The following is a 54,831-nucleotide window of genomic DNA, read 5'->3' as shown; positions in this document are numbered from 1 at the left end:
TCTAGCCTGTGGGTCTCGGACACACCGCGTGAGGCCAGCCTAGCCAATATGGTGTGCAGCCTGGACCCAATGCAGCACCTGTGCTAGACTAGCCTTGAGTGCTGGCTTTAGAGCCAGTCTGGATCAGACCATGCCAGAGTAAACATGCTGAACCAGTGAAGTGGGGCGCTGCCTGAAGCACATACCCTGTGCCTTGTGCTGCATACAACGCACGTAACCAGTCCAGTCCCACACACTGCATGCAGCATGTGCTGGCTCTACTGTAGGTCTGGTGCTTCATGAAGTCCTTGGTCACTGCATGCAGCACAGAAGGTCCGGGGCACCGGTTGCATGAGGTGCCCTGCAGGATTGTCTTTATGTGCTGGCTCCAGTGCGTGGTCCCGATCCACTCCACAGACCAACCCACAAATCTTCATCTAGCCTGTGGGGCCAGATGAGTTTCACACCCCTCATTTACTCAAGGCAAACAGGTTATTATTGTATGCAACCCCCACCACCCAGTGGCAATGCACTGTAATAGCAGCCTAGTATATGCAGCTACCATGGGAATGTAACTGATCTGTCGCTCTGGATCCTGTATAATTTACATCAGTGTAAACTTTGTCTGCCCAGGGCCTCAGATACTTTAGACAAGAGGTTGACTGCTACACAAATATACATTTTGCAGACTTAATGCCTGTTCTTGTAAGGAGATGCAGCATTCTCATTGAAAAGAAGTAACCTAACTAGCTGCTTCAAAACAGTGTAGTTCAAATTAATTTTTGTACAAGCTGCAAACAATACAGCTCCATGGACAATCAGATCCCTCCACACCGTCATTTAAATAACTATATTATAATTATCCAGAAATAGTTTACCAGCTTTGAGCTTCAATAACCTTCCCAGCCTGTATTAGTTTAAGTTTTCAGAATAAATCAAGCACAAATCAGGTGCATCTCCATGAGACACCTACTGTGGAGTTGCCTAATTAGGGCCACAAAAAGCATCACTAATCTACATGCATGGAGCTATTAAGCTGAAGAAACTAATTAACCTGCAGCAGAGTTAGTAAAGCCAGACTTCAAATACCGCATTTCTGCAGCATGTGCTCCCTGCGGATAGGAGAAGTAAAGGAACAGGAGGGTATTTTCAGGCCTGGAGAGGGGCAGTTAGAGGAGGACTGTGGCCCGTGGACAAAGCCAATGCCAGAAGTTTCCCCAGCCAGCCTGTGGCCAGCAATGGGACAGAGAAGTGGATCCTCCAGGCAGAGTGGTCAGAGGCCAAACTTCAGGGTGCACCAAGCCAAGAATCCCTTGCTGACAGCCGGCTGAAGATTGAAGTGGCAGGACTGCTGAGAGTTGGTCTGTGAGTTCAGGGGCACAGCCCCAGTGTTTCCTTTATGTTTGTTTGTTTGTTTGTTTGTTTGTTTGTTTGTTTGTTTGTTTTGGGGATTGTACTCCCCTCCTCCAGTGAAGGATAAAATGGCCAGAGGGAAAACTCCCCTCCTTAAATGGGTTTGAAAGGTTTTCAGCCCGAGGAGTTGGCCTGGTAGAAAAGAACCCAGCAAGATGGGGGGATTTTTTTTGTCAATTTGTATGATGAGTGGAATCATCCTCAAAGGGGTGGACCCAAATTGTTGGACCCAGGAATCTGGGAGGCATTGATTTGTTTGATTGTCTATTTAGTTATTTGATTAGGATCTACAAAGGACTGGGCCAAGCCGATTAACTCAGAATGGGAGATGGCTTGAGTTCATTTTTTCCCCTTTTCTTTACTACCTATTGGATTATCTGACTGGGTCCCTTGACAGACCATCCTGGACTGATTAACCTAGGAACCTGGGAAGAACCGATTTAAGGCCACTTGTCAGGTGGACTTTAGATGGACTCATGTCAGTTGACAGATCCCTGAACAATGGGGTGATTGCTTTAAAATGGCATCAGGCATCCTGAGTTAATGGGCCTAAACTCCTAGGTGTTTGTTAGATCCTCCAATGCTTAACTGTCAGCAGCACTGGGGTGATACAAGATTCAGGCCCCGACATGTGTAATTCAGGAAGTAGTAAGGCTGGGGTGTGAGTGGAGGTGGAGCCCCACAAAGAATACCCTCCTAGAGGACCTGTCAGGACCTCCACCAACTACACATCCAACTTCCAATAGTTAAGACATGGAAGGAAAGAGAAGAACATCAGAGACTGGTTGTGGCAGTACTGTCCAGCACCCCAAATGCTTACTCCAGTAAGATGTCAGGCAGATGTAGGCCATGGCCATACAGCACCTATCCCTGACACTATACTCCATTCTTTCTACAGTATTCATACCCAGTTTAGCTGATGATGGAACAAGCAGATTAGGCTCTTATATAAACACTACAGCCACATGTCAGAAGTTCACTGTAGTTCACTGGATGTTCTTTAAGCTTCGATAATTCAGTTCAAGAAAAAAGTGGCCAAAACTTCCTTGCATATTTGCTTTTTCATAATTCTTACCCTATGTTCTAATCGGGTGCAGGGGTGTGGAGGATGGTTTCTTATTTTGAAATAAACTGTAGCTGAAAGCAAGCACACAAAGCTGAAAGCACATGCACCTGCTTATATCCTTCCTACCCAGAAGACACTTCATCATGTGCTCAAGTCCCATCAGCTTCCATGAGACCTGATACACATACTTTTCCTGTATAGATAGGGAATCAGGGCCTTAATCAGAGATTGGATCTTGTATGTATATTGGTACCTTGCAAGAGAATGATATCTGGGATTCTTAGGTGTCCCTTTTTTCATATGTTCCAGGGGCACAACCACAGGGGAGCTAGAGACCCTCCCCACAGGGGATCCCAGGACGGGGGCTATGTACCCCAGGAGAAAAAACCCCCGAAAACAAAAAACACTTACCTTCTACAGGACGCCAGATGCAGGATGCACAAAGAGTGAAGCCCATGCGGTTCATTAGCCATGCTTATATACAGCTAGCACTGGTGGGTGATGTCAGAAGCAATCACCGGCCAGCAGAGATAAAAAGGAACGCCGGTGGAGAAACGGAGAGAGCGGGAGAGGCAGTGGAGGCTACGGAGGCTCTCCACACTGGAGGCAGATGGCACCGGCACAGAAATGAGGATCCCGCTTGGGGAGAGGCAGCGGAGGCTGCGGACACTTTCTGAACTGGTGGCAGGCAGCCCTGGCACAGTGAGGTGGAATCCGCTTGGGGAAAGGCATCCCAAGCGGCAGGGATTAAATTTCAACCCCATGCCGGTCATGGGCAGCACCGGCATCCAGGGGAAGACCTCACTCCTGAAAGAGCTACAGGAGTCCGGAGACTCCCTACTCTGAGTTCCCATGGGTACAAAGCCAAGGAGTAAGGCTAACCCAGAGAAGAACAGAAGATACCCTCAGTGAAGAAAAAGAGCAGAGCAATGCCAGGGGATGACACCTGGCTCAGGTTATAGAGCAGAGAGAGGGAAAGAGCAGCTTAACCTGATCTATCCACCCTCCTCCTTTTTTTTTTTTTTTAAATGTTTTTCTTCTCTTTAGTTGCCGCTTGTCAGTATATAGTCCCTTTTGTTGCCTTTTACGCCTTGTCTTCTTTGTTTGGTTATTCAGTGGTTAGGTCCACCTCGAGGGGATCCAACTGACACCCCAACACTGGGGATGCTCACAAGGCTCAGCTAGTAGCCAGCAACAGCAGGAGAAATAGACAGGAGAGGCAAATCTAGCAGGCCTGTAGCCTGCCAACAGAAATGAAGATAACAACCAGTGCTGGAGAAAGCACAAAAACTGAAGATCATCTAGACTGGAGAGACGGCCGCAATAAGATCAGGTGGCTTGCTGTAGGTTGGCGTAAGAAAGGGGTGTAGGGGAGGTGGAGCCCCATGAATACCCACTGGGAGGAGTGGCCAACCCCGAGGGACCTTCAACAGAAGACCAGTTCACTGTTTACTTTTCATTCCATCCAGGAAGAGCACGCAGCAACTGCTGCAGCGTCCTTAGCCTGACGAAGAGTTTTTGAGCCCGAAAGCTTGCTTAATAACTATTCTCCAACCATTTGGGTTGGTCTAATAAAAGATATCAAATTCACCCAAGGAACCTTGTCTGCCTATGTCCTTAGACCAACACGGCTACAACCTAAACCCCTGTTCACTGAAAATACACTCAAAGTCATGGCAGGAGAGTTCAGGGGCCTTCTTTGGGGTGATCAAGGTCTCTCTCAGTAGTTGCACAAACCCTCACCATGCCCACTACCAGGCACACGCACTAAGGCAGCTCGTGAGCAGGTATTCGAAGCAAGGCGGTCATTTAATACTATAGTAACTCTGAAAGGACTTAACATTTTAATAAGCTCTGAGTAAGTGAAGCAAGAGTCAGTCAGTCTCATTCATTTAGCTTGAAAGCTATAAATCAGACCCAGGGGAGCCAATTCCCTTCCTGCTTCAAAATGAACTTGAAAGATTCAGTCACCGTGGAAACATGAAGGAGTAATGAGTTCTGCTACCTCTGCCCAAAAACCAAGCTACTTGTGGTGTGGGGGGAAGGGATATGAAAGCTCCTTAGGTAGAAACTCCATATTCCCCAGTGATCCTGCTATTAGGCTTATGCCTAGCTTTTTTCTGAACAGACTGGAGCATCAGTGTTTGTAGTGGCATAGCTGACTATTCTGAAGCCCAGAGAGATTTGCCAAGCAATTGCAAGAGGCAAGAATTCTTGTGGGTGATATCTTTTATTGGCCCAATGATATGGTTGGGTTAGACATAGACCAGGAGTGTCAAACTCATCAGGCACTGCAGGTGAGTGATGATGAGCCACTCTTCAGACCAGATTGGGCCCCCAGACTGGTCCTGCACACTGGATCCAGCACATGGGGTTGGTTGGCATGGTGCTGTGAGCAGTGTGCACCTCAGACTGGCTGAGAGCAGGACGTGTGTCCCGGACCAGCCTCAGGCTCCGCAGGCAGTATGCAGGGCTGGGCTGGCAGAGGGCTTAGTGCTGAATCAAATCTTCAGCACCAGAAGAAATGCAGACACCACCTGTAACCATTAATCAGTGTTATAAGAGATACTGTTGGATTGAAACTCCTTTGATTCAGTCATTCTTCCATCTTCCATTCCAGTTTGCTATCCTTCCATGACAACATCCCTATTACTAAATAGGACAACTTAACAGTTTTTAGACTAATACAGGCATTTATTAGCTTCAGGATGCTGCATCATCCCGACTTCAAATGTGTATTGCATGTGGGGGTAATCCCAATTCTAATTTCTAAAAATATAAATCAAGGAGAGCCTTCTTTGTGATAGATTTGTTTAAAGATCACTGTGCAATGAGGATGTTTACTATCTGTTCAAGATGCAGTAAGTAGATTATTGATGCACTGAATGTTTAGCTAGTGGGGCAGAAAAAAAAAAATCAATAGAGGTTTAAGAAAAAAACAAAAACATTAGTTAAGGCAGGCAGCAGCCCAGGTTGGATTATGCCTACTATAAACTGTGCCTGCAAATTCAGATTGTTACAGGCATGCTGAAGGGATTTTAAGCTTGTTTGCAAAACCATAACAAATAAATTTGCAGGCCCTGGAAAATGAAAGCAACACTAATACAGGTTGATGACATCTCATTAGTCACTGTCAGTTCACAGGGTATATTGTAATGGCTAGAAATCCAGAGAGAACCAGCTCCATTAAATCTTTCCTTCTAATATTAGTCCCTGACAACAAAAATAAGAGAATCCCATTGTACCCTGACCCATGCAAACAGTAAGGTAACCCAAAGGCTAAAATCTAGCAAGTGGAAATCCGGCCATGGATTTCTCCGTCTCCTGAAGGAGGTGGGAATAAGAGAGAGAGATAAGGTCCTTGCACACAGATAAATTACACAAAGCAGAATTGTACATTCTTTCCATGTTGTACTTCACACTTGAGTCGAAGAACCCATTCCTGCAAGGCGCAGCATCTACTGGTAAAAAATGAGCTGTGAGTGCCTGACCCAAGGCAACAAAGATCACAGTCAATGAAGTAAGTACCTTTGACACTGCAGCATTACCAAACATGTGCTCATAAACACACAAGTCTGAAAAATGGCTTGCAGCAGTCAGCACACCAGAGGCTGTAGACAGGAATATCTCAGTAGCAGAATGTCTCCAGGGTGACTTGATAGCATACTTCATGTCAGCAAGAAACAGAAAGTATACTTACGTTGTGTAACTGCCAGCCACAGATCTCAAGCATATATCCTCATTTCTGAGGCCCAACTATTGGAAATTAAATGGACCCATTCCATAGATATACCCAACCCAGCATTAAGGAAATGTTAGAGGGGCCAAGAGTAAGCATTGTGAGCATTATAATGTTGCACACAACCTTAATTCTGTCCTTTATACCTTACAACATAGCTTTTGATTATTTAATCTCTGCATAGGTCTCAAATAATGAAACAGTGCATAACTTAGAATATCAAATTCAATGACTTAGTTCTTGTGTCACCCAGCCTCTCTTAGCATGCATCATAGAACATTTTCCCCTGAATCTCATGCCACAAACCCAGACCTGTGGTTCCCCATCTCCGAGTCATTAACTCTCTTTCTTTCATACATCCCTTTCCTGCAGGGTTCAAAAGAAGGGAAGTTCTGTTACCGTTCTCCCACAAACAGCTAACATTTTCTTAGCAAGGCTCTTACGGAGCTGATCAAGTCAGATTTCAGAGTTTCGTAGTTTCATAGTAGCTAGGATCAGGAGGGACCTGAACAGATCATCTAGCCTGACCCCCTGCCACAGGCAGGTGTGCGGGCCGGGCCCCAATCCTGCCGCCAAGTGCGAGTCGGGGGGGGGGGGGGGCAATCCGCGGCCCGTCTTTGTGCACGCGGGCTGTGGCCAGCAGCCTGGGCACGTGGGGTCGGAGAAAACCGGTGGCAAGCTAGAATTAGTCACAAACGCGTAGTCGTTGATTGAAAAGATTGTTTACTTACACCCAAAGATGGTAGTGGTGTAGGCTGGACAGGTTTCCAGGCGCAGCTCCGCTTAAATCCTCGCTAGAAGACTACGACAAATTCGGTTGCTCCCACGGAGTTGTTTAAGCTCCGCGGGTTCGGTTCGGTTCCCTGGTCCCCTGGAGTGGCTTAGGCTCCGTGGGTTCAGAAATTGGGTTTACAGGAAAGGGATACGTCTTGGATTGCGATTGGCGATGGGGAGAGGCTAGAAGCGAAAGCTCCGCGGGTTCGGTTATTAAGCTTAAGAGAGGTGCGTTGGGTCAGCAGCGCTTGGAGATCTTCACGCAAGGCGAAGGTTTCTCTCTCTCTCTCTCTCTCCCTCTCTCTCTGACTCTCTCCGCTTTCTCTCCGACTTGGGCGGAAACTACCCAAGCCTTTTGTACAGCTAGCAAGCCAATAGCTAGCCGCCACGTGTGCCTACATTTGGAACTGGCCAATAATGTGGCGCGAATCCAAATACAAATGGTGGGAGCTCCTTTGCAACGTGCATCACTAGTACGCAAAGAAATGCACCCTGCAAAGAAGCTGTAATTTGGCGGGAAATGCCCCGTTGCACCAGAGTTCTCTCCCGCAGCAGAGAACTCTACCGTGCAAAGAAAGCTACAGTCGGCGGGAAAATAATTTAGCAGTGCCGAAGCACACACAAACAAAAAAACCCCACAACTTTGGGTTGTGACATCCCCCTTGCTGAGAGCATAGCTAAATTATGCCATACTCTTCTAGCAATCCAGAATTTTGTCGTGAGTCGTCAAACGAGTAGATAAGCAAACAAACAAATAAACAAACATAAAATTTGCTGCCCTGGGATTAAGTTACATAACAATCAAGAAATAATAATCAACACAAACACATAATCTGATTTATAACAAAATTGCATGATCAGGGCTTCAGTGGGCGTCGTGGCAAAGTCATACGCCAGGCCCTCACTTCTCTCAGTGATGTCATCCCTCTCAGGGTTCCTCTTTACCACGCGTTCTGAATCCCGGATCTGTAAACAGAAAACTCTCAAAAACAGATTAATAATCTTATTCAACAAACTTAAACAATTTTCATGGCTCAATTAGACGAAATCATCGAAGATTCATCATCTGGTTCTTCTAAATAACGGAAACCCAACTCATAAGCTAACTGCCATTGGCCTGCGTCTCCTAAAATCCAAAGCTGCCGCTTGTTAAGTCCGGAACGCTGTAGGAGAAATCCAAACATGTATCGCTCCTCTAGGGTTCTCGGTGGCAGTGGTGGGAGATCGGATCCACATCGTCTGGTGTCTTGAGGTCTGGTCGGGTGTTGACAGTCCCGATCAAAAGACAATCTTGGCTCCATCGGGATACGCAGTCGTGGCAGCTGACAAAGAAGATTACTCACGGGTTGATTTACCATTGGACTGAGCAGAATCCGAAGAACGACGATGTTCTTTTTCCCATAAATCTCGAGGCAACTATCTAAGCTGTGAGAGGTTAGTGGAACGGTTCCAGGATCTCGCAAGTGACGGTGAGGCCATGGTCTTATTCGCTGGAGTGATGTCAGTCCCAGCGCACATGCTCTCGGGTTCCAAGCACAATACGAGACGCCAATAATTTCCAGCATAAGGTGATCTGCGCTGGTATATTCTGGACGTCCTGCATGCCACACGTGAGCCTTTTGACTAATCAGTCCTGCAACAAGCGCTGGCAGTGGAATAGGCCAGTGAGTATTACATGTTATCACGTCAATGTCAGTGACATGTCCTCTACTCCACGAAGCTTGTCTCACTAATCACGTTTAAATTCCATGGCCATAAGATCTAGCCATGAAATTATAGCTTCATCAGATTCCATCTCAGATTCCTTATATAGCTGCTGTAATTCTGTCCAAGCACGAATGCGACTGGTGACAACATCTCGCTCATCAGTTGCTTGATTGACCGTGGCTGTAGGGCAAGCTGCTTTTTTGGGAGTTGATGTTGTCAAAGGCTGAACTGCTGCCGCGGGGGTTACTACTGCTGTGATTGCTTCAGGCAGGAGGGGCGGATGCGCTCCTCCGCTTGACTCTCTCCTTCGTCAGCAGGAAGGCGTGGTCGGTAGAGGCGTCGCTGTGTCGCTAGGCGGAGTTGCCGGCAACGACGCTGCATCAATGGGCGGAGTCACTGACCGAACTCTCGCGAGTTCTTCAGAAGCTCCACCCTTCTTTTCCGGTTCTTCCACGCGGTCTCCCTCTTACTCGGCGCCATCTTGGACCGGCGTTTCAAGCTCCTTTTTCTCAGCCACTTCTTTGACCGCTCGGATCGCCATCTGCAGCTGGGTTTTCAAACTTAGTTTTTTTTGCATTAAATCCATCACAGTACGAAAAGTTGTACCACATTCTCCCCCCTTGTCGTACCGCAAGGCCACTCTTTCATCCGCGGCGCGTTCCTCCGTCTCCAGATCTTCACGGAGCTCAGATGGAAGCTCGCGACCCCGTAATCTAGGCATTACCATACATGGGGAGAACCGGCCGATTGGCTCCGGTTCTTCACTCTCCCGAGCATATCGTAGGCATCGGGCACACTCCCAGGTGAAAGTTGGGTTCGTTTCGCCCGCCGGGTTGGGTCCGGCGAGGGACACAGTATCAAGGGGCCTAAACAGGACCCGCTCATCTCTCATTATACACCCGAACGCCGCGGGGAGCAAGTACACTTCCCTCTCTCTCGGGGCTCTGTCTTCGGAGATTCCCTCTTCTCCCTTTAGCGACAGACATCCACTCACAAATCTTTCACCTGTTCCGCCCGCCTGGTGGTAAGCAATACGCACCTCCAGTTCCTCAAAGCTTTTCACTTGGCGTTGGTTATCGCGCCAAGGGCAGTTCTGAACCAACTCTAGCTCTAGTATGTTCTCTCCTGATCCCATCCTCATCGCCATGTGCGGGCCGGGCCCTGATCCCGCTGCCAAGTGCAAGTCGGGGGGGGCGATCCGCGGCCTGTCTTTGCGCACGCGGGCTGTGGCCAGCAGCCCGGGCACGCGGGGTCGGAGAAAACCGGTGGCGAGCTAGAATTAGTCACAAACGTGTAGTGGTTGATTGAAAAGATTGTTTACTTACACCCAAAGATGGTAGTGGTGTAGGCTGGACAGGTTTCCAGGCGCGGCTCCGCTTAAATCCTCGCTAGAGGACTACGACAAATTCGGTTGCTCCCACAGAGCTATTTAAGCTCCGCGGGTTCGGTTCGGTTCCCTGGTCCCCTGGAGTGGCTTAGGCTCCGTGGGTTCAGAAATTGGGTTTACAGGAAAGGGATACGTCTTGGATTGCGATTGGCGATGGGGAGAGGCTAGAAGCGAAAGCTCCGCGGGTTCGGTTATTAAGCTTAAGAGAGGTGCGTTGGGTCCGCAGCACTTGGAGATCTTCACGCAAGGCGAAGGTTTCTCTCTCTCTCTCTCTGACTCTCTCTGCTTCTTCTCCGACTTGGGCGGAAACTACCCAAGCCTTTTGTACAGCTAGCAAGCCAATAGCTAGCCGCCATGTGTGCCTACATTTGGAACTGGCCAATAATGTGGCGCGAATCCAAATACAAATGGCGGGAACTCCTTTGCAACGTGCATCACTAGTATGCAAAGAAATGCACCCTGCAAAGAAGCTGTAATTTGGCGGGAAATCTCCTGTTGCACCAGAGTTCTCTCCCGCAGCAGAGAACTCTATTGTGCAAAGAAAGCTACAATCAGTGGGAAAATAATTTAGCAGTGCCGAAGCGCACACACAAACAAAAAAACCCACAACTTTGGGTTGTGACAGCAGGAATGAATGCTGGGTTCATAAGACCCCAGAAAGGTGATCATCCAACCTCCTCTTGAATTTGCCCGGGGGAGGGGCGAGGACCACTTCCCTGGGAAGTTGGTTCCAGATTTTGGCCACCCTAACTGTAAAATATTGCTTTCTGATCTCTAACCTAAACCTATTCTCCATCAGCTTATTACCATTGTTCCTCATCACCCCAGGTGGTGCTGGGAAGAAAAGGGCTCTGCCTATTTGCTGTTGATACCCCCTGATGAGCTTGTAGGCAGCCACCAGGTCCCCCCCTCAGCCTCCTCTTGCTGAGGCTGAACAGGTTCAGGTCCTTCAGCCTGTCCTGCTGCACTCTCACCAGGTGGGTGGCCCTCCTCTGAACCCTCTCCAGGCTGGCCACATCCCTTTTGAAGTGCAGTGCCTGGTACCGGACTCAGTACTCCAACTGCGGCCTGACCAAAGCCACAGAGAGGGGGAGTATCACCGCTCTGGACCAGCTTGAGATGCACCTTTGGTTGCATGACAAGGTATGGCTGGCCTTGCTGGCTGCGGTCTGGCATTGGCGGCTCATGTTCATCTTGGAGTCAGTAATGACTCCAAGATCCCTTTCCGCCTCTGTACTTTCAAGAAGGGAACTCCCCAGTCTGTATGTGTGCTGTGGATTCCTTCTCCCAAGGTGCAGCACCCTGCATTTGTCTACATTGAACCCCATCCTATTCTCGTCTGCCCACTTTTGTAGTCTGTCTAAATCTAGTTGCAGCCTCTCTCTCCCTTCAAGTGTGTCCGCCTCGCCCCACATCTTAATGTCATCAGCAAACTTGGACAGCGTGCTTTCCACCCCTTTGTCCAAGTTGCTGATGAAGGTGTTAAACAGTGTGGGCCCAAGGACCGAGCCCCAGGGTACCCCACTGCTCACATCTCGCCAGATTGAGTTCAACCTGTCCACCACTACTCTCTGGGTGCGCCCCATCAGCCAATTTTTTACCCATCCAACTGTGCAGGCATCAATGCCGCAGTCACTTAATTTATTGATGAGGATGGGGTGAGAGACAGTGTCAAAGGCCTTCTTAAAGTCTAGAAAGACTATGTCCACAGCAACACCATCATCCAAGGTTTTAGTTACTTGGTCGTAAAAGGCAATTAGGTTGGTCTGGCAGGACCTGCCTTTGGTGAACCCATGCTGATTGCCCCTGATCATGATCTCCCCTGCTGGCCCCCCACAGGAGCTCCTTGATGATTCTCTCCAAGATCTTCCTGAGCACCGAGGTAAGGCTTACAGGCCTATAATTACTTGGGTCCTCCTTTCTCCCCTTCTTAAAAATAGGGACCACATTAGCCAGTTCCCAATCCCCCGGCACCTGGCTAGATGACCACAAATGCTCATATAGCCGGGCCAAGGGCTCCACGATGACCCCTGCCAGCTCGCTCAACACCCTTGGGTGGAGTGCATCTGGACCTGCAGATTTAAAAATGTCTAGCCCTTCCAAAAGATCCCTAACTACATCTGCACTGACTGAAGGCTTGATAGAGCTATCCCCAAGATTGTCCCTACCTCTGGTAGGTGGGATATCCTGGTCCCTGTTCAGGAAAACAGAGGCAAAGAAACTGTTAAAAATATCAGCTTTCTTGTCTGGTGTGGCCACCAGATTACTGTTTGCGTCTTGCAGGGGCCCTACATTGCCTGGTGACCTCTTCTTGCTCCCAATGTACTTGAAAAAGGACTTTTTGTTGTCCTTAAATCCTGGACGCTAGCCTGAGTTCCATCTCTGCCTTGGCCTTCTTAATAGCCCTCCTACACTCCCGGGCCGAGGAGGAGTACTCCTCCTTGGTGATAGTTCTTCCCTTCCACTGGTTGTACGCCTCCCTTTTAGTCCTCAGGCATTGCTGAATGCCCTTGCTGAGCCAAGGGGGTTTCTGAGCACTCTTACCTCCCTTGCTTCTCTCAGGGACGGTTACCCTTTGAGCCTGGAGGATCGCCCCCTTAAGGTACGACCATCCTTCGTGGGCTCCAATCTCCTCTACCTTCTGGGCCCTCAGTGCCTCCCACACTAGTCTCCTAAGCTCATTGAAGTTGGCCCTTCTGAAGTCAAGGGCTTTAGCCTTGGTGTGAGCCCTAGATGCCCTGCATTGGATAATGAAATGATAATGAAAGGATAATGATTTCTCCTATCAAAGGCATCTCTGTGGGTTCAGTGGGACTGACGCCTTAGAGCAGTTGTCCCTTTCCTCAGATGCTTAACTAGCAGAGCCTGCACCCTGGGTGGCAGGGGCCAGACTGGCTGCAGCAGCGGCTGCCAGCCCTGGGTGGGTTCCCTCTAAATGGGCACACTCTAGGGCTAGTGCCCCAGTCATGCACCTTCGTTATGCTATTGCCTTCCCTAGCACATGCACAACAATATCCTTTCAGCATTTTAACTAGGCCTAAACCTAGCCTATAGCAAATAGCATGCTGTAGGCATGTCCAAAAGACACTGTCCTTTGCTCTCACTGTCAGTTTCATTTTTAACTTTTGAATTGCCTATGGCAGTATTGATTGGGGGCTGCTACATTAAAGAAAAGCCATCACTCTAATACCATAAAACTATAGCTTCTGGCAACTCTGAGGAGGAACCAGACCGTGGTAAAATTTCTGCTTCTTTTTCCATTACATTCAATTCACAAACAAAGCATCATGACCCAGCAACAGTTCAAGATACCAGCTGATAACAAGTCATTGAGTTCAGCCCAAGGCTAATTGCAGAACTCTATTCTATCTCCTCACCAGTCATTCTCAAATAAAAAAGACATTTTTACTTTAAAAAAAAACAAACAAACAAACCACAAGACCGTTTTTAGCCAGACTTTTCAATTCCAATTTGAAGTTTTGGGGTGGGGAGGGGGAAAGAGTAGTCCTGAAAGTTATCTGTTCTTACCCATCAGTAGGTATTGTGTTCTGATGCTTGCTATTGAACATAGTCACAGGCTAGTTCCTGTTCAGGTAGACTGAGAGAGATGTCACAGGAAAGCAGTGCCAGTTCCTAATCATCTGTCACGGACATTATAGTTAGCCATTATCTGAGCACCAACTCTTAAAACAGGCACTGTCAATTTAAACAAAAACCCCACACATGATTATCTACCTGTTTCTGCTCTTGATTTACCCTCATTTCTGTCAGGTGGAAAGCACCATCTAGTAGACTGGTAGAATTTCACATTTTTTTTTGTACAAGCTGCAAACAGTACAGCTCCATGGACAATCAGATCCCCTTCATTTAAATAACTATATTACTGTATGTGTGTTACTAACATTATACATTATTTTTAAAAATCATATTTGGGTTAATATTCTCATGGTGTACCTTTATGTTTCCAAATTTCGCTCAGCTTAGGCACTGTAAAACACCCACTGAAGTCACTTTCACTTATTTCAGTGCTGCAACAAATTAACAGCCCATTATTAACCAAGCTTGTTAGACGTGGCACTAATATTTCCAGTCAGGCTTGCCCTTTGCCCTCTATTTGGGGTGATTTTGTTACTTAAAGTGGGTCATCACATTCACAAGGGGACAACAAACCTACAGGCAGTTTTCCTAGGGCACCTTAGTAATGTGACCCACAAGACCTTCTGCCTCTGCTTTTGCAATAGCTTTCTATCATGGCAAAAAATGCAATAACAAACCCCTAGTCTAGCTTTCAGGTGGAAGTCAAAAGGACCCTGTTCCTGAAGGAAATGGAACTTTTTACCTGCTAAAAGTTAAGCACATAGGCTAGGGACAGCCTACGTATAAGTGATTGGAAAGCAGTTCAAATCCATGATACAAATGAAGTTCAGTGCACATAAGCTGCACGGTGTTCCCCTTCTTCAGAGACACTCTGAGTGCTCCGATTGAAGCACAGGAGTAAGATCTTGGGCTCGACATCGCATGCTGAAAACAAAAGGAGGGATTTCACAGGGGGCACGTCTATATGAGATGCTACACGGCTGTAGAGATGACCTTTGGTGACGTAGCTAGTCGCTACCGAGCAATAGGGTTGAAAGTGACCCATGCACTGCCAGGTCTGCACAGTAACAGTGGTTACTGCGCAGTCATTTAGTACTTGCTTTAACTGCATGGTCCCGGCAGCGCACAGGTAATTTCTGAGCCTACTGCACAGTAGCAACTAGCTAACGCACAGCAGTGTCAGTGTCACTGTTCAAGCCCACTGACACTATGTCACCATAGTGACAAGCTACATTGCCGTAACTTGTCACTACAGTGACAGTGTCTCGTAAACATGCCCCCTGTAAATCACAGGCTGCCTCCCCTCATTGGGAAAGTAAACAGTTAAATCAATCTGGCTGCAACTAAGAAATTTCTGATTAATGAATACTGATCTATATTATTAAAAGTATTATCCATATCCAAGTATTTGTTTAGCCAAAAAGAGTTCTGTGCCTCATCTCCAAACAACCTGCCTTCTTCATGCTCATTAACCATTGTAACATGTGACCAGGAACAAACCAGGTCACTGAAAACTATGGTTTCCACCCATTCAGGTTAATCTTCTTTCCAAACAGGTGCCTTTGCTGGGACAAAGGCAGGATCAATTGCCACAGAGAGGGAATAAACTAAGAACAAACTAGAATTGTTTGAATTCAAACCCTATTTCTCAGGCTGGGCGAACTAGGCTTGGCTCAAGCCGTCTGCTCCAGGTATGCGCTAGTGCTCCCTGGCTTCTGGCCTGAGCCACTGCAGGCATGTAGCTGCATTTCTAGAATCAAAAGTGACTGTCTGTTCATTTGCCTATCAGTTCAATCTATGCACCTTATGGGCCCTTTGTTATTGTTCTGTTCCCATCACATTCTCCCATTAATTTCTAGCTATATTTCTCTTTCTATTGGCTACTGAAAGACCAACACAAGGCAGGAAACAGATATGGCGAGCAGAGGGGCTAAATGTTCCAAAAGAGCAGTGTAGAGCCTCCTTCATGAAGAGGCTCCATAAGCAATGAACAGGGATGATTTAGGAGTAATGTTCCTATGTTTGTTCAGGAATGTTTGAGCAGATGACTCTTGAAATCTCTTCCAACTCAATGATTTTAAATGCTGCCTAAATAAACAAATCTGAAGAGATTTTTTTCCCCCTAATCTTTTCATTTCTAATAAACTTAAGTGTAACTTCTGACAGCATTTGAGATTGCTCTGTGGGTAGATTCTATTTCTTTAGTGGACAGTCTCTATAAATTAGATGTTTCTAATCTAATAAATAACTTCATCAGGCACCCCAAATCAATGATGTATATTAGACATGGAAACAAATCCATGAAAGCCTCATTATTCAAACACACACCTCCTGCTTTTATCTCCCCTTGAGAGTTTTGTTAGTAAAGTAGGCTTTTGTTTTTCTGATTAGCCCTTTTTAGATGGCCAAATTGCCCTAGAGCCTTCTATTTGATTTTCCAGCACCCAAGGAAATATTTTATTTTTAATTTTTAACTACTTGACGTTTAAATAGAAATGTTTGTCTATCGTTACCAATGATAATTGTGACAGGGGGCTTCCTGGGGCCGAACTCTGTGGCACGCCTGCCTGTCACCGTGACAGCAGGCCTACTCAGGGCCGAGCTCTTCATGGCCTGCCCACCTGTCTCTGGGCAACCGCCCGCTTATCTCGCCCGCCACGCCTTTGATGATAATGGATTCGTATATCGATGTCAATTAAGCGGGAGGCTGCCCATTGTAATGCCCCGATGCCAAGGGGCGCTCTGCGGCTCCAACCTCCCCTAATACCGCACCCCAAGCCTCGCAGATGGTATCATGGTGTTAACACTATCACCAGCCCCATACTGGGCCCCAGAACCGTCCTAACAGGACCCCATTCTGATTCTTCCTATCAGGCGGCCACTCCGCCTTCATCCAGGCTACCTAGTCCCCCCGAAGCCTTGTTCCCCTCTCAGGTGTGGTTCCCCCGGAACCTTCGGCTACCAGCCCTGGCCCACCTCAAGGCCAGTCGGGACCACAGGCCCCCGGCTCTTGGGCATCCCTCACGGTGGGCCCCCGGCCCTTTTGACCCTCACTGGTCCTGGCTCCAGCTTGGGCCAGTCGAGGGTACTCTCCCCTTCGGGCTGGGTCTCTCTAGACGCTCACTCTGTCACTGGGCCTCACCATGCCACTACTCCCCATCCTCTCGGGGGCAACCGCAGCACCACACCCACATCACTCCCTCTCTCGGGGTCCGCCCTCTCTGGGCCCCTCACAACACTGGCCCACTAGGCCCTCCAACATACGCATGGGTAACCCACCTGGTGGTGGTGGGAGCTAGGGGTTAAGGCGCCCCAACCCGCCTTTCACCAGGGTAGTAACTGGCCTGGCATTTCCTGGGGGCTCCCATGCCACTAAGAGCCCCACCAGACCACCCACTCCTGGCAGGGTGCAATTTCAGGTCATGCCCAGGACCAGGAGCCTCCTGCCAACCCCTTATAGCTCCCCCTTACCTCCAGGAGGATTCACAGCAGCCCTGCAGCCAGGCAATGTTGCTGCCTGACCTCCTGCAGCCAAACTGCCTTGTTTATATAAGCAGCCTAAGCCTCAAAACGGCTGCCCTAATGAGGCACCTGGAGGCTGCCCGCTCCAGGCCCTTAAAGTGGCAGAGACACCCTGTGCTCTGCCACAATAATCAAGCTTCATTAAAGGCATCCTGATAATTTAGAGAGAGAAAAGCTGAAAGGTAGAATGCATTACATCAAAGGAAACATAGATATTAGAATTCTATGTAGGAGAAACTAAACAACAACTGCATACCAGAACATAACACACCAAAAGAAATCTATCAAAGGCAAGAATACCCAGTTACCTGTGGGAGCACATTTCGCACACGGAAAATCACTCTCTCTCAATTCTAATCCTCAAAGGGAATTTACAAAACACCTTTCACAGATAAGCCTACAAACTTCACTTTATCAACCTACTGGATACAAAATATCACAGATTAAATATAGACATTGGATTTATTACATGATACCCTCCCTAGTATCTGACTTCTCAGGTTACCTCTCTACTATTTACCAGCTCTATTCATTCTCCTTTCCCCACCCCAACCTGTCTCTCATCCATTGACTACTTCAATTTACATTTTCACTGACTGGAATTCTTGCATGCATACTGGCTTCTTTACTATTCCATCCAGGAAGAGCACAGACCAACTGCAGATGCTTCCTCAGCCTAATGAAGGATATTTGTACCCAAAAGCTTGCAAAGAAGAAATTTTCCAACTATTTCAGTTGTCCTAATTAAAGATACCAATTTACCCAAAGAACCTGGTCTGCCTGTGTCCTTAGACCAACACAGCTACAACTTATATCCCTAAAAGACAAGATAGTATTCCTTGGAGGAAATCTAATCTGCCTATAAAATGAACTTTTCCCAAAAGCTTGCAATTAAAGAATTTTTTTTGCAACAATCTAGTTGGTCTAATAAAAGATATCACCTCTACCACAAATCCTGATTGCTTTTTCCTCTAGACAAAGACAGCTGCAACCTAGATACCTAACACATGGAAAATATAACATTTTAGCTGATTTTTTAAATCAAATCTTCATTTTACAAGGAGGAAGCAACTTTGACCACCTGAAACCTGAGACACTGCTCCTGCCTTTGTTCGAGGTAATTTGCATCTTCACAGAGCTTCACAACAAACCTCAGAGATACCTCACCAGATAAGTAATTCCTGCTCAGAGAAGCATTCCATCTATTTACTCCTCTGTGAAATATGAAACACCATAACCAGAAGGAAATATAAATACATCCTGCTTACCAACGAACAACTTTGAGGTAAACAGATTATTTCAACTTTTCTCTGAGCCTAAGCTGCATATAAAATGAACTTTTCCAAACAGGAGATTTTACCACCTTCAACTCACTTATGAAATATGAACCTTCATTTCTACCCAGGAGAACTTTTACAATCTTTTCTCCGATGCCTGATGAAGGTTGTTTGTGTCCGAAAGCTTGCAATTAAAGAATTTTTTTTTTGCAAAAATCTAGTTGGTCTAATAAAAGATATCACCTCTACCATGAATCCTGATTGCTTTTTCCTCTAGACCCATATGGCTACAACCTGAATGCTATTCCTTAGGGGGAAATTCACACAGAGTTAGGTTTGAGAAAGGCTTCCATTGAGAAGAACTGCCATAGATGATTAGCTGCAGAATGGGTGCATGGAGTACTCACCACCCCTGGGTCCAATAGACATGATGTGCCTTGAAAATATATGTTTATTCTCCTTTTCCCCTTTACCTGATTTTGCTTTAAAATTTTCAGTTATATAGAGTTTTTATCTGTTTCATTGGCCAGCCAGTGTGTCTTTTCTATGGTACAAAGGATCTCAGGCTTCCTCTATCTTTGCAGGCATATGCAGAAACTGTCTTGTTGAAAAACTGGATTCCAGAGGTAAGGTTTATGATAGAACTTGTCAACACCTTATGTGACTTAAGGCACCCAAGTGCCAGTGAAAATGGGATTTAGGCACTGTGAAAAATTTTCCCCTTAGTGGTTTTTTTTTTTAATTATACATCTAACCCTTCTAGTTAGAAATAAAATCTGCAAAATGTTAAGTGATGCACTGCTCTCTTGCAGATTCTTCAGACACCTTAAAACAATATGCACTGCTCCAGTCACTTCACAGGAGTATTCATTCTGCAACCTAAAGGTGACAATTTAGTACCTTACTTGATAGAATCACTTCCAAAGCAAATTTCTACTCAATGCCAGTAAGTGTCAGTACTGACCCATCAGAAATAATACAGGGATCCTGGACTACTTATCCATTTGCAGACTAAGCTCCTTTGTGTCTATATTTAAATGAAGCTGCCATGAAATATCCATTCCATCCCACCAAGGCAGTCTATACACCAGAAGAATTTAGGTCTTTCATAGGCTATAGACAAATGCTTATGCTTCTCAGGCAAATCTCAGGATGCCATCCTCCTGCCGTACTCGGCCTTGGTGAGGCCACAGCTGGAGTACTGCATCCTATTCTGGGCTCCACAATTTAAAAAGGATGTGGAAAAGCTTGAGAGAGTCCAGAGGAGAGTCACACGCATGATCCGAGGGCAGGAGAACAGTCCTTATGATGAGAGGCTGAGAGCCATGGGACTCTTCAGCCTGAATAAGCACAGGCTCAGGGGTGACCTGGTGGCAGCCTATAAACTACATAAGGGACGTACATCAGGGCCTGTTCACCAGAGCACCCCAATGGATGACAAGGTCAAACAGTCACAGACTCCTCCAAGACCGTTTTAGGCTAGACATAAGGAAAAACTTCTTTACTGTCCGAGCCCCTAAGGCCTGAAATAGACTCCCCCCACAGGTGGTGCAAGCACGTACTCTGGACTCTTTTAAGAAACATTTGGATGCCTATCTTGCTGGGTGTTGCAGGGCACCTCAGTGCCTGCTCCTAGAGAGGAAAAACTGCCAGGGAGAGAGAGAGAGAGCCCTGGCAGGTCATAACGAGCCCAACTGAGGGTTGCCAGGGTAACAGGCGCAGCTGCGGGTTGCCGGGGCAACTAAGGGGAGCCAGCTGCCTGTAGGGGGCAGGGCCTGGCCCTTATAAAGCTCAGGGCTGAGGCCAGGCTGGCAGTTCCCTGCCAACAGCTGGAGAGGCAGGAGCTCCTTTGGCTGAGAGATGGGTAGAAGTCCGATGGCCAGTACAGCTTGTGAGAGCTCCGAAGGTTGGAGTAATGGTGTTAAGTTATAGCCAGGCGGCTTACTTTGTAGTGGCTAGGTGCCATAGGTTTTAGTTGTAGCCAGGAGGCTTGCAGTATGTGTTGTGGTTGTTTATTACACCGGAGGCTTGGGTGAGGCTGTAGGGGTTGGAGGAGGCCTCATAGGGACCCCATAGGGGTGGGGTGCCCCAGCACCAAGAGGGTGCAGTGTCCTCATATGGGAACCCCAGTGGTATGGGGGCCCCAGCGCCTGAGTGAGGGCGCAGTACTTTAAGGGGGAACCCCAGTGGTATGGGGACCCCAGTGCCAGTGAAGGTGCAACTGACAGTGAGGAGCGCAACAGTGGGTTGCGGGCGGGGAACAAAGACCCCAGGTTGTGTGCGGGGTACGTAGACCCCAGCCCCAGAGCGGGGCAGCATTGAGAAGCCCAAGGTGGGCATGGTGAGCCCCAAGAAGGGGGAGCACCACATTGGACTATTGAGAAGCCCAAGGTGGGCACGGTGAGCCCCAAGGAGGGGGGGCTCCACACTGGACTATTGAGAAGCCCTAGCATGGGCCCAGCGAGCCCCGAAGAGGGGGAGCGCCATATTAGGAAGCCCAGGATGGGTGCAGCAGACGCCAGCAAGGGCATCATTTGCGGGGTGCATAGACCCCAGCCCCAAGGAGGGGTGATTACTGAGAAGCCTGAGAGGGGCATAGTAGACCCGGGTGAAGGCTAGCACTGCAGAAAAACCCAGGACAATGGAAAGGTGCTGCAGTTGTCCCCGGCAAAAGGGGATAGCAGCGCAGTGAGCCCGTACCAGAGAGGGTAATACTGCAGTGGGCCCAAAAGACCAGTGGCTCAACAGGAAGTCCCAGAGGACAAGAGTGGACAAGAGTCCCAGTGAGGGACATTGTGTTAGAGAGAGCCCAGGAAGGGGCACTAGTGTAGACACATACGGGGAAGGCCCAAGAGTGGGCTAGATTATAGAAGAAGGGCCCGGAAAGCAGGTGTGCAGACACACCAACATCTATTACATCAGCGAGGCTTGGGGCATGGTATTAGGGGTGGTAGGAGCCACACGCAGCCCATAAGGCTAGGGTGCCTGGGGAGCACCCATTACACTGGGAGACCATAGGAGTCCGGAAGGACTGCGGGGACAGAGGTCCCGAGTAGCCGTGCCCAGGGAGTCATAGGCAGCCTCCCAACTATATACAAACATCAAAGATGTGGCGGGCGAGAATAAGAGGATGCCTTGGGCCGGCCTTGACACGGAACGAGGGACCTCGAGGAGATCACGGCCCTTCTAAAGGACCCCGCTGTGACACTGGGATCCTTTGACCCTAGCTAACTTCCTGCCCCTGGGGCAGGGTGCTGGACTTGATGATCTTCTGAAGTCCCTTCCAGCCCTAATGTCTATGAAATGATCAAATTGTTGCAAGTTGACAGTGGGATGGGAATTTATCCTAGAGCAGTGTTTTTCAACCTTTTTCATTTGTGGACCCCTAAAAAATTTCAAATGGAGGTGCAGATCCCTTTGAATATTAAGTGTGGGTATTCACATTTTGATTGATCATAGCCATCTTTCAAAGATCCCTTAGACAGTCTGTGGACCCCTATGGCTCTGCGGACCACAGGTTGAAAACCACTGCCCTAGAGCACATGATGTGGCATTTGACAGTTTGCCTTCTTGTAACAAGGTCCATGGCCACAGGGTGGCCATGACACTCCCTAGTGACTGTGAGGCCCCTGCCTGGCTCAGGCTTGACTGCAGCCCTTCCTGTAGATCTTTCCTGCCATGCCTTGATCTTAATAAAGATTATAAAAGGGATGCTGCCTGGGGGCTCTACATGAGCCTGAGTCAATCCCAACTGGCCTCTTCCTGAGTCCCCTCAATAAAAGTCCTGTGCCCCAAGGCCAGAAGGCCCTCTCAACAGGCCTGTGCCCCTGCCAGGCACTGATCACCTTAGGAGCTGCTTAACTTTCCCTATACCACACCCTGAGCCTCGCAGGTGTTACCATCTGATGTTCAGCCCTTTCAGGCACTGAGCCCCTGGCCCCCTGTGGCCTTACACTCTGCCCACTCCAGGCTCAACAGCTGCTCAGGTCTTGAGCCTGCCCCTGGCAGGGTTCAAGGCTATTGCACACCCCATGGGCAGCAATGGGACCTTCATAACTGCCCCTTATAATCCCAACCCAAACCATTGGTTAAACTATAACATAAACACTAAGCCTCTGGGCTACAACATAAACATAAAGGGATAACTGCCTTCTGCCTCTAAGAGTGTAAACCTTCACTCCCTAAAACAGCCTACCTCCCCAGCCTGGGCTCCTCACTGGGCCCCACCCCCAGGCTGAGGGCTCTTGGGTGCCAGGGTCTCTCGACAGCCTGCCCCAGCAGGGCTCAAGGCTAAACTACCAGTTTAACTCAAAGGAGTAAGAAAACATCACTGTCCTCTGGCAGACATCTCAATCCCTCTAGGGCTTTAATATAACCAAAGGTCACTTGCCTGTAAACCCAGTCTTTCTCAGTCCAAGGAACTTGCCTCTGTTCCCAGGCCTGCAAAGTCATTCAGCCCAAAATCTAGGCCCCTTCAGGAGCACTACTGACCTGCAGCCAGGAGCTCCTCCCTGCATGGTGGCTGGGGAGAGACAACCGGACTGGCGCAGGCTCTGAGCTTATATAGCTCCAGCCTGAGCCGTCTTCCGGTCATTACTTCCCCTCTGCCACCTGCTAGCAGTCGCTTGGGCTGCTTGCTCTCTTGAAGGAGCAGGCACATCCCAATGCCCTGCTACACTTCACCAGAGTAAATGGGAACTAAACTAGGGCAACTGAGTTTTGTTTCATTCAGAGTAAACAGCCCCAGAAAATCTTTTACTTTTAGAGAGAAAATTGTGGACATCCCTAAAGTTAGCATAGAGCAGCTGATATGCTCCCTTTTAACACACTGCAGTTAGATCTTTGGCCCATGCTATTGGTGGGCTGAACCTGATGGGGCTTAGATGAATGTACTTTCCTTTGTGCTCGCAGCTACTGAAATATTTTTTTAACTGACAAAATGGGTGTTATGTCTTTCCAAGGGATCTACACACATGGAGGGCTCCATATGCCACTCTGTCTGCATGGAAGCACACCACAGATGCTCCTCTCTGATTTAGCTCCATACAGAAGGCTCTCTGTAGGAGTAGGCAGGGCCCATGGGTCAGAGGGGAGGAAGCAGAGCCTGCCTGCACCATTCTGTTTGTTTAACACCCTGTGAATTCTCCCTGCAACTGTTGCTCAGCAGCAGGGAGCTACCTCCTCCACAGAGCCACTGGTGTCTTTCGATTTAGTACATTTTACAAGGTACATAATACCTTTTTGAGCCATACACCCTGGAGATGGAAATGAATGTGTGGCAAAAGCAGACTATTTTTAAAACATGCTATATACATTGCATTTGAAATAGAGGAGAGTTGCTGTGACACCAGACCTTTGGACATCACCCATCCAAGTTCCCATTTCTAGCTGCACCATTAGCTAGTGATTTACCAAGTATATAGTTTTGCTAATAGTTAATACGAAACTCTTAATAACTAGTACTGGGCTCTTTCCACCAGTGGATCTCAAAGCACTTTCCGAAAGGGAGGTAAATATCATTAAACTCTTTTTACAGCTGGGAAGACCGAAGACAGAAGAATGGAGCAACTTGCCTGAGATCACCCAGCAGGCTAATGGCACAGTTGGAAACAGCATTCAGGTCTCCGGAGTCCTAGTCCAATGACTTACTCAATATTAAAAGCATGTTGTTTTCCTTTAAGAAAAATAGCTGTATGAAAGATGATGAAAAATTCTAAGAATGAAAGCAAAAGCAGACAACAGGAAGAAAGTGGAGAGATTGTTTGAAGACAGGAGTTTGCATGGCCAGTGCAAGCAATCAGCTTCAAAAACCCACATCCTGAGTCATAACAGAACTGGAACATGGTCCAACTGCATTTTTTTCTTCAAATTCAAAACCACAAAAATATTCAGCTGCCTGTATCACTTTTAGAAAGTCTACAGGGTCATAAAAATGTATAGTCCCATATTGAGTCAAGTCACAGGCTTCTCCTTAGATACACCCACCTGAAACTGAAATAATTCCCTGCACACATTTCTACCCTGCATTGGTGTAAAACCCAGAACTGGAGTGAAAATAAAGGCTTCATACCTTTCTTAAACTGGCTAGTGAGGACCACTTCAGCTCCTGGAGCAGGTGACAGCATCCTGGTACCTGCTCCAACTAATGCTCCTGGGGGTCCAATTGACGTAGTATCAACTCAGGAACTGCCAGAGCACAGGATTGTCTCAGTCACAATGACATTTTATTAAGTAAAATCATTGTGATTTATGCATAGCTAGTTAGCATTTTGTTCTAAAAGTATAGACAGTGGGATACTAGGTTTTTCAAAACAGGCAGTCTGTTTCTGCTCTAAACCAGGACTAATTATCTCAGATCCAATGGTGTTACAACCTGGGTGAGAGGAGAATTATGCCCAGAGAGGTAATGAGACCTGCCTAGTGCAAATCAGTGATTCAGTGGTACAGCTGAGAATAGGACACAGGACTTGCTGTCAGCCCTACATGCAGGTACACTACATACATCTCAGCCTTCCTCTGCACAGAGAAGGCAGCTTTCAGTTCCAGTTACTTCCTTTTTATTCAGGGTGGCAGGAATAACCCTATCAGGCAAGCAGCCTTCCCTGTAAGGTACACCCTTTATCTGTCAGAAGATCCCAGCTGAATGGAAAGCAGAATAATTTTAAAATGCTAAAGGCCATTTTTTTTAGACAGCCAAGGCTGCCTTTTTATCACTCATTACTTGGCACACTAAATAATGTGATTAGGCCCCATGTGAACAGCTTCCACATCTGGAAGGAGCACCTACCCCAGTGACAAGTTGTCACAGCCTGTCATCTCAAATGGCAGAGAAACAGAAGCTGCAGGAAGCCTCAGCTGTCAAGGGCACGGGGGAGCATGCAGCAGGAGGGGATAGCTGCTGTACTGAGCAGTCTTGCTGCTGTCATCTCCAGAATGAATACCCCTTGTTCACTTCCCTCATGCCATGCACTCTCATCAGATCTCCCACTATCTTCCCCACCCCCCTTATCACTGACTAGTCCTGGGGAATGTTAATGTGAGTATCCTGCTAACCACTGTAAATTGCTCCCTTTGCATGAATGGCAAGCACTGTTTGGAACTAGGTTTAGCTAGAAGCTTCACTCTGCTAATTAGAAACACTTTTGGTATGTTTTTCATTCTTCTTCTTCCCCAAAAAGCTGATTTGAAATCATCAGCCGATTTCCTGCATCACAAGAGGTGTAATTATTTTCTAATCTTCCGTAGAGACCAGGATGTGTCAAGAACTGATTAAGTCAAATAGTCATCTTCCATATTGTTCAATTGTGTTGGCTGTTCTCATACTCTGGGCAATAATCACATTCAGAGGCTTGCAATATAGGCCTTCTAAAACCAGGCGGATGCCATCATTACTTTCCCTGGGAAAAGTGCCTCACCTCAGGATCATTATCCCCTCTGTAAAGAACATGAAATACCTATGTGTATGTGCACAGCTGTGGAGAGGATGGTGCTACAGGAAATACAGGGAGTGATTTGATCATCAGCCTTTGAGCATTTTACCTCTACTTTCACCACTACCTCTCTGCTGGGACCACCGCTTTGGGATGACCCTATGTACTTTGGGATGATATGTCTGCCCTGTGTACTATGCCATGCTTTTGTAGGCCCTAAATCAGGGGTGGGCAAGATGCAGCCCGCCAGGCCATTCTATTCAGCCTGTGGGGCCCCTAAAAAATTTAGAAAATTAATATTTATCTGCCCTGGGCTGCCTGTCATGCAGCCCTCAATGGCTTGCCAAACCTCAGTAAGCGGCCCTCTGCCCAAAATAATTTCCCGCCCCTGCCCTAGATGCATGCCTGAAGAGTTTATGTGGAGCCCGTAAGGTTTCATTACCCCTGCTGAAGAAGCTTGCTTTTCTTCAATGCCCAATGAGGTTTTGATGTGTTTTTGAGGAAGCAAAGTGTCTATGACTCCATTGATCATTCTGCTTTGTGGAGTGAGATGCTAAAAATAAAGACTTGAGGATACACTATGCATCTGTACTTTGTTGTATGAGATGCAACTTTTATCACTCATCAACATCAACGACCTCCTCTACTGTACAGCCTGGGTATTCAGGTGAGCTGTGTACAAGATTAGTCCCCTGTTGCTGCAAACTAGGGAGAAAATCAACTCCCTCTAGATACATCTAATGTAGCACCACTTACACGTGAAGGTCAGACAATTCAGGGTTTCCTATTTCATGATAACATTGTCTATTTTGCTATCCTGTCTGCTAACCATACTTTGATTTCACCACCATGGTACACATGCTAGATGCCAGATGCATGTCTTTTATACATTAGCTGATATCCCTGAAACACTGTCCCTTGTGCATTCATCATCATCATCATCTGGCGATCCCTCATAGTCAAGGATGATCACACTCACGGGTCAAGTAAGGGGTTATAGATGATTCCGTTGATGGCTAAGGATGCCAATCCTAGAGCCACATACTCTGGCAAATGTCACAGGTGGTAGTTAAAGGGTGGGTTTTTCAGCCTTGTTTCCTTTCCTTCTGTTTCTGTCATTTTTCTGCCTCCAGGATGAGCCGATTTTCCTCAAAGTAAAATGTGCCTTCTCTCACAAAGTGTTGCCATATAGCCCTGTCCTGGGCTAGTTTTTTGCAACTTGTGGTATCAGTGCCACATTTCTTCATGTTTGCCATAAGGGTGTCCTTGAAGCATTTCCTCTGGCCCCCATGTGTTCTTTGTCCTTGGCTGAGTTGGGAGTATAACAGTTGTTTTAGTATATGTACATCAGACATGTGCCTTGTTCACTGCAACTGATGTTGAATAATCAATGCTGCCATAGTGGTGGTGTTAGCACTGGTTAGGACACTGGCATCTGTGAAATGATCCTCCCACGTTATGCCAAGGATTTTTTGGAGGTAGCGCTGACAATGGCATTCCAGGTTTTTCAGGTGGTCCCTGTAGGTCACCCAGGCTTCACAGCCATAGAGAAGAGTTGGGATTACCACAGCCTTACATAGTAGGAACATTGTTTTAGTCTTGATGTCATGACCATTGAATACACAATGATTTAGTCTTCCAAAGGCAGAGCTGGCACATTAGATCCTGTACTTAATCTCCTCATTGATGTTGGCCTTGAGAGATGGCTGCTGAGGTCTGCAAAGTGTTCAACATTCTCCAGCTCCTGTAAGAATTCATGTTTTATCAAACTCTATTCCAAAGCAGGAGGTCTTAGTTTTCTTTTATGTTCTTTGCAAGGCCTTATTCTTACTCTCATCAATGGAAAGACTTGAACGGATTTCAAAAGGATTTGGATCAGGCCTCAAGATTGCTGCCTTAGCCCAGGACTACCAACATCAACAAAATGGGAAGTTTTTTTTTTTCAGTCCTCCCTTTTGTTGTGTTATAAGGCTCAACCCATGTCCAATGTTCCACTTACTGCAATTTCCATAGGGCTGCTTCTTGCATTTTTCCATTGTCCCTTTACCATTATGTCATGTTGTGTGTATGGCTGAGAGGCAGAAAGCAGAGTGGCACATGAAGAGGAGGTGAAGGGAGGGCTGCAATCAAAACATGAAACACCCCTCCCTTTTTTTAGGAAGAAGAAATTTCAGTGATCCCCATTTGCCATTGGCCAGGTGCCAGTAGGTTACAGCATGACATTAATGATATAGTGGAAAAGAAAAATCCAAGGTGATTCAAGTAGCCTTTTGGAGGCATGCTTCCTACTGATCCCTATTGGTACTCAAGGAGGCAATGCATGTCTCCCATAGCTAGGGTCACTAACAGCTTGGCTGCATTGCCAAACCAGCTGACTGTATGTCTTGGGGTCAGTGCAGTGCTGGCATCTGTATTAGCCGGATTCCTCTTCAGAGCATATTCTGCCTATGTCCTGCTTGAGTTCTGAGGTGAATGAGCAAGGAACCCGTTTAGCAAAGAATAGAAGCACATGCTTCTAAGTTAAGCATGGCACTTAAATACTTTACTGAACAGGGTTGGATTGCAAGTTCAAGGCTCCTTCTCCCTACCCAAAACAACAAGATTTGGCCTGTGATTATCCAGTTTTGAGAAAGAAGGAAAAAGGTAATCCCTCACAGCACATCCACATGTTCAAGCTGCTCCAAACTGCCCTGGGCCACCAGGAATCTCCCCTTGAAAAATAGGAAGTCACAACCACTAGAACCCCAGTTCAGCTCAGCTACCAGTTAAGGCATAATTTCTTTGTTGTCAAAACTGATAACCCCAAACCCAACCATGTTAGAAAGTCATTGAGGTGGGAGGGGCTTACATTCTTGCAGTGGTCTTTAAGCAGCAACAGATGAATTTAGTCAGTTCCACTCTCATGCCCCAACGAATCAACTGTTTAGGCTTTCTCATGAATGCTCTGTATTGTCTGTGTTAAAGCCACAACTCTTAACTAGATGCTCTGTTGGCCCTTCTATGCAGAATATGTTTTATTGTTCCAATACCAGGTGGCCAAATGCTGTTCTAGGATAAGTCTTTTATTTCAAAAGCCAGAAAGAGAGAGATACAGTTGGTGATTTACTTTTCACAAACACAACTCAGAACCACAAGTCACATGTTCATAGGTGTTTTGTGCTACTGATTTGTTCCTCTGTTTGCTCTCCTTAAGAGTCCCATGGTGGCTGTGCCCGAGCAATATACAGTGTGAAAGGAGACTCTTCCCATGAGCAGAGCATGGAGCTAATCATGATAATGTGATTCTTGGTCCCCCACTTTGCTCCAGGGGCTGCAAGAGAAGGCAACCTGCTTCAGACCATTTGTTTGGTGCAGATGGCTTCCTTGGACATATCAACTGCAAAAGCTGACATGTGAAGAGAGGCTTTACCCACGCATCCAAGGTTCACCCACAAAGGGACTCTCCTGTCCGGTTACTCACAATGCAGAGGAATAGGATCATCTTTGTTTCTTTGTAGAGGCATGCATGAGCAGATCTAGAATTTTGGAAAAGGGATGCAGATGGTGAGGTGCATTGTCACATTTAACACAACACATTTTTCTCCAGCTAAAAAGAAATTAGAATCTTTACTAATATACTAGGGGCCTAGGGCTGTATTATTCAGTTTAAGATTGAAGCAAAACCAAATATAATTTCATTGGAATGAGTTAAAAACAATCTGCAGGGCTGTGAAATAGGAGCTTAATTACTAGCATTACAGAACAAGGGATAGCTTGATTGATGGAACATCGAGACTGGGAAAAAGAAGAGAGGGTCCTTAACACCTGTGAAACGAAGAGTTTAGACCGGGTCAAGTAGATTGTAATGAGCCATGAAGTCAAGTGACTCCCTCAACACTGCCTGATTAGAAATGCTGCTGCCACTGCCAGGCAGATGGTTTTAGACTTTGGGTGGAGCAGGAATCAAAGGGCGGTGCAAGTGCACCAGTGCACAGCCCCCACTCCCAGATCTGCCCCTGGAGGTATGTAAGACTTAGAAAGATTTGCAGGTGCATTACACTGGGAACTAGGCTAACTGGTTTCTGTTTCCACCCATTTTCATTGTGGCTTCAGGCAAGTTTCTTAGGCTGAAACTTTCAGAAGTGAATACCTACAGTTGAACTTCTGAATCCACTGTTACACACCTATTAAGTGGCCTGAGCTTTTTGCAAGTGGTGAACACCCAACAGATCAACATCTGCCCTATGTTTGGCAGTGAGAGATGAATTCGTTTGGTGCTTCTTTAATTCAATCATTGCCTCACACTAGGCACTGCGCTCTCTTACTCCTCCCTATATCATCAGGACCTTATTCCATGAATGTAGGGGAAGACATTATAGAATAGTTAAGGCGTGCTCCCCCTCCCAAGAGCTCTTTGTGATCCTGTGGTAAAGAAATACTAACCTAAGAAAATACTGACCCTTAAATTAATGCATGTTAATTAATGCAGGTGTAGTATAGACAGGATACAGATGTTCAGTGCTGGTCGTATCATAACACTATCCTGAAGCCTCAGATTGATAGAACTCTGAACAAAAGTTTGTGTTTAGGAACAAGCATCAACCTGCAGAAGAACTGTCCTTTGTGTTAGTTAACGTGAAGGAATGATGCTCTGTTAATGTTACCGCTGCCATTATGTTTCAAGTGTGAACATCTCATACTTTTATTGAAAAGCTGGTTTTGTAACACTGACAGCAATATTTTGCCCAGCAGTGGGTAACCACCTCTGATTTTGCTGCTACTTGATACTTAATTATAAGTTTTCCCAGCCTATTGTATTTCTATCCCATTTGTTAAAACAGAGGGAACAGATTTTGGTTTTTTAATTTTTAGCTAGTTCCTGAGTTATTGAAAAAGAGTATAGGCTTAAGCATGTTTGATTTGAGGTTTGTGGTCAAATTTACATGCACTGTAGTATCCATTCGATTCATAGATATTTGGGAAGGAACCTTAGCAGATCAAGTCTGACACACTGCCCCGGGCAGGAAAAAGCACTGCGGTCAGACGACCCCAACCAGATGTATGTCTAGCTTCCTCTTAAAGATCCCCAAAGTAGGGGAGAGCACCACCTCCCTTGGAAATCCATTCCAGATTTTGGCAATCCTTACCATAAAAAAGTTCTTCCTGATGTCTAAACTAAATCTGCTCTCCATCAGTTTGTGGCCATTGTTCCTAGTTACCCCAAGGGGTGCCCTGGTAAACAGAGCATCTCATATTTCTTGCTGTCCCCACCCCAATGAATTTGTAGGTGGCTACAAAATCACCTTTCAGCCTCTGCAAGAGAAGGCTGAGAAGATCCAGGGCCCTCAATCTATTCTCATAGGGCTTTGCCTACAAGCTCCTAACCATATGAGTGGCCCTCCTCTGAACCCTCTTGAGGTTGTCCACATCCCTCTTGAAGTATGGTGCCCAAAACTGGACACAGTACTCCAACTGTGGCCTGACCAATGCCACAAATGGGAAGTATCACCTCCTTGGACCTGTTTGTCATGCACCTGCTAACACATGATAGAGTGCAGTTAGCTTTACTGATCACTTTGTCACATTAATGACTCATGTTCATCTTGGAGTCAACAGTGACTCCAAGACCCCTTTCTGCAGCTGAGAAGGTCCTCCCCCAGCCTGTAAGCCTGCTGGTGATTCCTTCTCCCTAGGTGCAGCACCTTGCACTTGTCCTTGTTGAACTGCATCCTGTTCTGTTCCACCCATTTTTCCAACCTGTCCAGATCCACCTGGATTTTTTCCCTACCCTCTAGTGTGTTAACTTTACCCCATTATTTAGTACCACCTGCAAATTTGGACCGAGTGCTTTCCACGCCCTCATCCAAGTCACTGATGAAGACATTGAACAGCACCGGTCCAAGGACCGAGCCTTGTGGGACTCCACTGCCCAAATCTTTCCTAGTCGATACTGACCCATTCCATCCACCACCACACTCTGGGTGCAACCCCTAAGCCAATTTGCCACCCGCCTGACCATGTAATCATCTATGCCACAGTCATTCAGTTTATCTTTGTGAATATAATGAGATACCGTATTTAAGGCTTTCTTACAAGCCAAGTAGATGACATCCATCTTGATTCCTGCATCTAAGCATTTTGTGACCTGGTCATAAAAAGAAACAGGCAGGCAGGATGTCACGGCGGGGTCCTGTAGGAGGGCTGTGATCTCCTCAGGGTCCTCTTCCCATGCCAAGTTGGCCCAAGGGCACCCTTAGGGGCTATGCGTGGCTCCTACCACCCCTTTACCATGCCCCAAGACTTGCAGCTGGAATAGATGTTGTTTGGCCTGGGTCTACACTCTCTCTGGCACTCGGGCTCTCCGCGGCCCCGTCTCTCTCCGCGCCTTCTCTCTGGCACATCTCAAAGCACTGCCCCCCCCTCCAGGGCCTTCTCAGTAATGCCGCCCTCTCCTGGGCCTTCCACGCCCGCACTGGGGCTTCTCAGCAGTGCTCCCTCTCTGGGGCTTCTCCACTGCCCCTCTCTGGGGCTGGGGTCAGTGCACCCCGAATGCTGCGCCCTCACTGGCGCTGGGTCCCCACACTCTGCTGTGAGTCCCCTGTGAGGCCTCCTCCAACCCCTAATAGCCTCACCCAAACCACCAGTGACAAACAGTAATGCAAATGCAAGCCCCTTGGCTATAACATAAACGAAAGCCTCCCGGCCATAACCAAGTTCAAGCCTACCGGGGATTCTTCATCTCGCAGCAGAGCAAGACACTGCTCCTCCATCAGCCTTCTCCTCTCTTCCATGACAGAGCTCCTTCCTCCTTAGCTGCTGGCAAGGAACTGCCTCTGGCCTCAGCCCCCAGGATTTATAAGGGCCAGGCCCTGCCCCTTTCAGTCAGCTGACTGCTGGCAGGTGTGGGTCACTTGCTGACTCCAGTTGCCCTGGCAACCAACAGCTGGGCTCCTTATTTACTGCTAGGGCTCTTTCTCTAGCCTTTTCCCCTTCTTAGGAGAAGGGCACCTCAGTGCTCTGTGACACCTCCCCCCTTAAGATCCCGACTCACCAAGGTGGATCTTCACTCTCGTCAGCTGTTGCCAGACTCTGTGGCTCTTCTCGGCCTTTCTTCAGGCACCCAGTAACTCAAATGCAGGAGGCAGAGGTTTTCAGGCACCTCCTCCTCGCCTTTTACCCAACGGCACACCATGTGGGATTTTTTGGGAGTTACCCCATGTCACGGCGGGGTCCTCGCGGAGGGCCGTGATCTCCTTGAGGCCCTCTCACCGCGCTACTCCGGCCCGAGGGCACCCTCCATTCTCGCCCGCCACGTCTTGATGTAATATGTAATAGGGAGGCTGCCTTGCGTTTCCTCGGGCCTGTCAGCTCCTGGACCCCTCGTGGGTCTCCCCGTATAATGGGCGCTACCCAAGCGCCCTAGCCTTATGGGCTATGCGTGGCTCCTACCAGCCCCTAATACCACGCCCCAAGCCTCGCAGAAGTAATGGACGTTGTTCGGTCTATATGCCCGCTTCCCGGGCCTCCTCTCTCATGCCCAGCCTCTTGCTGGGACTCCCGTCTAGCCCACTCTGGGCCTCCCCTGCCGGTGTGGTTCCGCTCCAGGACTCTCTAGCGGGCCTCCGGTCCTATGGGCCAACCGCACGGACACCCTCCCTGACTCTGGCTCCCTGCGCTGTTACTCCCTGTCTTCTCAGGGGCAACCGCAGCGCCCTGCCTTGGTCTGAGGGGTATCGCCGCACTAGCCTGCGGCCGGGCTCGCTATGCCCGTGGGCCCACACTGGGCTACTCAACAAAGCACAATGGCGTTCCCCCTTTCTGGGGCTCGCCACGCCCACGCTGGGCTACTCAATAACGTACAGGGGCGTTCCCCCTCTCTGGGGGCTCGCCGCGCCCACACTGGGCTACTCAATAAAACACAATGGCGTTCCCCTTCTCCGGGGCTCGCCGCGCCCACACTGGGCTACTCAATAACGTACAAGGGCGTTCCCCCTTTCTGGGGGCTCACCGCACCCATGCTGGGTTACTCAATAAAACACAATGGCGTTCCCCCTCTCTGGGGCTCGCTGCGCCCACACTGGGCTACTCAATAACGTACAAGGGCGTTCCCCCTCTCTGGGGGCTCGCCGCGCCCACACTGGGCTACTCAGTAAGACTGCCCCTTTCCTGGGGCCGGGGGCTATGTTCCCCCACACGCAATCCGTGGTCTCGGTCCCCGTCCGCAACCTACCGGTTGCGCCCGCGACCCACTGGCCGCGCTCCTCGCCGCCAGCTGCTCGCGCAGTGGCGTGCGAGCTGCGCCTTCGGGGGCTATGTTCCCCCACACGCAATCCGGGGTCTAGGTCCCCGTCTGCAACCTACAGGTTGCGCCCGCGACCTACTGGCCGCGCTCCTCGCCGCCAGTTGCTCACGCACTGGTGTGCGAGTAATTGAGGCCTCCTCCAACCCCTACAGCCTCACCCAAGCCTCCGGGTGTAATAATACAAACACAAAGCAAAACCACAAGCCCCTAGGCTGTAACACAAATGCAAGCCGCCTGGCCATAACTCCTCATCATAGCTCAAGCCTCCAGGGCTATCATGAGCTGTACTTGCGACTTAGGCTCCTTCCCATATCTCAGCCAAGGGAGCTCCTGCCTCTCCAGCTGCTGGCAGAGAACTGCCAGCCTGGCTTCGGCCCTGGGCTTTATAAGGGCCAGGCCCTGCCCCCTACAGGCAGCTGGCTCCGCTTAGTTGCTCCGGCAACCCACAGCTGTGCTCACTTGGTTCTGCCAGGGCTCTCTCCCTGGCAGTTTCTCCTCTCTTAGGAGCAGGCACTAAGGTGCCCTGCGACACCCCACCACAGGTAGTCCCCCCACATTAGCCATTCCTGGTAGGGTGCAATCCAGGCCTATCTTTTCTTCTCTTTCACCACCCCATCAATATGAAAACAAGGCCTCCTTTCCCTTCCTGGGAGAGCTGCCTTCTACTACTTGCGGCGTCTTGTCCCTTTTCCTCTTTATGTGTCCCAGACCTCCTCTTCCTTGTGCCCCATGTAACAAATTCCTCCTCACTTTGGTTTCCTGCCAGTCCATGAGTTTTCCCCAAAGCTCCTACTGCACCCTAAGTGCTCGCTGGGCATCTTCCACCCTCCAAAATTCCCTGGCCCGTGGATCTTCCGCCAGCCCCTGTATGTACCTTTACAAACGCTACTCCCCCGACTCTGGCTTCAACTGGTTTTCTCAGGGTCCACCATTTGACTTGCACTGGGAGGTGGTCAACATAAATGCATGGCCGCCTTCCTCCCTGTTGTTCTTTCTCCACCCAAATTACCTCTGTTGTTGAGGGACTTTCTGCCTCCCTAGTTTGGCCTGTTGTCTGGATTCGGCATGGTACTTGCTTCTGTGTGGGGTCTGCTAGCTTGCCCTGAGGGTAGAGCTTGGGATGTCCTCCTCCCCCCTTAATTTCCCTGGGGGTTTGGCTCCTCCTGCCCATCTCAGGCCTTTGGATCTCTCTTTTACTTAGAGCTTCTACCGCTCTGTCCTTTGGAACCTGCACCTTGTCTGCTATATGCCAGAGCCTGGGCCATCTTTGGTCTCTGGCCTTTTTGTTTTATTTGTCCCCGCTTCTGAGTGTGACCAAGGCAGCTTAGGTCACTGTTCTTGTCTCTTCCACTGACTGGCTCACCCTTTTGTACAGCCACCATATCTCCCTCATCTACCGCCCTCTGTTGCATCTGTTTTGGTATTGTCGATACTCCAAAGTCATACCTGCTGGTAAGCTTCTCTAGTTTCTTCCCCAGGCAGTTCATTTCTTCTGTATACTGGCTCACCCACTGTCCCCATCTCCGATCCAGGCACTCCATGACTGTGGAGATGATCTCTTCTCGCATCCTCGTGGGGTCTACCCCGAGAGTGCCTCCATCCTTCTATTCTTTTCCTGCTGCCCTATTTCCTCTTCTTCTCTAGGATTTTCCAAGCTCACCGTACTGAGTTGCTCCTGATATCTCAGGACCTTTAGGAGCAGGGGCCGTGCAGTCTCTATCAGTTTTCCTGTGTCTATCAAAACCTCTTTCAAGCCTTCAAGCTCCTGAAGGTGCTCCTCGCATCCTGCCTTAGCCTTGGATGCATGTTCTTCCAACTGCCCGCTTATTGCGGTCAGTCTCTCGCTCTGTATTTGAGCAGTCTGTACCGTTTGTTGTTCAATCTCTCCTTGCAAAGCTGCCTCCCTGGCTGTGCTCTCTTTTAATAGGGTCTTCAGGGACCGTATCTCTTTCCCCAGTTAGTCCTTTTCCTTCTCTACCCTTTGCCATTGAGCCCGCAACTCTGCACACTCCTCAGTTCTGGCTCTTACCTCCGTCTCGAGGGACTGTCTCTGATCTTGTAATGCCTCATGCATTGCTTCTACAAACTCCATCGTTTGATCCTCTGGTCCTTCTTCTGCCTGGGTTGCTGTACTTATTATCTCTGGCACCTCTGACTCCCCAGGATCCTGGCCTTTTGTGGCCGTCTGACCACTTGCTGCCTGCAGCATTTTATTTTCTGCCTCCAAGGCCTGAATCTGCTGCCTTAAGATGTGCATTTGCTGCTGTGACTACTCCCTCTCTGCGTTAGTCACTGCCTCTTTAGCCGAGCTATCTTCTAAGAGGGCTTTAAGGCACTGTACCTGTTCTCCCAGGTGGTCTTTTTCCGCCTCCAACTCTGTATCTGGGACTGTAACCTATCGTGCTCTCTCTTTCCGTCCTCTAACTCTCTTTCAAGGGACAGGTTTTGATCGCACAGCGCCTCGTAATTGGCCATGTACGCTTTTACCTTTTCCATCTCTCGTGCGATCACCTTCCCATTTTCTGCAGTCTGAGCATGGTTTTCAAGCAGTTTGTCCCGCAGCTCTTGAGCTAGGTGTTCTGCCTGCATGCACTTCTGCTGCCAGTCTTCCAACTCATCATGCAACACTTCTATGCGGTCCTGCTGGCTGCGGACCTTTCTGTAGGGCACTAATTAGGCTCCTTGACACCTCCAACTTCTGTTGCATCTCCTTTGGTTCTCCTGCCTGGGTTGTGTAGGCGTCAGTAGATCTTGTCCTCCATGCCTCCATCTCCCTCTGTATCTCTTGCAGTTTCTCTTCCCTCTGCCTGCTCTTTTTGGCCTCCTATGCCATGAGCCATTCCAGTGCTCGAGTCTTCTCTGCCTCTGCTGCAACCAGGCACCTCATTTCTTTAGAGCCTCCATCCTTTTTCCCTGCTTGTACCCACTGTTCTAACCCAGCGACCTTTGCCTCCACTTGTTCCTTCTGGGATTGGGCTACCTCTAGCTCCCACTCCAGCCGTGCAATTTTTTCTTCTAATTCATTTACCCGTAATAACCAGGCAAAATTTTCTTGTTTCAGGGTCTCTATATCCTCTACCCTTCCATGGTTCTACTTTTCTCCCTAGACCAGACCCAGCATCTTCCTTTGTATGCTTTCTAATGGCTGTCTCCTCTTTGATCTGGGCTTGTCTTCTTAAGTCCCCAGTCTCACTGCCTTGCCTTTCTGTGTATCCATACTAGCCCTAAGGTTTGTCTCCCCTTCTCAGGGACACGGGTTCCTTCCCCATGCATGGCCTTACATTCCCGACCAATGCACCACTTTGTCACAGTGGGGTCCTGCAGGAGGACTGTGATCTCCTCAAGGCCCCTTTCCCATGCCAAGTTGGCCCACAGGCACCCTCAAATTCTCATCTGCCATGTCTTTGATAACACTATGTATATTTGGGAGGCTGCCTTTTACGCCCTCTCAGTCACGTCTTGCTGGTTACTTGGACCCTGTGGTTTTCCGGACTCTTTGTGGGTCCTGCTCTACAATGGGTGCTTCAGGGGCACCCTAGCCTTAGGGGCTATGCGTGGCTCCTACCACCCCTTTACCATGCCCCAAGGCTCGCAGCTGGAATAGACATTGTTTGGTCTGGGTCTACACTCTCTATGGCGCTCGGGCTCTCCGTGGCCCTGTCTCTCTCTGCACCTTCTCTCTGGCACGTCTCAAAGCACTGCCCCCTCTCTCCGGGGCCTTCTCAGTAATGCCGCCCTCTCTCCGGGGCCTTCTCAGTAATGCCGCCCTCTCTCCGGGGCCTTCTCAGTAATGCCGCCCTCTCTCCGGGGCCTTCTCAGTAATGCCGCCCTCTCTCCGGGGCCTTCTCAGTAATGCCGCCCTCTCTCCGGGGCCTTCTCAGTAATGCCGCCCTCTCTCCGGGGCCTTCCGCGCCCGCACTGGGGCTTCTCAGCAGTGCTCCCTCTCTGAGGCTTCTCCACTGCCCCTCTCTGGGGCTGGGTTCTGTGCCCCTGAATGCTGCACCCTCACTGGTGCCTGGTCCCCACACTCTGCTGTGAGTCCCCTGTGAGGCCTCCTCCAACCCCTAATAGCCTCACCCAAACCACCGGTAACAAACAGTAACGCAAATGCAAGCCCCTTGGCTATAACATAAACAAAAGCCGCCCAGCCATAACAACGTTCAAGCCTACCGGGGATTCTTTATCTCGCAGCAGAGTAAGACGCTGCTCCTCCATCAGGCTTCTCCTCTCTTCCATGACAGAGAGCTCCTTCCTCCTCGGCTGTTGGCAGGGAACTGCCTCTGGCCTCAGCCCCCAGGATTTATAAGGGCCAGGCCCTGCCCCTTTCAGTCAGCTGACTGCTGGCAGGTGTGGGTCACTTGCTGACTCCAGTTGCCCTGGCAACCAACAGCTGGGCTCCTTATTCACTGCTAGGGCTCTTTCTCTAGCCTTTTCCCCTTCTTAGGAGCAGGGCACCTAAGTGTTCTGTGACACACAGGAACTACCTGCTACGAATCCATGCTGGTGGCCCTTTAGCACCACTTTCCCCACTAGACTCCCACAAATGTGATCCTTAATTTTTTCAAAGGTTTTTCCGAGGATAGAGGTGAGACTAACCAGTTTATAGTTACCCGGATCTCCTTCCTCCCCCTCTTGAAAATAGGGACCACATTGGCCCTTTTCCAGTCCTCTGGGACCTGACCTGAGTACCAAGAATGCTCGAGCAGTCGTGCCAATGGCTCTGCTATGACACTGGCCAATTCCTTCAGCACCCTTGGATGAGCTAGTTGGGGTCATCTGACCCCAGTGCTCTTTCCTGCCCAGGGTAGGGGGTCAGACTTGATGACCTACTGAGGTCCCTTCCGACCCTAACATCTATGAATCTATGAATCTGTGAAGATCATTTGAGCCTGCCAGCCCCTCCAAGTGTCTCTTCACTAAGTTGGTGCTAACAGTTGGTGGGCTGGTTCCCCCTTTATGCCTATGATCCAATTGGGAGATTTGTCCTGATCTGAGTTCAGGAATACAGAGGCAAAAACTCATTGAAGAGCTTAGCTTTGTCCCCCCTCTGTCACTAATTATCCTAGTCTGTCTTGTAGGGGACCTATGCTACCCTGCGCCTTCTTTTTGCTCCCTATATACCTGAAGAAGGACTTTTTGCTGTCTTTAATTTTTGTTGCCAGCCTAAGTTTCATTTCTGCTTTGGCCTTTCTGACTGCCTTCCTGAAAGTGTGGGCCAAGTAGGTGTACTCCGCCTTGGTAGCTACCCTCTACTTCCACAACCTATATGCCTCTTTTTTTGCCTCAAGGCTTTCCTGGATTTCCCTGTTGTTCAGCCAATAGGGTTTCTTGGCCCCTTTGCCCCCTTTCTTGAGCAAAGGGATTGTCTGCTTCTGCACCTGTAGGACTGTTCCCTTTAGGAAAGACCACTCTTCCTGGACCTCCCATCTCACCAACTCTCCTATCCTTCCGTGCTTTGCTAACTAATCTTCTGAGCACACTGAAGTTAGCATTTCTGAAGTCTAGCACTTCTTCCCTACTGGTTATCTTTCCCACCCTACACCAGATAAAGAAGTCAATGGTCACTGTCCCCTAGGTTAACGTGTGTCAGTAGATCCCCCACCAAATCATCCCCTGTAGCCAGGACTAAGTCCAGTAATGTGTTTCCGCTCATGGGACTGTATACTTCCTGTGTTAGGTGAAGGTCCTGTATACAGGTTAAGAACATACGTGAACAGTTGGATCTGGCTGACTGCTCCTCCCAGCAGATGTCTGGGTAGTTTAGGTCACCTGTGACAACAATGTCCCTTGACCGTACGGCCTCTGAGAGCTGTCTGGAGAATTCCAGGTCCAACGCCTTCTCCTGATGTGGCAGTCTGTAGTAGACCCCTGCTACCAAGTCCAAGTGGCAGAGCCTCTAGTTGAAAATTAATGTCCCCCACAAAGTCCTACTAGGCATCTCCCATCTCAAACTTCTGTTCAATTTGCTTTTGTCCTGTCTTAGTATTATACTACAGCTACAGTCTACAAGCTTGCATCTGCTTGGTGTTAATATGGAAATCATCACCTGGTATCTGAATGCCCTCCACCTGAAAATATAATCTGAAGTTACTGGGAGCATGAACAGAGTATGAGATGATCAATAATTTGGTTCATGCTCCCAGTAACTTCAGATGATATATTATATATTATATAGTATTATAGGGAATACTATATATGAAATATATAGGGAATACTATATATGAAATATATAGTATTATAGTATTAATGGAGTTTATTGAATACAATTGGGAATATTTAGTATCCCTTTTTGAAATTATTTTTCTTTGCCTCAAAGGGAAAAATACATCATGGGGACAACTAGCCATATTCACCATTGGCACTGGATTTATGATCCAGATACCTTGTTTCAGGTGGACCCAAACCCTCAGACCAACCATGACCTCTCAATTTGCTAATAGGCAAATTTTATTGATACACAGTGAAAGCAGATAAGAATAATGCAAATAATTCTATAGCTACCTAGGGCTGTCACAGGGTCAAAGTGCACGTGGCCAGTATCTGAGCTTCACCCTGGAGTTCTTTCTTAAATGTCAGATGTCAGCAGCCTGGAGGTTGAAGGCCAAGGCCCACCTCCCCGCAGTGGGGTGGGTGAGATGGGCTGGTGGTGTGCCCCCTGTCTATGGCGGCTTCAGGTTCCCCTGAGAGGGGGAACCTGAAGCCGCCATAGACAGGGGGCACACCACCTTTTGCTGCTCTGAAATCCCTCCTTTTGTATTCTTTCTCCTCCTTTGATGACATTTTGGTCCCAGGCATTGTTGATTGGTCTTCCTGTGGTCATCATACTGTCCATATTCTGTCCTGTCAGCATAGTCCTTTGTTTAACAAGCCCATCGCATGCACATATCTTAATTTGGTTGTTTACCCATTTCTCCTAATTTGGTCTGCCACCAAAACCAGAAATCCCAAGGGCTCTGCAGTTTGGCACTGTGACCTGGCCAACATGGCAGAGGCCATTATCTCTATTATGGAAGAGAGTGGTACATGTGATATGCACCGTGATTAAAGACGGACTTGAGGGGAACGCCCCAAGACCTAAGGTTGAGGAGGACCGGGTTAGAGTGCTTCTGGAGGGGCTGGACATATTCAAGTCAGCAGGTCCAGATGCTCTCCACCCCGGGGTGTTGAGGGAGCTAGCAGGGGTTATTGCAGGGCCCTTGGCACAGCTTTATGAGCGCTTGTGGTGCTCGGGCCAGGTGCCAGATGATTGGAAGATAGCCAATGTGGTCCCCATCTTTAAGAAAGGGAGGAGGGAGGACCTGGGCAACTATAGGCCTGTCAGTCTTACCTCAATCCTGGGGAAACTCTTTGAGAAGATCATCAAGGAGCACATCTGTGATGGGCCGGCATCGGGGATGATGCTCAAAGGCAACCAGCACGGTTGAATTAGAGGCAGGTCATGTCAGACCAACCTGATTGCCTTTTATGATCAGGTCACAAAAGCATTGGATGCAGGTGTCGCCGTGGATGTAGTCTTTCTGGACTTCAGCAAGGCCTTTAACACTGTCTCTCACCCCATCCTCGTTAAAAAACTAGGCGGCTGTGGCATTGATGCCTACACGGTCAGATGGATTGCTAATTGGCTGAAGGGTTGTACTCAGAGGGTGGTGGTGGAGGGGTCATATTCGACCTGGGGAGAAGTGGGCAGCGGAGTCCCCCAGGGCTCGGTCCTTGGGCCCGCGCTGTTCAATTTCTTTACCAGCGATTTGGACGATGGGGTGAAAAGCAACCTGTTCAAATTCGCTGATGATACCAAAATCTGGGGTGAGGTGGGCACACTAGGAGGGAGGGAAAGACTGCAGAAAGACCTGGATAGGTTGCAAGGGTGGGCTGACAAAAACAGGATGCGTTTTAATACGGACAAGTGCAGGGTGCTGCACTTGGGCAGTAGTAACCGGCAACACACTTATAAGGTGGGAAACTCCCTTCTTGAGAGCACGGAGGCAGAAAGGGATCTTGGAGTCATCATTGACTCCAAGATGAACATGGGCCGACAATGCGAGGTCACAGTCGGCAGTGCTAACCGGACCTTATCGTGCATCCACAGGTGCATCTCAAGTAGGGCCAAGGAGGTGATCCTCCCCCTCTACGTGACACTGGTTAGGCCACAGCTGGAGTACTGTGTCCAGTTCTGGGCGCCCCACTTCAAAAGGGATGTGGACAACATTGAGAGGGTCCAGAGGAGGGCCACCCGCAAGATCCAGGGACAGCAGGGCAGACCCTACAATGAGAGGCTACGGGACCTGAACCTGTTCAGCCTTCACAAGAGAAGGCTGAGGGGGGACCTTGTGACCGTCTATAAACTCACTAGGGGGGACCAGAAGGGTTTGGGGGAGACCTTGTTTCCCCCAGCGCCCCCCGTGATAACAAGAAATAACGGCCACAAGTTGTTGGAGAGTAGGTTCAGATTAGACATCCATAGGAACTACTTCACAGTTAGGGCGGCTAGGATCTGGAACCAACTTCCAAGGGAAGTGGTGCTGGCTCCTACTCTGGGGGTCTTTAAGAAGCGGCTCGATGCCTACATGGCTGGGGTCACTTGAGCCCAGTTTCTCTCCTGCCCAGGCAGGGGGTCAGACTTGAAGATCCACAAGGTCCCTTCCGACCCTACTTCTATGATTCTATGATGATTCTATGTCTTCAATTTCCCAGCCTGTGTGTCTGCTTGCTGCTTTCTTGTGTCAGACACAGTAGGCCTGGAAGTAAATTTTGGCACAAACAGGCTTTTAGAAATAAATTAACCCTCGCTGTTGCCCTGGACCAGTGTTCAAATGAATATCTACTTTACCTACAAGCCGATTCCCAAAAGCAAACCCTTAAATACCATTTTCTAGCTATCATTCACAACTTCATTAGTTAGCCATAAAGCAGATTATTTTCCATTGGAAGGAAACATCATTATCATGCATGTGAATGATAGTTCTGCATATGCCATGAGAGAATAAATGCCAGACTATGTGAATTATGTACTCCCTAGGGCAAAGTACAGCTGCTTGAGGAATTGGAGGAGAGGAATAAAGAATGTGGAAACCAGGAAGACTGAAAAGAGGTCTTACTAGTGCAGAGCAAAATGAATCGTTAGAAGATTAACATTGGGAGGGCCAGGGGTTTTTGAAGGTTTGGTTGTGTCTTGATACTTGCATTTTGGCACACACAATTTTATCACCAAGCACACTACACACATTGGGTATATCTGACAAGCATAGCAGTGAATGAAGAACCCCTCTCACTTTATTAGTCTAATTGTCAATCTAATGAGAAATTAGATCCTACCTTCTTTGTGCCTTTCTGACAAGGTATTTAGCAGAATTTGTAGATTCATTGGAATCTGACATGGCCATACTATAAGCAATTCTGCTATGGCCTCAAATTTGCAACCTCTGAACTGTCAACCATGCACCCTAGTGCCCAGCCCAGCCCCTAGAAATCGGATCCATTGCAAGAGAATTGGTTAGTCTAGGCCTGTCCAACTGGCAGTTTGCAGGCTGCATGCAGCTCATAAATGGCTTACATGTGGCCTGTGAGCTCCTGCCCTGTCACTACTCCTCTCATTACTTTTGATGCCATAGCAGTTGGGGTCTCTAAGCTCCCCACTCCCTCCCTGGCTTCCACTCTTGCTTTCACTCCAGGGGGTGGGGTAGCACAGTGGGAGGAAGCCACTCCCACTGTGTGCAGAGGGGCTGGGCTACTTGCATTGCATGCATGGCACGGGGGAGCTAGGCTGCCCATGCTGCGCACCGAGGTAGAGGGTGGGACTGTTTGTGAGGTGTATGCAGTAGAGGAGTCAGGATGCATGTGTTGCATGCACTACATGAGATGGAACTGGGCATCCCATGCTGGGTGTGTGGCAAGGGAGGGTGCAAGCAGGGAGCTGCCCATGCAGCATGCCTGGCCAGGAGCAGAGTGAAACTACATGCATGGCTCAGGCGGTTGGGCTGCCCTCATGGTGAAGTGGAGGGGTTGCCCATGCTGCCAGAGGCCCACACAGTGTGTGGTTCCCAGTTTGTGGCTCCTTGGCCACCATGAGGTTGAATGGCTTTGAGTTAGTCTAGTTAATATATTACCTGGCAATAGTGGTTTCCTTCACTGACACCTCAGCTACAGTTTTTGAAGCATTTCCATGCCTTGCTATTTTTCACAAAACCTAGCAAGTTTATGGAGTTGATACTTTTATTCTTTTAAAAAAACCTGTGGCTTGTTCAGCAACAAAAGTAACCTCCAAAACGAACACTTACCACAGCCTTGAACACTTCCTACAGCTTTGAAAAGCTGCAGAAGCAGAACAGGTATCAAATATCTTTTTATACCCATCACAGCATTTAAATGCTTAACAAAGAATTGAAAGAGCTGGGGTTTCCCTTTACTGCTGCTTAATGCCAGGTAAATGTACCCTCCTCCTTTTATTCTTATTTTTTTTAAAGCACTGAGTATAGTTTCTCTGCTTCCTACTCTTTGCTGAAAGACTTTGGCATGGTTCTTGTGAGATTTGAATAGCAATATCACATGAGGCTGTAACTACAGCTGCACCTTCCCCTCTGTTGAAGTAAGTGGGAAGTCAAGCTGCAGGGCTAAGGGCTTGCCTACACAAGGGGATTTACATCAAAGCGTGAGTCTTTGATGTAAGTGCGTCGTTTTAATTAGTATGAAGTAGGCACTACTGAATGAGCACACTGCCTTTATCTCACTGAATCATTGCTGCCAGTTAGAGGGATTTCCTCTGAAGCATGTGCACAGCCTTGTGGGTGTGTAGATAATACTCTGTTGCACTACTGAGGGATTGTTCCTGCAGTACATGGTGAGAAATCTAGTAGAATCTGGAAGTCACTGCATTCCAGATCCAAAGTCAAACTGTAAAAATCACAAATTTATCTCTTGCTGCCCAATGATTTTATTTTTTTAGATAGCTGGTGCCATTTTCAAACCCCTAAAAGACCATTGCTGGTAGTCAAGCCTACACAGAAGCTTGTGCAAATGTATTTGGGACACTGTTCTCAGATGGCTGCTTACATTTACAAGTCAACCACTGTGCCACCAAGCAGTTCAGGCTGGAGTTTTTGGAGCAGCAGCAGCTAATGCTACAGCACCTCCATTGCAACTAGATCTAGAGGAGAACAAGAAAACAGACAGACCTGAAAAGAAGACTGAGGTCATGTCCATACTGCTTCCGTCCCAATCACAGGTCTTTAGGAATTAAACCCCACTCACAAACTCCTGTGAGAGTGGTCCTGGAACCAATAATCCAGGACAAACTTTCTTTAGCTGCAGAATCATGCATGTACTGATAGAAGAAGATTGTGCTGCAGATCTAGGATGACCAACACAAGCTGCAGAACTTCACAGTGACAGAGGTGCTCTCCTGGGTATCTGAACAGATCTTGACCCAGAGGCAATTCAACAACATGAGAACAACCTTACCTGCCATCACCATCTGGAAACCAGCAACCGCAAAAGTGCTACCAGTCAGTGGTTATCCAGTCTCTCCTGAACAGATCACCTGTTGCAAGCTGTTATGATGGACATGTGCACCATGATTATAAGACACTGTTGCTCTGTGTCATAAGACCTGCCAGTCCACAGGAGTGATGCTTTGCATGAATAGGATTGCCCAATTAATAGAAATTGCCTCCTTCACCAAACCTCAGAGTCTATAAATAGAAGAGGTAATTCTCCATGATACTTCAAGACTGGTTGACCCCATAGTACATTTACTAGTATTAATGTTGGTTCATGTGGAAGCATTTATAAAGCTAGATTTTTTTTGGACCTCCTGACTGTTTCCCCACAAGGAAATCAGGGAGTTTGCAAGTACAACACTAATGTTATGGTGTCAACATTCCTCCTTTTATTCTGGAGGACCCTGCTTAGCCTCTGCTACCCCAGATAATAAGGCCTTTTACAGGATGCTTGGATTGTAAAAAAAAAAAATCTGCTTATCACCTAAGCAGCTGCAGAATGACAATGGAAGGGCCTTTGGGAACACAGAAACATAGAACAGGAAGGGGCTCCTGTGTCATCAAGTTCAGTCCCCTGTGTTTGCAAACCACCATTTACTCAAAGATACTCCCAAATTGCCACTGCAAACATTCACATACTACAAGTCACAAAATCGGAAACATCAAGATGCAATAGGTGAAAATCAGAGATGAGGACAGTGCCAATGCCCTGCCACTGCAATGACAAGAAAATATTTGGTTAATATATACTCAGAGAGCAAATGGTACATGGCAGACACTAAATGGAAGGTTTGAGGCAGCCAGGCAATACCTTCCTCAGAATATACTGTATTCTGCATAACATCCATGAGCAAGTGAACCTCCCAGAGGCCTGGGGCAGAGGTTCAGAAAACTTCAGGATGCTTTGAAAAGCCTGCAAAACATTTATTCCAAAATGGCCATCACCAGGGACATGTTATCTCTGTGTACCTTGAGGAATGCCTTGTGTATACACTAGGAGCAGCTACACATTCATTAATGCACCGTAGTTACTGTGCATTAAGTTTAGTACTCAGTTAACCAAGTACTAAATCAATGTACAGTAACTTGGATTACTGCGCAGTAGCACCAGCACATGGGTTTTTAGTGATGCTTATTGCACAGTAGCCTAATACTACTGCCCTGTAGTGTATTAGCACAGTTTCTGCCTGGCACACTACTGTGCAGTGTTATTAGGCTACTACACAGTTAGTGTCTCATGTAGATGAGCCCACTCTGAGGAAAGGGCATAATGACTTTGAGCAGCTGTTGAGAAATACTTGACTAGAGGCATAGGGGCTGTACGTGTTTCTAAATTCAAAGTGGGATGGTCAAACAGAAAGTTGCAAGTAATTGATCTGTGAGGTCTGCCACATTGTGTACCTTTATCTCACAGTGCATGAACTCTGTGAGCCCCTGAAGGCCTAGGAAAGCTCATGGTCTACAGGCAGGGTTGTTGTGCATTTCACAAAGAACAGTGGTTTGGCTGATGGGGGAAAATAATGCAAACAAAACATGATTTCATCACCCTTAAAGTGCAATCAGAACAAACAGCAGTAAGGCCATGGTGAGTGGCCTTTTTTCGCTGGAATTGCTCAGCAAAATTCACCAGGGTTGGGTTGGTGAACTTTGCAGCTCGTGCATCTTGTGGAGTTCCCAGGCCACAAGAGGTGGAAAATGAATGACAGCTTTGATGGAGCATGTTCTTCACCTACTCCATTTGCATGTTCATAAAGTCCTGGAGTTGTATCTCCATGTCCCCTTGTATTGGCTGGTTGACCATAGCCCAGTTCTGCAAGCTCCTTTCTCCCAATTCTCAAGTCAAATCAAACTCCTTGGATACTACAGTGCCTGCTTTCTTGGCCTTTTGGTCATTCTCTTCTTTTTGTCTCAAAAATCCCCTAAATCCCAGCACTGCCATTCTATTCTTCACAGAAGCCTCCACTTGTTCCCCAAAAGCTTCCTTGCTCTCAAGTTACCCAAACATTGGGCAGCAGTTAGTACTGGCAGCCTTGAGAGTATGGGTATTGCAGATACCAAACTTGTAAAGCAGGGGTGGGCAAAATGCAGCCCACAGGCCAGATGCAGCCTGTCAGGCCATTCTATCCAGCCCATCGAGCCCCTAAAAAATTTAGAAAATTAATATTAATCTGCCCTGGGCTGCCTGTCATGCGGCCCTTGATGGCTTGCCAAAACTCAGTAAGTGGCCCTCTGCCCAAAATAATTGCCTGCCCCTGTTGTAAAGCAAGCAAAGTAAAAAAAAACAATCATTCATTGTTCAGTTTCCAAAGTAGCCAAGATAAAGTTTTTTACCCCACCATTTTGGGCTGCTATCTCTAGAGCCTCTTTCCAGACTTGAGAGACCCTGGAGATGAGCGTCATTTTTCAGCTTTTCTCTCATGCTGTTTTGTATGCTTATGCGTTGAATATCCCTGGTTTGCAGATCTGGTATCTAGTGAACTGCAAGCTGATTTGCTACTGTGCCGTATTTCTGTTATCACTGGGGAGGATGTAGGGGTTAGGTATCTAATTAACAACATAAGCAGAGCATGATTAGTGAGGTACAGAGGTCCTGATGAGGCCAAACCAATGATTGCATTTATGCTTCTGCAAGCAGTCCTAGTGCTGGAGGTGTCCTGTTCTGTGTGATGAAACAACAGCAAAATGCCTATTTCCAAAGTCAAGGGGAATATAGCAAGATATGCAGTGTTGATATTCAATACAGGTGCGATTTAGTGATCTGTGTGACTGGAAAGATGCTAACACCTATTTTGAAATCAAGGAGAAAGCACTCCTGCCTTGGCAATGTTAGAGCACTTTACCACTAAAGAACTTCCATATTTAAAATTCCATTTTACCATATTTTCTTGCATACCACATGTCCCCAATTAAGACACCTAATTTTGCAGAAGGCAGAATGAAGGAGGAAAAAAGATTTTTCAAGGTTTGCGGCTGCATAGAGCAGGGGCAGCCTAATTTTCATCTTGCTCATTGTTCCTTTTCTGCTCAGCCAGAAGCTCAAGCTGTAGCTACTGCTGAAGACTAGTCTCCATGGGTGAGTCTGTGAATTGGAAAAGAGCTAAAATCAGTCTGTAGGGCTGTGAGATAGGAAAAGAGAGACCAGGAGAGCTAGCAGACAGCAAAGGTGCCAGAAGAAAGTTTAGCTTGATTAGTGGAACATCAAGACCATTGAAAGAATAGATGGTCATTAACACCTGTGTAGTGAAGAACAATGAGCCATTTAGTCAATTGATTCCCTAAGCTGCCTGAATAGAAATGCCACTACTGCTGGTGGGGTGTAGGTTGTAGCCATGTTGATCTAAGGACATAGGCAGACAAGGTTCTTTGGATAAATCCCAATATCTTTTATTAAACCAACGCAAATAGTTGGAAAAATTCTGCATATGTACTGGCTTCAGGGCTGTGTGAAGCTTAGGCTGCTAATTTGATTCAGAGGAGATTCAGCCCGATTCAGTGGTCGAATCTCCATATCTGAATCAAATCAGGGGACCAGTTAAAAGGTCCAAATCAATTTGAAGCTCTCAGAATCGATTCAGAAAAGATTCGGAAAGCTTTGGCAATTCAGGCTGCATCAGGGAGCTAGGCCTGGACTCCGAGCTGGTAAGTAGGGGCTGGGGGAGGGAGGGCCAGAGAAGGGGAGGCTGGGGGAGGGGACCCTGGGGGGACCCCTGCCAAGCCCCATCCCCTGCCTGCTCCTTCAGCCCCCCGAGCCCCGCCTGCTCCCCCAGCCCCCCCATGGCTGCCCCACCCGCCCCAACTCCTGGTGCTCTAGAAAAAAGCCCCACATGCAGCAAGAGGCAGTGGGGGGCAGCAGGGATTGCCCCCCATGGGACAGTACCTGGTGAGTGGGGGCTTTTTTTGTTGTTTTTTTTTAAAGGGCCAGAGCTGAAACAGGCAGGGCAGCCATGGGGGGGCGGGGGGAAGGGGAGGAAAGGGTGTTGGTACTCGAAAGCTTGCTAAGAACAATTTTTCCAACTATTTTATTTGGTCTACTAAAAGATATTGGATTTACCTGACGAACCTTGTCTGGCTACTACTCGTGGGCAGTTGGTTTTAAACTTGGGTGGAGCAAGAATCAAAAAGGGGTGCATGTATTCTGGAAAGAAAATTAGCTTAAGACACCTCAATTTTAGAAGGCTAATTTTGGGGGAAAAGATGGGCATGAGTAAATACAGTGTGTCACCTGGAGACATGCTCGAAGCTCACTGTGCCGTAAGTGCTGTTTTACAATTAATTCCAGATACTTAGGTGTAGGGATAGGGGGATTACTGTGTTTGTACTTCACAGTGCTGTTCTTGCTTCTTAAAACGTTACTGCTGTATAACACATAGTAAATTTCAAACCTGCATTGATAAAGATTTTACTGGGAAAAAAAGCCTTAAGAGTTTTTAAAAAGCTTTTATTGGCTTTATTTTGCTATAAAAAAGAACCTATTTCAAATTCACCCAAGCTTCTAGCACAGAGAGTAAAAACAAAAGTAGGTGGTACATCTCAGCATGCATTAACACTCACTTGTAATAAAAGCAAAATAAACAATGCTTACCAGTCTTATCAGCAGCCTGAGTGGTCTCAAGGGCAAATGGCTTATTGGCAAGTGAGATAGGGGCTTCAATATCCGTCATGGTCTGGGTGTGGCTTTGGTTGGGTTCATGCAAAATGAACTGCTCCTGGCTTTCTAGCACATCCAGAATCAGAATGACAGTACCAGAATCCACACTCCTAGCATCCTCTCATTCATCTTTTGGGTCTGACACAAAATGCAGGTTTGTGCTGGAATACCATGCCAAAACTCTGGATAAACAGGAGGGCAGAGCACTGATGGAAGTGAGATTTCTGTCCTTCTCCCATCTCTAGTTCACCTTTAAATCCTTTGTCTTTACGTAGGACTGCATGGTGTCCCATTTATGGCCCCATGTGGCCATCACCATGGCAATGCCTTTATGAATATCTTAGTTTCTGTGCTGGATGCAAGGACTTTCTGCAGCTTTGCTTCTCTGCAGGGGGTAAGGAGGTCCAAGAACTCAGTCCAGTTCCAGCTGAAAGCCTAGCAAGCAGGCATGACAGTGGTAGCAGGTAAAATATGCAAGCGCACTAGAAAAGTGTGGACTTGTGGAACCTGTCAGTGCAAAGAGGCAGAATCTGGCTGCATGCCAGAATTTAAACAGGAGCTATCATTTACTTGCCATGACTCCACAGCAGTAGAGGCCATGCAGGTAAATAAACTTCCCATAAAGAGCAAGGTGCCAAGTGTTGTGGGAAGATGGCTGACCAACTACCAAAATACTCTGGAGCGGAGGTGTGTGCCTGTGAATATTATTGGAATGAGACCCATTTGAAATCCTAACAAGGATAAAATCTCTGGGCTGACGTTGATTATATTCAGTGAAGGAGTTGCATGGTGTGGACCAAACATTTCTGGTCAATGTAACTGGGTTTAGTTGAATGTAAATCCCCTGTGTGGACAAGTTGTAGACTCCATACCCTCCCTCACCTCTGGCAACCCACATACTCTTCTCACAGGAAGGAGAGCTGCAGTTCAGGATATATCTTTCCAATAGCAATACTAGTCATCCAGAGCATCCTCCAGTCCAAAGAGGAAACAGAGGGGCTGATATTCCCATAAGAACAAAAAGCTTTAAAGAAAAGCCAGGTCATTTTTCATTGTCAAAAGACTAGGATAGGCAAAACCAACCCCCCCATCCCCTCTTCACAGCCTTGAGATCCCATTCAGCATGTGCAGGGGCCCTGGATTTAGAAGAAGCAGTTGCTAATGCAGGCCCTGATTCAGCAAAGAACTGAGCATTTGCTTAGAAGCTAATTCCATCGAGGTTAGTGGGGTTTATACGTGGATTTACAGGTTTTGCCAACCCAGGGCCACAGTTAAAAGATTCTTCTTCCTAGTATTGCTTCAGCAATGGATGTGATGGTAGCCCGTTGGAGAGGAAGGAACTGGTTTGGTTTGGTTTGGTTTGGTTTCTTTCAAAGTGAAATATGTTTGTGCAAGTGTTTCTTTAAAAAGCTGGCCTCGCTCCCCCGGCAAGCCAAGTGTCAGACATGCTAACTATATTAAAAAGGACTCCAGGTGGACACCTAACTGTTCTTTGGCATCTTTAAAAATCCCAGCCTTCCCCTTCATTATCCCACTACTACTCATTGTTTCTCTAAGACTGGCTGTTAGCCAGCTGTCTGCCAAGCAGGCCGTTCTTGTCCCATGGCCTCTACTGTACTTAAGACTTCTACTGTCCTTTCCCCGCTTGTACTGTCTTGCCCTGGTGTGACCTCGTTCCCAGCAGAAAGCAAGAGAAAGGATAATGCAGCCAAGAACAAAAACCCTTATGAGCCAGAACTAAATGCAAATAAGGATGTTCATGATCACTGGGACTGAGGCACTCAAAAGTTAAGTTATACTGACCTCTAGGGGACTGCAATAAGAAGTCCCAGCAGTGTGTAGGCCTGACTTCTCATTGATGTTAAGACTCTGCCACTGTGGCCCTACCCACAGGCCTGAAAATGAAAGCTTCGCACCCACTTCCTGGCCTGTTGACACTACCAGAGGCATATAAAGGGATGTCGGTGTAAATGGTAACCCAGTCAAAGCAGTTCTTATGCTCCCATGTCATTATAACCGCGAGATCTTAAGAATATGACCTGCACCTATGTATGTGAAATAACACAGGAGATGCACTTTTTAGGGAAACAAAATTGTGTGAACTGCAAACTGTTGGCCAAGCAGCAAAAGCACAAGTCAAAATCCTTCCGCAGTGTAGGAGGTGAAATAGGAAAACTTGTGGGCCGTTTTGTGTCTGTTACACTTTTCAGATGTAGTAGAGTCAACGTGCTAGGCAGTAAAAGTTTTGAGTAAAAGAAAGGCTTTGTTGTCGTGGGCTATTTAAAATAGAGTATGGCTCTGCTAAGGAACCACGAGTTTCTATTTCTTTGTGCCACAATTTTTGGCAATGGCAAAGGAGGCATGGCGCGCAGGCAAGCATTACAATTTTCAGGACATAAATCACTGATTCGCAGTCTGAGACTTGAAACAGGCTGAGAGGTCACAGCACTTATGAGTGCCGTTGTGAGTCCCACAGAAATTCAGTTTCCCATGGGCTCAGACCAGAAAAGGAGTTGTAGCCCTCAAAGCCTGGGAATCACCACAGTAAATAAAATGAAGCTATGAACTTGAATCATTTGAACAACCCGGCTTTCTCTGGGTGAGGTTGAAAAGGGAGCGATCTAACTGCCTGTCTTTTACATTGGCACCATCACCAAGGTGTGCCGCTCAAGAAGCAGGTGCAGCTCAGCACATATACAGGCACTAAAGGAATGGCTTCTCTGATTTACAGAGGGTGGGACCCTTCTGTACTGCCACCGGTTCTGGGTTCTGCACTGAGCATTAGCAGTGTTTTACCCTGACACAATGTCCTTTTTTGAAGGGAATTATTCAGATGGAAATGGACAGAAGAATACGTACAGGCTTACATTTTAAATCCGAGTTTTCCACAGACTGAAAATTGAAATGTCATCTTTACATGAACTCTGGAGAAGATTTCAAAGTAATTAAAAATGCATCATCTAAAGAGGCAGGCATATCCATAGAAGAGTACTTACATGTCCATTAAAAATGTTCACGTTGTTTCTTAAATGAAACAGGTGTCTCTCTAATTTGTATGAGAGGAGGAACTGAACTACTGGCAGACAGTGTATAGCAACAAAGTCCACCATTGGTTCCTGCCTTGCATCAATGAATCCATGGCCTCATGCACTCAATGGTAAAGAGTTTCGGTAGGCACATTTACCTGAAGCAGCTGGTGGTTCTAAATTCTGCCCTCCAAAATACAGCTTGATTCCTAGTGCTTAGAAACTTGGGCTGCCTATAGACATGCAGCGAGGCTGCTCTGATGTGCTGTAATTACAGTGTGTCCAAGCAGACTTCAGCATCACATGTATCAGTGTCCCTGTGCTGAAAAATGGCATTCAACAAACTGTAGTTAAAGTGCCCTCACCATTTTTCAGCTTGGGGATGCTGATATATGTGATGCTCGGGTGCCTGATGGCTCTCAGAGTCGCTCTCATTAAAGTGTCCTCCCTCACTCCCACAGCACGTCTATAAACACCCTTGGAACTGCATGATGTTCAATACCTTACATTTGCAAACAAATGCAAACACTGCATTTGTTTCACCCTCACTGATTCTGCGCAGCAGATACAAAGCTCATGCCAATCTTTTTATCCTTCTTGCAGCACATTCATTGAGCTCTGCTTTTTATCCCTGTTTCACTCACACAAAAAAGAATCCATAAGTCATCAAAGTTTGGCAAGCTCTTTAATGGCAAGCTTATGGTTTAACTACGCTGTTGGATTTGATTTCTCTGTGCTGGGGGACAGTAAGTAGGAATGGAAGAATGGACAGGGTTCCATTGAAAGTTCACACCTTTTAAAGCATTTTACAAAGGGCAACATCTTTTGGCAACCCATTTCACAGCTTTGTAGTCACAGAGAAAGAGACAGACCTTTCAGCAAGAAAATTATGAAAACCACACTAAAAACGGGGGGGGGGGGGGGGGTTGCATGGCAAAAATTACAACTTAAAGTTCTTCCTACTTGACAAATTGCTCACTGGATTGTTCCCTGCATTAAGAAAGTAAAATTTGACAACAAAAAAATGTGTTTAGACTGAAGTCCAGATTTAGCATTTCCCCACCTCCTGAAGACAAAAGTAACATCCTTTTACATGTAATGTATATCACACATCTTTGTCTATGGAAACAACAGCATGTCAGTACAGAAAGAGAACTTCAAAAGCTCTAAGTATTTTATATGAAAGTGGGGTAAGCGTTCCTATAGCCAGTATTAGCTAACTTGAAGACATTTTTCTGCAGACAAATGGACACATTCTTGTTGTTTTGCTTATGACTGAGCTTGTATGGACAATGCAGTACTCCATAGCTTTACATAAACTAAGATCTGTGATAACGCAGATGTGCCCTTAGGCAATGCGTCATTTAAAGCAGGGGCAGGCAATTATTTTGGGTGGAGGGCCACTTACTCAGTTTTGGCAAGTCATCGAGGGCTACATGACAGGCAGCCAGGGGCAGATAAATATTAATTTTCTAAATTTTTTAGGGGCCCCA

The 54,831-nt window shown here is 47.6% G+C and overlaps 2 long non-coding RNA genes across 3 annotated transcripts; one reads left to right on the top strand and one right to left on the bottom strand.

Annotated features, from left to right (window-relative positions):
- Nucleotides 1-20,233: 20,233 nt before the first annotated feature.
- On the top strand, nucleotides 20,234-26,472 carry LOC132250894 (uncharacterized). Its single transcript, XR_009462578.1, has 2 exons — nucleotides 20,234-20,367; nucleotides 23,998-26,472. It is a non-coding gene; the product is annotated as an uncharacterized LOC132250894 (long non-coding RNA).
- A 2,092-nt stretch (nucleotides 26,473-28,564) lies between these two features.
- Nucleotides 28,565-38,705, bottom strand: LOC109285757 (uncharacterized). 2 transcript variants are annotated; one of them, XR_002093584.2, is made up of 2 exons: nucleotides 38,343-38,705; nucleotides 28,565-29,406 (listed from the first exon to the last, which is right to left on the bottom strand). It is a non-coding gene; the product is annotated as an uncharacterized LOC109285757 (long non-coding RNA). The 2 variants fall into 2 exon arrangements; XR_002093585.2 differs by lacking the exon at nucleotides 38,343-38,705 and adding an exon at nucleotides 32,596-33,552.
- Nucleotides 38,706-54,831: the final 16,126 nt, after the last annotated feature.

This window comes from Alligator mississippiensis, chromosome 5 (assembly GCF_030867095.1).
Source record: "Alligator mississippiensis isolate rAllMis1 chromosome 5, rAllMis1, whole genome shotgun sequence".
Taxonomy (NCBI): Eukaryota; Metazoa; Chordata; order Crocodylia; family Alligatoridae; genus Alligator; species Alligator mississippiensis.
The sequence above is the reverse complement of the archived record's forward strand: the minus strand, read 5'-3'. Positions and strand labels throughout refer to the sequence as shown.